Raw genomic sequence first — 72,089 nt, 5'->3', positions numbered from 1 at the left:
AGAAAGAGGTACGGATTATACCACCTCTACATATTTAAATGATTTAAGAAGAACCATGGATAAATCATTACCCGATGTCAAGCATTATTGTAACTTTAAGAAAATCTCTTTCTTTAACAATATCATTCTACGCAAATTCTTGATTGCTCGTCCCCAGGCCCGGTTGGAATCCATATACATCTGGATAAGAATTTTACAATTAGGATATAAAAGTTTAGCCAAATTAAGATCCACACTCACTATGAAATCACTACAACAAAAGCGCCATTTAGCGGCGGTTCCAGGAGCCGTTTAGCGGCGGTTTTGAACCGCCGCAAAACATTTCGCGGCAGTTTCATGAAACGCCGGAAGATAGGGCGTGGCAAAACGGATAGCGGCGGTTTTAGTCAACCGTTGGAATAACCGTCGCAAAATGTGAATGAATTTTGCGGCGGTTATAATACGGTTATAATAACCGCCGCTAAATAGTAAATAAACGAAAGTAGCACTTGTTTTGCGGCGGTTTAGAACTGCCGCCAAATTTCAGTATTTTCATTTATAGTTATTAGAATCGGACTGGACCGTCCGGTGGTCCAATTAAAACCGCGCTTCCATCAATGGACCCACAACGTGTGGATCAACTATGTAAAGCCTTGCACAAATGAAGAAGGCAGGGCTCGAACCTTGAACCTGGAAGAAGAAAAAGCTTTAACAATGTCATGCTGCCACCAAGCCAAATGACTCTTCGATATATAGCGCTAATAATTATGTATATCATACGAACACATTTGATTGCAACACAATTTTTTGTTGTATACTTTATATCTGATCATAGTTATTATAGACACCTTATATATTGAGTAAAATGCACAATTAAACCAAATGGACGACCAAATTACACAATTCTACCAAATTGAAAAACATTACCAGAATATCCCAAAAGCACATTCTTATGTAATTCGAATCAGTCCCATTCGAATGAGACAAACCAATACTAATTTGAATTAGTCCTATTCGAATTAGTAGTGATGCTTGTAATTCAAATTTGTCAAATTCGAATTATGCTTGCATGTAATTTTAGGGAAATTCAAATTAGGGTGATTCAAATTATGCATGCTAGGACGTCCCTAGTAATTCAAATCGGTCTATTTCGAATTAATTTTGGACCATAGTAGATCGAATTAATTTACATCTATTTTTTTGTGACTATTTACATCTATTTATATATGATCCAAGCGTATATAAAGAGTACATTTAATTATATCCATAATAAATTCAATAAAGAGTACATTTCAATAACAAATAAAAAAAATAATAATTATAAATATTTTTTATAAATTATTAAAAATCTAACATTTTCTAAAAATATTTATTAAGATTTAGAATTTAGTCTTTAATATTTGAAATTAGTGAAATATTTGCCAAAAACATTATATTTGTTAGTCAGTTAGCATTATTGAATTTATTAACCATGATAATATGCAGATCATTAATTGGTTTTTATATAAAAATATTTTTATTCTATTTAGTATTTAATTTTGGTAAAATATTAATTAATTTTGAATTTTGTTATTATGAATTCTTATATCTAAGAATACAGGTTAAGATTGTTATTAATAAAAATTTTAAATTTTTTATTTTAATAAATGCTCAACAAATCATTAAAATAAAAAATTTAAAATTTAAAATGATAATTTTGGTAAAATTATAAAATTTTGAATTTTTAATGATTTGTAGAAAATATTTTTAATTATTATTTTTAGTAATTTATAGAAAATATTTATAATTATTATTTTTAGAAAATGTTTGATTTTTAATAATTTATAAAAAATATTTATAATTATTATTATTATTTTTATTTATTATTGAATGTACTATTTATTATATTTATTATGAGTATTATTAAATGTACTTTTCATTGTACTCTTTATATACTTTTGGACCATATATAAATTAATGTAACAATGATTTAAACATATGTAGCTTAAGATAGTAGTGTTTACTTAACTAGATTATACCCAGATGGTTATTACTAAAGAAAACGTTGCAATATGTGGTAATACACATTTTGCGCAAAATGTAAAATAATAACTCACCAGGGGTACATATAGCGGCGGTTTTTGAAAAGACGCCGCGAAATGCAAACCTGATTGAAATATAGCGGCGGTTCAAGAAAAACCGCCGCTAAATGTCGGCTGATTGCAGTCCCAACCCCTAACCGCTGCTATATGCGCCGCAAGTTGTCGTTTTGCGGCGGTTTCACACAACCGCCGCAAAATAACTGTCGCTATCTTAAGGAATTGTTGTAGTGAATTTTTATTCATGTTTATTCAAAATATATATTGTCTAAATATTTTAGTAATCCAATTTCATGAATCATCGATGCATGTGCACACTGCATATCTAGAATTAGAATACGGTTAAAAACATTCGCATGTTCATGAATCATCGATGTTACGTTATCTATTTTTGGTGGGTATAAAGCATCAAATTTACATGTTGCATTATTAACTTTTTACAATTATATTTTTTTTATTATTATATCTTTTTTTTCTAAACTTTGTAAAAAAAATTGATAATAAATTGAATGTTTCATAATTAATTATTATATCTTATATTTAATTTATTAACAAATAAATATAAAATTTTCATTTTATTTTTATCATTTATCTTATATAAAATAATTTTGAATTTCACTTAGCTTGACCAGCATCAAAATTTAATTAATGACAATAACTTTAGACTTCATAATTTTTATCACAGAACAAAAGTCATTTCAATTTAAAATGCCTATACATTAAATATGTTGGTTTTCTATTATATGTCAACCGTTAGTAATAACAACACTAGATTTTAAATCATCGAAAACAATTAAATTGTTAATTAATTACTCTTATGAAAAGCTAAATACTAATAGGCAGATTATCTTATAAGAAGTAATTCATATATATATATATATATATATATATATATATAGTTTGTTTATTTATCAATTTAGCTATATAAGAAATAATATATGAAATTTTTTTTTATTTTAAAGAGTGAAGTTAAATAAAAAATGAAAATTAACTTATAAGATGTTTTTCCTCGTTATAATTAATAATTGCCACTATTTTAGTTTCTAAGTACACCAATTTGGATATTTGGTAGATATTTGCTGTTGGGATGATTATGATCCATTTTCTTATTATGAACTTTTTTGAATATCTATATGATAATTATAAGATAGTAGAACTCTATCAATTATAAAAATAAAATTATATTGTGTTGCTAATTTCAGCGAATTATTCTATAGAAGTGGCAACCACTTTCTAATAAATAATCTAAACTTGTTTATGTTATTTATAGTCTTAAATTAATTTGTTAAGTAGTTCAAGTCTCCTACTATGAACGACATTTATTAGATCGGTAGTGCTAAAAAGAAAAACAAAAACGATAAAAATTTATTTTATTTAACATTTATTATAATTAATAAATATTAAATAAGACAATTTTTAATAATATTTTATTAATTTTTTTGTTATTAAATATTTCCGTTATTAAATATTAGCTCAAGTCAAATAAAGCACCCAATAATAATTAGATGTAATTTTCATTTTAGGTTTTAAAATCCCTACTTAAAAATAATGCGACCCATATTAATATTTAAGTGAATTTTAGGTGAACTTTTATTCACGATTTTTATATAATAATAGTTAAATAACATCATGACATTATAATGGCTAATTGACATAGTCAATATAATTTTTGAAATTGAATCTTATGATTTAATTAGTGTCAACTGAAAAATAATTAATGAGCGCTCTCTTTATATATTATTTACGGATAAATATTGATGATCTTTGCATTATTACTAAAGACATAAATATTAAATATGACCTTGGCCTAAGTCACATGTCATCATATTCTTTGTTATGTTGTCTATTTTTGGTGGATATAAAGTATCAAATCTAAATGTTGATGACAGATCAAATGTAGAGACCCAATTCAATAGTTGCACTTGCATACATTATTATTATCATCACTATCACGCACTACAATATTTTTGAGCTATTGCAACATATGCGATAAATAACTCTTAAAAAGTGTTATCTAAAGTGGTTAAAAACATCACTTAAAATTTATTGCAAAACAATAAAACTAATACAACACCTTGTTAATAAGTGTTATTTTTTATCAATTTAAAAAACATATAAAAAACGTTGCTTTAATAAATTAAACAAACAACATTTATAATATTTATATATTACACTTATTAAATGTTGCTATATTAAATATACAAAAACAACTATTATAATAATAATATATTACTTTTTTTAAAAGTTGCCTTTAGATTTATTTTAGTCTTCACGTTTCAAGTGTTGCTTAAAATTTTTTAATATTTTTTAAAAAACAAAAATAAACTATATTGTGCAGAGAAAGAGAAAAAAGGGAGAAGAAAACTACAATCCATTCCATCCAAAATGTTTCGTTCTTAAAACTACAACCCTAACAAAATTCCTAAAATATTTCAATTAATAAAATCACAAAATCCTCAATCCATTCCAAATGTTTCGTTCGTCTGTTGTTCTTCAATCCATTCGATGATGATGCGCGTTTCTTTATTGAGCTTCGATCTCAATCTCTGCTCGCTAATGAGCTTCGATTTTTTCTTCTCGTGAACGTGCTTCGATCTTCTCTGCTCGTCAATGTGCTTCGATCCTCTGCTCCTCTCCTCGTTGAGCTTCGATTCTCTACTCGTTGAGATTCGATCATCTGCTTGTTGAGCTTCGATCCTCTACTTCTCTTTTCATCGAGCTTCGATCCTCTCTGCTCGCGTTCATCACCGCCAGTCACTGTTCGATTATCACTGCTCGTGTTTTTGGTGAGATTCTCGTTTTTGGCATTCTTCTGCAGGTATTGATGATTCTATCGTTCTTTTTTCTGCTCTATTTTAGCACCTGTTTACATATCCTTCCCATTGACAAGTTTAGGTCACGCAAATAGCATTCCTGTTGTTACTTTGAATTTGAATTGTTTGAGAATTATTTCACTTTATATTTGTTCCTTATGCCTTATGTTTGTTATATTTATCACTAAGCTTGTTATTCAACTTTGCGCTCTTTCTGTTTGTTATATTGTCTCAGTCATTAGTTACTCTTTCTTCTATCTTTTGTTTTTCTCCAAGTACAAATAAGTAGTTTCTTATATTAAACAGGGGAAGTATTGTATGGTGGTTGTGATGACGTTGGTGTTGGAGCAGCAGCACTATAGGGAAGGTGAGAAAGTGGTGATGGTGTTTTTGGAGGGTTTGGGTGATGGTTGTTGTGGGTAGCAGGCGAAGGAGCTTGAGAAATTGGTGATGGAACATATGGAGGATTAGGTGATGGTTGTTATGAGCAGGGGAAGGAGCCTGTGGTGGAGTTGGAGTATGATAAGGTGGTTGAGAAATTGGTGTTGGTACATATGGAGAAGGTGATGATCTTGGTGTTCCTGGTGGACTATTGGAGTATATGGAGGGTTATGGCCAGGGGAGGGAGCTTGTGAAGGAGGGGGATGATGATTAACTTAAATAACATTTACTACTTTTCTGCCAGTATTGAATTGCCTATGTGCTTCACAAAATAATTTCTTTAGAATCTCTATTTAACTGTGTAATGTGTCTTATTCAAATTTGCAGGCTGCTTTTCTGTCAGCTTTGGTTGGATCAGAGGTTGCATATTCTGCTGCACAAGCTACAGTGACAACTCTCTCGGAGGCTTACGAAACAACTAAAAATCATCGATCATTCCCGAGAAACACATCACTACAAGGTGAGAATGGCGAATATCTTTGGCTTAAGATTACGAGCTTCTGAATCAATTAAGATAATGGTCATAATGGAGGTTATCTTGAAATGGATGGATCAATCTTCATCATGTACTTATTGGACTAGTTTTTGAAACGTGTTTTTCTAAATTATGTGAATCTATACACTGTGCTGCAATTTTTTCCGTTTGTTTTTCTTCCTCCCCTCTTCTTCTGGAGCTGATATAGTATGTTCATGTGATTCTCAACAGAAAGTAAAGAATTTAACTTATTAACTCATTTTTCTCAGTATAATGCTGGCTTTGTTTCTGATGCAGAAGCTGGTATTAAACCTTAGCATGTTAATAAACATTTCTGCAACTGACCTTTTCTTGAAAATAGCAAGACCCGCCGCTTTGACGCTTGTGAAGATCCAGAATATGGAATTTTAAATTTTAATGATGTCACTTAATTTGAATTTGTGAGTTTTAATCAACTATCTTATCATATTGATTAAAAAAGTTCTCTTTATTTTGTTTAATTAAAACAGTGGTGTTGGTGTATCTTTACTCTGTTACTTTGAGATTTTTTCATTATAAATTTGGAGATTGAAGACTGTGTCTCTAACTAATAGCTTAAACTTTTAGGATAAGTGTTCATATAATAAGGTATTGGAGTTTCTATGATTTAAAGGTCTATGAAAAACTCATAGCCTGTTAGAAACAATTGGGATTGCATGTTGGATTATTAGGTCTTGTGTTATGCTAGAGTTTCAACCATAATCTAACTTCTTTCATTCAGAAACAGGATAAGAAATTATGAAAAGAACAGTGACTATTTGTGTTGTGTTTATGATGACTGTGACTATTTTGATACAATCACTTGCAACATTAAAGACAACATTAGCTAGAAATATTGTGTGGAGATATGTTTTGATTGCTTAGAATTTTTGTTTGCCTTGTTGCTTCCCAGTTCCGAGAAAATGCAGGAAGCCACGATCTTCCTTTGTCTGTTGAAACCTTAATAGCTCTGTCCAAATTGACAAGAGAAGGTTTGGACAAAATTTAGTTTTTTATTTATTTTTATTTTTTCTTCAAGTATTTTATTCATAATTCATTGTCATTTGAAGTTTTCAGGTATGAAGATAAAGCCACCTCGATATGACAAAGTAAGGGCTTAGCTTAGACATATTTTCATTATTTTGATACATTTTCGCTTCATTGTTGCTGATGCTTATTTCTCTGCCTCTGCAGTCTGCATTCAACGGAAGAGGCGACCGTGCTGATCCTTCAACTTGGCCAGAGGTAGAAGGACCCCTTACGGTAACATATTATCTATTGTAATTCTTAATCCCTTTTCTTTTTCTTTTTTCGTGACAGATTAATGTCACGTTGTAACCGATGAAGTAAAGGCAAACAGACCAAATCTTACTGATGTCGATTAACATGAATTCTTTATAAGGCTCTAAGGTTGGTGATATCCAGCTTTGGAAAAAAAGAAAAATGGTTTTCTGGCTGAACTAAACTTAAGAGTATAATGAAATTTTTGGGGTTAGCCCTGCCATGAAACAAATACAGATGTCGAGTTTTTAATACTTCAATTATTGTGCATGAATGACTGTCTAGGTTGTGTTATTTGAGGGTTGGATGCTCGGCTTCAAGCCTCTTCCTACGAAAGTTGTGAAGGCTGTTGATCTTCAGGTCAGAACTAGAAATTCATATTTAGTTTTCCATAGGGAGGGAAGCTCACAAGTGAATCTATAAAGTTCTTTTCACCCATTGTCATTTGGACAAAGTTCAATTCAAGCCCAGAAAATTATGAAATTCTATATTCTGCATTCAAGGATTATTACAAGGTAATCCCAGCAACATGGTACATTAATAAATCATGCTTTGCTAAGGGTAATCTCAGTAGGCTTTCTAATTCTTGACCTTTGAATATTATTCTTGCAGGTATGGTTGGAGTTGGTAAGCAAATCCGTTAAAGAGACTGATGAATCTCAGATTTTCCGGAATCTCGAAGCTCAACATAGATATCTGGTGTGGAGAGAAGAAAAGGTAGTTTGCCTATTTTGTTTCTAACTTTTTAAATGACTGGTGATTTTCCATAAGAATATAAATGGATGTCATAGTTATGATGGTTTATGATTTCAATAATTCAGAGAGAAGTCACTTTCCAGTTTCCCACCTATGAAATAGAATTACACAATTTTGATAAACATTATGGTCTTGCTTGTATATGATGGGAACATCCACTGTCTTTCAAACAATAAAATGGAAGTTTTGAACTGTTACACATTGAGCAACCAACCTAACAAGAACTTGCGTTTTAGTATTGTCCATGTCTAATTCTTATTAACTAGAAAATTTGGTGAGTAGGATCCTGGACAGAGTGTTTTGAAGAAACTGATTGGGGAAACACTTGCAAAGGTAGACCAAATTTGAGGTTAGTCTTATTCTGTTACATCCTAGTGCTACGGATCCTTAATTCCTGTTTTATCCCATAGGATTTGCTAAGAGGCTTTCTCTTTAATGGAGTTGACGTACTAGGCAGCAAAACGTTCAACGATTATTTTCCGCACTACTGCTCGAATGATGGTGATCTGAATAATAAAGGCAGCATAATTGGGAAGTCTTTTGAAAATCGCCCATGGGACGAGAGAGGAGAATTCCTTGGTAATATCTTTTGAACCAAGTTTCGTCCTATTGCTGCTTTCTTTTATTTTCTTATTAGAGTCTTGTTATTTTTGCTCCATTGGCATCATTGGAGTATTTTAGGTGAAGGAATTATACCATAGGGAAGCCTTTCATAATCGTGCTTGTTTTTTCAGCTAGAAACTGTGAATAAAAACCTTGAAGGTTATTATGATGCATGGGACAAATTCATAAAATCATGGATAGTCATCAAGATTAAGGATCCAAGTTGTGTCTACCAATGGCGTTTGCAGGTAGCTCTGCTTTTTGACACCCCTTTACTAAATTGTACAATGTTTATATTCGGAACCTAGTCATAACACATACTAAATTGGAGGATCTTGTGAAGCTTCTCTTGCAACAGAGTTCTCTTGGCACAAATATTGATGAAGCATTGTTTTTATTACGAGCTAAGGAACCAACACATGATATAAATGGTAAGCAATGTCCGAATGGCAACGATCGTCCTTCCTCATCAACTCGTGATCCAAAATGATGACCAGGTATAACAAAAAAATTTGCAGTAATTTTTGTGATTTATCATTTATTGGGAATGGACTATCAACATTTTTGGATCAAATGGATCTTGTACATAGAAGCATTGGTGGAACATGCGAAATACAAGTAATCTTCCAGAACAAATAGGTCATGTTAGTCAAGCAGAAAAAACATAGTGACAATTGAAATTGATTGTTTCTCCTAGATTGTGATGCCTCGGAATCAGATGTAATAAAACTAGGTATGCATGGTTTTCTGTGCAGTAGTTACATTTTCCATGCTTCGGGTAGAATAAATGTTTGTATCCTCCATTGTTGTTAGTTAATTATACTACTCTCTATTATCTTTTACCTCTTCTATGCCAAAACCTGCATTTACTGGATTGTGATTTGATTCAAGGTTTTAAATTGTGGACTGCATCATGCAGGTGCCACATTGAACAATAACCACAACTGCAATTTGAAGCATTGGTGTGGTGAGTTTCAGCTTGTTCCTTTGTCTGCTTTGATCCTTCCTGATGTTACTATTCTGTATTAACAGAAGCCACCTGCAGATACCTCTGTTACCATTCTTCCACTAATGTCTCTTATATTAATGGAAATCACCTTGCCATTGAAGTTTAGCGATCAACCCGAAATCGCAAAATATTAATTAGTTTCAGCTTGTATTTGGTCAATCTATGACATCTTTTTTATAAATATTAATTACTATTTTTTATGACAATTATTGTTAGACAAGAATTTTATTATTTTGTTGAGAATTATTGATGAACATGTATTTAAAATACTAATTGAACTTTTTAATATCTATTTTAATTAGAATTTTCTTATTAGTTATTTTGTCTCTTTTATAATTTTTTTCTATTATGCACAAATTTATTTATTAATTAAAATAATTACACATGTATAAACAAACAATTTTATTGTAAATTTTAATTTTTTGTATTTTTATTACAAAAATAATTTTTATTTTTATCAAAAAGGCAACCCTTTTATTAGTTGCATATTTTGAATATTAGACAACACTTGTATGGTTGCATATCCAAAAGAAAAAGCAACACTTGTATAGGTTGCATATCCTAAAGAAAAGACAATACTTTAAAGGGTTGCATATTCAAAACTAATAGGCAACACTTTAAAGTATTGCAAATTCAAACTTATAAGCAACACATAAAAGGGTTGAATTTTATTGCAAATAGGCAATATTTTTTAGTAGTGGTCAAAATATGAGAAAAGACAACATTGCAAAAGTGTTGTCTCAAAGACACCTTTGAAGTGTTGTTGTTTTTTAACCAAAGGCAACACTTACCAAATGTTGCTTTTGTTGCTCTCAAAAGCAACGCTTTTGAAACCAAAAAGTGTTGCCTTGATCTAAGGCAACGGCTGTATATGCAACGCCGCCCAAAAACATTGCCTTAGGTCTAAAAGTGTTGCCATAGATCAAAAGCAATCTTTTGTCAGCCTTTAGGCAACACTTTTTAAATGTTGCCTCAACGTGAAAATGTTGGAGTGTCGTATGTATTATCAATTCGTTGTTTATTTTATTGTGCTTAAGCGGTCAATTTTTTACCAAATATATGATGTCTTAGGTTTACATATAGAATAATTATGGTGGCAAATTTGGAAAAAATTATACAGTGGGAGATATATATAGGGTTACTTTACTTTATCTAAGGGCCATGTAAATATGATACATATAAATAATATTTTTTGGTATTATATATATATATATATATATATATATATATAAAGAATATGAAAAGAAAAAAAAACGAATGCATTAAGTCTACAATAAAAATTTTAACTAGATTTTTTAAAAAAGTATAAATTATACATGATGAATTTATATTTTTATTTTTTATATTATAAAAAATACTTTTTATTTTTAAAAAATACTTTTATCATAATCAATAAAACTTATATTTTTTAACATATTATAATTAATCAGTTCACATGAAAGAAGAAGGAGACAAACATTAAAATGAAGACAACCGATATTACTACCTATATCTAAGTAAATGATGTTTTTATACCAATATGATAGGGTAAAAAAAAATTTGGAGGAAATAATTGTGGTACTAGGATAAGGTTAAAAAAAAAAAAAAAAGAGTAAAAATCAATATCGTACACTATTTCACTGTTACGGTGTATAAAGTATAAACAGATCCTGTTTCTGACTACATATTACACAGAGAAAGAAAAAGTCATTGTTAAAGTACATGTGTAGCAGTTTCCTCCCAAAGCAAATGGCATTACCTTTCATTGAATGTGTTATGAATATTCAACCCTTTCAACCTACTTTAATGGTCTCTAATAAATGCACTTCGTCACTTATTTAGTACAGTGTTTAATGGGTTAATTATGCTTTTTTGTACTATTCATAAGTGAAAAAGGCTGATTATTTTACTCTCAACTCTCCACATAAAATATAGTAAAAGATTAATTAAAACGGCAAACACTTTATCTTTTAAATAAAAGTGCTTTTGTTTATAAGCACAGATATTCACTTTTATTTATAAACACGGATATTCAGATAAGGACAGAAGAGACATAATTTTATTTAAGTAAGTGATATATAAGCCAATATATTATATTTTGAAATACTTGATTAAACATTACTAAAAGACATAACTATTTTTTTTATTTTTTTTCATTGTTTTAATTAATTTTTTACAATTATATTTTTTTTATCATAATATCTTTTTCTTCTAAACATTGTATGAAGAAAAATGATAATAAATTGAATGTTTCATAAATTATTCTATTTTATATTTAATTTATTATCAAATAAATATAAAATTTTCATTTTATTTTTATCATTTATCGTATATAAAATAATTTTGAATTTTACTTTACTAGTATCAATTTAATTAATGACAATAACTTTAGATTTTAGAATTTTTATCATAGAATAAAAGTCATTTCAATTTAAAATACCTATACATTAAATATGCTGGTTTTCTATTATATGTCAACAGTTAGCAATAACAACACTAGATTTTAAATCATCGAAAATAATTAAATTATTGATTAATTACTCTTATGGAAAACTAAATAAATACTAAAAGTAGTTAGGTAGAATAAATAGATTATCTTACAAGAATTAATTCATATATATATATAGAGAGAGAGTTCTTTTATTTATCAATTTAGCTATATAAGAAATAATATAGGAAATTTTTTATTTTGAAGAGTCAAGTTAAATAAAAAATAAGATTAATCTATAAGATGTTTTTCTCGTTATAATTAATAATTGTCACTATTTCAGTTTCTAAGTACACCAATTTGGATATTTGGTAGATATTTACTGTTGCGATGATTATGATCTATCTTTTTATTATGAACTTTTTTGAATATCTATATGATAGTTATAGGATAGTAGAGCTCTATCAATTATAGAAATAAAATTATATCGTGTTGTTAATTTCCAGCGAATTATTTTATAAAAGTGGCGATCACTTTCTAATAAATAATCTAAATTTATTTATACTATTTATAGTCTTAAATTAATTTGTTAAGTAGCTCAACTCTCCTACTATGAACGACATTTATTAAATCGGTAATACTAATAAGAAAAACAAAACCGATAAGAATTTATCTTATTTAACATTTATTACAATCAATATTTTTAAAAAATATTTTTATCATAATCAATAGGACTTATATTTTTTAACATATTATAATAGGTGTGAAAAAAGAAAGAGACAAACATGCATTGAAATGAAGGCAACCTATATTACTACGTATATCTAATTAAAGGATATTTTTATACCAGTCTATGAGATTTGGAGGGAATAATTGTAGTAGAATAGGATAAACAAAGGACGTAAAAGAACTACCTTCATTTCACGCTTTCTGACTGCAAATAGATAGAAGAAAAAAAAAATCGACACTAATCATATTACTTAATCAAATTGAAATTAGTGGATACTAATTAAATCACAAAATTCAATAAAAATAAACTCCAAAATCTAAGGAAAAAGAAATAACTAAAATCATTTAAAAAAATCAAAACCTAATAAATCGAGACATTTAAAATTATTTAAATAAGAACATCCAACACTAAAAAAAATATTTAACATTATTAAAAAATATATTCAAAACCTAAAAAAAAATATCCAAAATATATAAGAATAAGGAGAAGATAATTATAACAGTAGCAGTGCCAGGAAAAATGAAAGAAAAAATAAACGTGTGTGTAAACTAAAGATAAAATGCATGTGAATATGAATGTGTAATTTGAAAAAAAAAAATTAAAAAGATAATTTAAGAGAGAGACTTAAATTTCATTTCTTATAATTCATTATAATTCTCTTTTAACTATTATTTAAATTATTTTTAATTATAGTTAATTTCTCTACTAATTATGGACTAAATTATACATGTTTTATACATAAACTTTAATAATAAAACTCAAACTTGTAAAAATTTATTCATAGAATCATAAATTACATCGATTTTAAACCTAAACTTATAAATTCGAGAGTTTTTTATAACTTTTGTATAAGATTATGTTTATTGAAAATTTTTATGAACACGAATATAGGTAAGAAATTTTGTACAATAAAAAATAGTTATTTGTATAATCTCCAAAGTTATTTTTACTAATTTATGTTTCAAAAATTAAAATCTTTTATATTTATATTATCAACTATTTTAATAAGTACAAATAAATTGTATTTTTTATTGAATAGGATTAAAATATAAATATTAAAATAAAATAAAATAACATTGAATAACTACCTTAACTGGAATCAATTTAAAAGTAAACGTTCCAAAGACTAAACATAAGTTATAATTTTATCTAATATTATTATAATTATTTGTGTATTTTATAGTACTATAAAAGTAAATACAAAAAAGTATTGAATTATTAAGCATAAAGTTGATTGATGTAACTTGATGTAACTTGATGTAAAACAAATTATATAAAAGTAACTTGGTACTATGACCGTGACTATGGGACTTGCTAAGGTGGAGAAATCTACATTGTTATTCTTAGGATTTATTCTTATTGAAAGCGGTTCACGTATATCATTGTACTTTAATAGAATATTATTGTTTTCATCATTTCAACCAATAAAAATTTGTCATAAAATATAACGATGAATGAGATGAAAGGGAGAATTTTGTAGGTGAAATTATTTGTTTGAAGAGCACAATAGAAAAATAGTTTGTACTTTCCTTTACCAACATAATAAGAGATAAAGTTGCTATCTTCTCCTTTAATACTTTAATCAATTTGTGTTGAAAAGAGTTAAACATTGTGATGAATTAATATAAGTCGGTCTCTTTTTCACTAACATTTTTGTTACAAAATAATTATTATTTTATTTAGATATTTAATATAATTAAAATAGTATTTAATAAAATATTTTTATTTAATAAAATGTTACACACACATATTATTTAAGCTTTTTTAATATATATACAATTTTTTTACAGTAAATAAATATTTAATTTAGATATTTATTATATCTTTATATTTTAAAATATTATCTTTATAAATTTATTTTATAACATTCATTTTAATATGAATTTTTATATTTATCATAATCTAATAATCTCAATAAATAATATTCACCGAAAGACCAATATTCAAATTTTATTTTTATCGAAATATTTTATATGCAACCATAAAAATATATGTTTTTTTTTGTGTTTGAAAAAGATAATGAATTATGACAAAATATTTTCATAAAAATAATATTTATATCACTTTTTATATACATGTATAAGGAAATAATTTTTTTGTGATAAAATTTCTGTGTTAGCTGCAAAAGAAACTTTACAAAATTTTAATATTATTAAAAGATTTAATACTTTTATGTTTGTAGGAGTGGATTATTTAATTTAATTTTTTAAAAAAATATTAATTATATATATATATTAAAAATTAATTACTATGTATTTGTATAAAAATACATAATATTTTTTTATATATTTTTAATCCATATTTTATATTTTAATATGTATTTTATATGAGTGATTTAATTCTCTTGTGTTTTAAAAATATATTTAATAGTATAATAATTAAAATATATGTTAATAAGATTAAAATTATAATTATCATTAAAAAATTTGAATAGAAAATTAATATTGTGTAAATATTATAAATGACACAAATATATATGAATGAAAATAGATAAAAATAACTGCGTAATAATTTCATACGTACTTGAATTTAGTTTGTGATGTATATCTATTAGATTACTTTTTTGAAAAAAATATTTAGAATATTCTAAAATAATGTTATTGTGCTCTGAAAAATAAATAAATAGTGCAACGCTCTTTAAATGCTATAAACTATAAATCTTAATTTTTGAATTTTAAATCCTAAACTTTCAATCCTAAGTTTTAAACCCTAAATCTTAGCAAAGTTTAAACTCTAAATTTAAAACATTAATATAAAATATAATAATAAAAAACTAAAATTTATTTAATTGACAAAAAATATAACATTCCTTACTTAATAAAAAAATATTTAAGAATTATCTTTAAAATTATAATGTTAGTCTAATTTGATGAAAATTCAATAACAATGTATTTTACATTAAAAGTAATATACTTATATATATGAATTTGAGAGAGATATTATCAATTTTTTTTTTTAAAGAGAGACATTATCAATTTAAAATTATCAAAATTAACTAACTATTTATTATTTATGTACTATTTGTACAAAAATGAAAAAATTATAATATAGTAACTAAAATCTGATCATCACCGTATATAAATCTTGAATTGTAGGTAAAACTACTTTTATATAAATTGAAATTGTGAAAATATATAAAATGATAAAAATATCTTGTTTGAATTATTTTTATTAAGTAGGTTATATTAAAAATTAATTACTAAAGTGTATTTTTTGTGTGTCTTGATTGGACTCTTATTTATAAAATTTAACGAATAATTATATAATAAAATAAATTATAAAATTTAACATTATTCACACAAGAGCATAATATATAAATTCAGTAAATGTATCCCATTACAATTTTAAACTAATAACACTTGAATAATATCTTAAATAATATTTATGTATCATCGTATGAATTAATATTTGTAAACAAATATTTTCACCATATAGCAACAATATATACCTCCTAATAAAGTATTATTTCTAGGTAATGTATCAAAACTATATTAATAACAATCAAGAATAAAATATATACTTATACTAAAAGTATTAAAAATTATTTACTAAATTAACTATTTATATAAACTATATATTAACTATTGATTATTATATGATTGGGTGCATTTATATATTAGTAGTACTGCAAAGGGCAAGAGTCAATGAAAAAAGAAATATTAAAAATGGGTGCATGTGTGTGTCTGCAATAATTGTAGTGTCCACTGTCCAATAATGACGTGAAGTATTATATAAAATACTAAAATTTTCAAGTTGCCTCTGAAAATGGATACTCTTATTTAAAAATTTTCATGGGATTATTATGTATGTGATAAATTTTATAATTAATTAGTTATTTTTGTAAGTTTTATATTTGATCTCACTTTTTTAAGCTTTAGTAAACATGAATACTACTCTATTCATTTGTTCTTATTATCTTCAAATTAGTTTACATTTTTAGAAAAAATTTAATATTGCTCAATAATAATTATGTTTATTTACTAGATAGATACGTTTAGAAAAAATTAAATATATCTTGAATAATTAAAGGGCATTAATTTGCTGTGTGTTGCATTATTAATCAGATAAATAAAATAATTTTTTTTTCAGTATGTGTATGGCCATATGGGTAATTAAGAAACTTTGTGAATAAGTGAGCCAAATAATTGGTTGTATATATCTCTTTATTATTATTATTATTGAAAAAGAATCAACCCAGACAAGCGGACTTGGTGGTAGGGCGGTGCCATTGAAATCCAAATTAAAATGCTATGGCCTATGGTTGCCATATTTGAGTCAAAACACCTGGTCCTCAATAAATTCTTTATAGGGGACTATATCATGTCTCAATATATATGGTCCCCATTATCAGCAATAATAATAATAATAATAATAATAATAATAATAATAATAATAATAATAATAATAAAAGGTACGTTGAGATAAGAAGGAAATTGAAAATGAAAGACATGCTCTTTTTATTATTCATTCCTTCACATGATTGATATTCTCACCATATGATCTTGGTTTAGTAGGATTTTTGTTGGATTGATTAATTATTACGTGTGTGTATATATATATAATAAAAATAAATAAATAAATAAAAAGATAGACTAATAAAAAATATACTAAATATTTATGGTCACGGTTGCATGCATTGTTTTCTTAAATTAATTAATAAGGTAATATTATTTAATTATTTTTTTAAATCTTGATATATATAATTCTCTTAAAAAATAATACATATTAGTTGTTAAGAAAATGTTTAAGTCAAAATAGCATTTATTATATAAAAAAAAGTTATGCACGTAGTAATTAAGATTGATGAAAATCTAATTTCTAAAAAAATATGATATCTATACACACAAAACTAAATATAAAAGAATTCCATTGTCTAGATAGTTAAACATAAATTAATTATTATAATGATATTATTAATTTACAGGCCAGCATCAGGGAGATCAATGAATCCAATAAAAACATTAGGTCCAGCAATTACAGCAAACAATTACAAAGCAATTTGAATTTATTTGACAGCTCCAATTCTTAATGCATTTGGTGGTGTCGATGCTTATTCTGCTGTTAAGCTTCCTAATGAAGATGAAAACCTGGTCTAGGCTCCTTCAAATCTTGGAAGCTTCATAAGGTGATTTTACAATAATTGATTATTAGAATATATATATATATAAACTTATATGTATCATATATATAATAAATAATATATATAAAAAAAAGTATATATAATGAGTGATAATATTTGAATCTTATTTAAAAATAATAGTCAAGTTTAGTACTCAATATAATTTGGTCTTCGATATAATTGCTTTGAATGAACAAAACAATTACTACTTACAAATTACAATCCCAAAAAAGAAGAATAACATGACTTATTGCACTTAGACAAAAAAAAAAGGAACAATAATAAAGATAAAGAGAAGAACACAAAAAAATAATTAGTTAGTTGAGTTATGAGTGAAGTGATGAGTATTATTATATCTACCCTCAAGCGCACGACAGAAAGAGACTCTTCGAAATGAATTAGAAAGCACCATAAAATCAACTTTTTTGTCAAAGGCCTTTAGGCAGAGACGACCTTTCTGAAATCAATGTGACTGCTTAATTTATCCCACTTTTCTTTTCTTTACTTTTTTATTAATACCACTAGTATAAAATTATAGCGCTGGTCAAATATTGATCTATTATAAAAATTTATTGTTATATATCTATTAATATTAATAATTATTATTTTTAACATAAAAAATTATTTGTGTATAAAAATTTATTATACAGTATGTAAAAATATTTTATTTTTTGCTTTCTAGAGACTAAATAAAAATAATTTATATTATAATCATATAAAGAATATTTATCAATTAAACAATATTTAGTTATATTATTAAATTTCTAATATATGACCCGCATTACATACAAATTTTGTACCTAATTTATTTTATTGTATTTATTTTATTGTATTTATGTACAGTTCCTTAACAGAAACATTAATATATATTTATTAAAAGACGTAATTTGTTTAGTATACAAAGAAATTATGTAATTAATCTCTTTTATTATATTAATGTTTAAGTTAGTTACTACAGCCTATTGTATGGCCCACGCTTTCAACGTGTCACGTTGATTCTGTAATATGTTTAAATGGTAATTTGTTATCTTTTTAATTTGTACGGCAGCTTAATTAGTTGAAATAGAATAAGCTTTTTAATCCTTTATTCACTAATTTCAAATATTGAATGTTGTATACAAAATTATCATTATACATAAATTTATTTATCACCATTGATTGTACTTTAATTGCAAAATTCTTAATATTCTTAAAATTCGCAATATACTTCTTTTTTTTACACGGGCTATTTGATACTTTGATTTTATTCTATTATTTCATACACTATTTTCATTATATACAAACAAACATTGTCGTTATTTGACATTCATATTTGTATTTTTGCAATTTTTTCGACTAACTTTCACTTTAATATGGCATAGTTTAATTATTATTTTGTCTTTGCATTGATGGATAGCTGAAAAATAGAAAATATAATTCTGTGTATAATTGCTAATCTGAATCATTTTTATTTGAATTAAATGCGCTGCTAATGTTCTTAATTGATTTTTATTGTCCTGTTTTTTTCTAAGAAGGTGAAATGGAAATTTAAAATAAAAAAAAATCAATTCCAACTTGATTTGTACTTAAAAGTTGAAATAAATAATTTCCGTTTCAAAAATCAGATTGCTATTATAGAACTAATTTTTTTTATAACTTATACTATTGAAGGAGTTTTTATAACTATTTTAAATAAAAAACATATTATTAATGTTTTAATAAAGAAGAGTGATCAATGTAAATGGTAGTTATTTTTACTAATATATTAGATACACGTATAAAATAATTTTACACTAATAATGTATCAAAATTAAATTCTAAAAAAAATGGATTATAAATTTATCCATATTGAAGAAATTCATATAAACTATTTTAAATTTGTGTTCATATCTTTATTACTCTTATTTATAACTTTTATCCAATAAAAAAATAAATATACATGAGAGAATTTTTAACAACTTATACATAATGTTTCACAAATATGATCATGCATGATACCACTCTTAAGTCTCAATCAATTTGTATATTTTTAAAATATACAATTTTTATGAGTCAACTATCTTATAGAATTTGAATTGTATTGGAGTTGTTATTATTGAATATTTTTAACATAACTAAGTGGTAATTTTTTATTTACAATGATATAGAAGTGAACTTAAAAAAAAAAAAATATACTTTACTCAAATTCTTCACTTTTTCTTATTCCTTGTTCGTTTCTTTATTTTTCTTTTCTCTTTTATTTTCTTTTTTATTTGATATTTCAATGTTCTTTAATTTTCTTCTTTTTTTTTTTTGCATATGCATATACCAAAAGATCAAAGGTCTTTTATGTTGAGCTTTGAGCCTTTGACCTCTTCATAAATTCTTCCTAAATTCATAGAATTACATGCTTGAAAAAATAGTATAGTAAAATTTTCTAAACCAACTATTGGTCGATTATCTTTGCGATCAATATAAAGTAATGGCTATTGCTTTTGTTTTTTAACAGAATTATGATTTTGCTCCCAAAGAGGAATAACATCATATTTAAAGCCTGGATACCCATTAAAAGAAAATATATAAACAAAGTAAAATCAAAGCCAAAATTCACTGTTACATAATTCGATAGATATCATAGTTGTAAAATATGATAAACTGTACCCAGTAGGTTCAACAAAAATATGTCAAAAATAAAAGCAAAGGTACTTAATTTGATCCTCAATAAACAAATTTCATCTAACTTAATTAGGATTGAAGTTTAGTTTAATAATATACTACAGAATTATCAAAACTAATTTGATCCTGAATAAATTGACTTTCTCTTCTCGACACACATAATTCTTAAACACTAATCTTTAATTAAAAAAGACTTGAGAGTCAGCTTACAATGTACTCATTATAAAAGATTGATAACTTATAATCGATAAATTTTTGGTTGATAATTTTGAAACACCTCTTGTGAATCTCCTTTTGCTTTTTTCACTTTAATAATTGCCCAGCTCAGAATATCAACATCAATAATATCTTTAACATGAGAGTGGATCTCTAATTTTTCAGAAGTTGAAACATGGTAAACCTTATCAGCTGCCACAAAAAGGCTGTAGAAGAGAAAGGAGGAGATGATTATCCCTAAGATTTTGATGGACATGAATAAACAAAATAATAACAAAGCAACAGTACCACATGAACACACTCAACCCCTCATCTAGCAAGTGGTTATATACTTTCAGTTGGCAAATTAAAAAAAAAAAGCAACTGCAAAATCAATATATTTATTCACCAAGATATTCAAGGAATGAAAAAAAAAATCCAAGTAACTTTTACAAATATCTCAGAAAAAAAATTAATTGAAAAAAATAGTAAATTGGGTATCACATTTTTTTTCTAATTAATTTCAATAAGCATTAATCTCTCTGTTCAGATTAAGTATCCATTTTTGTTAATAAATTTCTTACTTTCATCCTTACTAAGTGTAACTTAAAGGAAAACAATAAGAACATATATGATATACCGCATGACATACATATATGTAGTACAAACTATTATAGTGGTATTAGAAGTAGGACCAGCAGCGACTTATTTTATTTTTTTTCTCACAAAATTCTATTTGTCGGTTTCTTTCCATTCTATTTCGTCCATTCCATTCATGCTTATAGAATGCTGCTCCTTATTTTGTTTTAAAACTAATGAAGGCCCTCCCCTACTTTGATTGATCATACAGTCTATAATATAACATTTAGGAATTTAAACTGAGAAAGTTTTTGAAAGGACAGAAGAAGAATTTCTTCTAGTGTGTCAGGTATATCGCAAGTAATGAAAAATCCTACAATATTTTCTGGAGGATACACTAAATGTCAACAGGACAAAAGTTTGTTCACTTTCATACAACTTAGGCACCTTTAATTGGTATTACTACTAAATAGAGACATAGTGTTGACATTGAAATTTATGCAAGCCTCCAAAAGATGCCAAGGTTTGTGGATAATAGAGTTCTAAGCAACATCAGATACTGGTAATAATTAAAAAAGAAGCATTCCTCAACTTACCTAAGCAAATCCTAGTCCATAATGATGACTTTTGTAAATCTGTTTCGTAGATCTGTCATAAAGGGATTTTCACATGAAAATTCCAAAGCTGCAACATTTCCATACTGATCACAAAGTAACTGGACTTATGCATGTCAATTCAATTTGATAAAAAAAATATCATTAGAATATGATCAATCAGATTAAAGTTAAGCAGCTTGTAGGCAACTTTCATTATAAATATACTTCACCTTGGACTTGCCTGAAGAATGTCCTTACCTCTTCATCAATTGGCATTTTGATAAAAAAAAAAAAATCCAAAACCCCGGAAAAATCTCAATTGACATACCTGCATTATACTCAAAACCTCAACTTGATCACCAACTTTTGTGATTTCTTACCATTTTTCTGTATTTCTCCGTGCTTCAATTCTGTCATATTTTCCTTTTTTTTTTCAGATAATACCATAAATCAGTTGCTAAGAAATTTTTATTCCTGTAGTCTTCAATAAATTTTAATCACCAAATTAGTGTCTAATATCAGAATTTTAAAAATTTTTAGGGTATGTTGTGTTTTTATTAAATAACATAGAGACTGATTTGTTTAACATTTTAGGATTGCTTTGTCTAACAAAACAAAAAGGCTACGGACTGGTTTAATGATTAAAATTTGTCGATGATTAAGGTGTTCGACTCAAAATTACTAATTTGGGGTGTAACTCTTATTTTTTTTGCACACTTATCATATAGGGATCCGTCTGAGGAAAAAATTGTTGAGAATTTCCTCGAAGAAGAGGGAATTCAGGAGACTATCAAGTCTAAGATTTTGTAGATCATCAAAGGAATGGGTTAGTTAATCAACATTCACCTTCCTTTTGGCTCAATTTAATATATTTGATTTAAGGGTAATATCAGAAAAATCCTCTGCCATGGGAACCAACTTTTTTGTTCACGAGATCCTGTGTTGTTGGTTGACCCTACTGATGTTGAAGCACTACTTCCAAAGAAACATAGACAAAGAGAGCTTTTAGTTTTGGGTTTTGGGTATTCCAGGTTTGTTATGATTTTGGTTTTGGCCATGGAAGATAATTAGCAAGCATGAAAGTGCATTCCACCTGAATGAGCATAATTGTTGGGTGTCACTCAGGAGACGTGTATCAAATTTCAAAGTCGTTACTTAAATATAAGTATTTGTTTTTCTTGCTTGTTTCGTATGCATGGAATTAGAGGGAAGACTAGGACCTTGTCATTATCCTCCATTCATTCCATAACCTTTTTTTTTTTTCAAACCCTATTATGTTTCCATTCTTGCTCTAACCCCACATGAGCATTTGCTTATTTATACTCGATACATGGCCTATACTTAAATACTATGGTATGCATATATTAAATTTAGTTATTAAGAAAATCAGTCATTAGTATAAATAAAAATTAAAATATAAAAATATATTAAAAATAAATTAAATAACACATATATTTATATATAAATATATTATTGACTAATTTTAGTGATTGATTTTAATATATAAATAGTATTTTTAATACTTAAATATAAATAATTCATAATAAAGTATCGTTTTTGTCCTCAACGTTTGGAGTAAGTCCCAGAGTTATGCCTAACGTTTCAATCGTCCTATTTAAGTCCCTAATGTTTCAAAATTGGCTCAATGTTATCCTACCGTTAGGAATTCATTAACAGAATTGACGGCAGAACAAAATTGATGACGATTTTGAAACGGTAGGGACTTAAATAGAACGAAAACGTTGGGGACAAAAACGATACATAGAAATAAATTTTAATTTTATCCTTTAATAATATCAATTTTTTACTGTATATAATATTCAATTATTTTTTAATCACATATATATATAAGTAAATTATCTTTGAATGTATCGTACACAATGCCACAAATAGAACGAACATCAGCAAATGTCTGGCACCCTTTTTGATAATTCAATAACAAACGAAGGTAGTACTCCTCTCCATGCGAGTGAGGAATATGTGTGAGACGACCACTCACATTCCCTTGCTTCCGTGGCCTCCACATATGCCCTTGCTTGTCCCAAACAAAAAATGACGGCATCTCCGTGTAAGTTAGTGTACGGGCCAGATCAAAATCCTTGTTAGCCTTAAACCAGCCAATAAACATACTATCCTTTGAGACCGCAGTCTCGATAACATTCTCAATAAGTTGATGATCTTCGTACAAAATATTCTGTTCATTTGGCAGGTGGAATGGACGTTTGCCTCTTTGAATTGAATCTCAAACCCGAATAGCCGCCAGGATGCCTCACAAGCAGATATATATCGGCAATCATAGTAGTTTTGGATTTCATCCACAGTGACAACAGAATCAGCTGAATCATGCGATCGGAAAAATGAAGCTGTGACACGATCATTACCTTTGTGGACGTACTTGAACAAATACTTAATAGCAGATGTCTGGCAAGTATACTCAACATTTATGTGGCACCCATACTTAAGAAGCAATTTTGCATTGTACGGGACAATAAACCGATTGTCGAGGTCAACATTCCTCTTGCTTGTTGAACGACCATTATCTGACCGTTTATACTTGGGAAAACCTGCACTGTCTATGGCTGTTTTCTCATGGAATGGCATTGGATAAAACTTGGAACACTTCCCATTAACCATACACGGGCTACTCGTGTTCAAAACTTCACAGGGTCTGAACCATGAATTTCTGGACTAACCTGTATAGCTTAGGTTGAGTGTGTTCGTCAGGTATCTCGGCCGATATATGATGGTCAATATCATCGGATGATCTAGGCTTCTCGGCTGGCTAAAGAAATAATAAAATGTGACAGTGGGGAAGACCACGCTTCTGGAATTTAACTGTGTACACAACTAAAACAAAGAAAATGGGAAAAAGAAAAGAATATGTGAGGGGACAAATAACCATTGATGGAAAAAGGACAAATGTGTTGGCGTGAACTTGAAGACACTGAATGAAAAACCTTACCTCCTTTGGGCTTTCCGAATATGGACCATCCTTTAAGTCTTTTAGCAAGGCATCTAACTTGATCTTGAAAACCCTTGATATGATATCAGGCCTGTCACTTGGCTTTAATGAATAGTCCGCAACGCAATCTTTAATCTTGTTCCAATCTGGGTTACATGTGATAGTAATGAAATAGCTAGGGTAACCGGCATACCTGCAAATAGAAAATGCATCTTTGCAATTGTTGTACATGTACCAGGGACCGCCGACAAATAAAGACGGCAAGATAACTCGTTTGCCAGTTCCTGCAGCCTGTGTCTCACCATGAATTAGGCACTCATGTAGGCCTTGCAGTTGATAGGAGCGAAACTTGTTCTGGTGGAACCTGTGATATTGTAGTCTTTCAGCTTCTACCATAGTGTAACTATCAACCAAAAATTGTTGGAACAAACGTCTTGATTTGAGAAGAACTTGCGACTCATGCATTCTCATTTGGATTCGAAAAGACAGAAACTCGCTCATGCTAATTGTTTCTCGCTTATGTAACTGTTGCTTAGATCTTTTATCGGATATCAAGATATCACTCTGATAAACCACTATTTTATGATTTATCTTGTCCTCATTTGAGTGGTTTTTATCAATTTCTTGCTCACTTATTCATATAATTTGCATGATTTTACAATCCCTTCCTTATTTTATGATATAATTGAAAACATGTTCCTAGGCCTTTAAACTGTTAGTTTTAATTATCCTTTATTACCATTCGATACCGTGATCCGTATGTTGAGTGCTTTCAGACTTTATAGGGCAGGAATGGCTTAGAGGATGGAAAGGAAACATGCAAAAGTGGAAGAAACGAGAAAAATGAAGTATTTGAGAAACGGGCAGCGATGCGTGCGCATGGACGATGCGAACGCGTGCCTAGCGCAAAACACGAGCGATGTTGCAGAAAGTTGCAGAAAACGCTGGGGGCAATTTCTGGGCTCCTTTTCGGCCCAAATCCAAGCCTGGGAACACAAAATAGAGGCTGCAGAATGGGGGAATCAAATCATTCAATCATACAATTTCATAATACACAATTTTAGGGTTTTAAATGTAGTTTCTAGAGAGAGAGAGGCTCTCTCCTCTCTCTAGGTTTTAGGATTTAGGATTTCTCTTAGTTTTAGGTTTATTTCTTCTCAATTCCAGGTTCAATGTTCCTTTAATTTAGTTTCTCTTATACTTTTATTTATTCTAGCATTCCAGTTTATTTATTTCCTTTGTTGATTACTTTATGTTACTATTTGGTTTATGAATTCTCATGTTTAATTTAATTTTCTATTTAATACAATTTGAGATATTTCAGATTTATGATTGCTTTCTTCAATTTATATTATTGATGCTTTCAATTTAATTTAGATTTCTCCCCTTTTGGATTTGGTTGAGTAATTGGTGACACTTGAGTTATCAAACTCCTTTGTTGATTGATAATTAGGATTTGCTGGTTGATTTGGATTCCTCTAAAGCTAGTCTTTTCTTAGGAGTTGACTAGGACTTGAGGAATCCCATTGATTAGTCCACTTGACTTTCCTTTATTTAGTAAAGGTTAACTAAGTGGAAGCAATAAATAATTCTCATCACAATTGATAAGGATAACTAGGATGGGATTTCCAATCCTTATACCTTGCAAGGGTTTTCATGATTATTAATTTACTTTCTTGCCAATTTATTTCCTTGTTCCATATTTCAAAAAACCCAAAAAGATACTTTTTCATAACCAATAATAAATCATACTTCTCTGCAATTCCTTGAGAGACGACCCGAGGTTTGAATACTTCGGTTATCAATTTTATTAGGGGTTTGTTACTTGTGACAACCAAACTTTTGTATGAAAGGATTCTTTGCCGGTTTAGAAACTATACTTACAACGTGATTACTTTTGTGAATTCTTTACTAGAAGAGATCAGTTCATCACACTCCGAAAACCATCTTCACCGTATGGAAAAAGCAAGGGGTACTGTAGTGCAAGGTATTGGGGATGATTAACATCAATGCGTTTCAACTGATTTGAATGTGTCTGAAGTACAACATCCCTCTCAAGGTTATCTGTATCAAAATCACCTACAATAAGAGCAGCAACTTCAGACGCTGATGGTAAAATATATCTTCTACCATCAGTATTCCTCTTCTTGATAAGACGAAGCTGTAGCGGAGTGGTTGAATCTTCAACGAACTTTTGCCTAGCATATCAAAAAGACTTAGCAAGAGAATTGTGGGAATCAAGCATGTTGCTGAGGTCGGCCACAATGGTCTGATCTATATATTTGTTTTGATTAGACAGGCTACATCAACCCAAAACCAAAATACATCAAGATAAATGAAGGTCACACCGAAATCATATAATACACATATTAAAATATCAGCAGACAATCAGTACAACCAACTCACCCAATTGCGTCAATCTTGTTCTAAACTTCGTTTTCCGTATCATAGAAATAGAGCTGAGCAAACTTGGGCTTGCTAGACTGCTGTGGCATCAAACTTCCAATTGAATGGTAATTTTGGCCACTAATAACAAACATGGGGGGAGCGGAACCCTTGTTTAATGTGTACTGAATCTTTCCAGCCATAGATGTGAATGAAAAAATACCATTAAAGGCCCTGATATATTTCTGATAATGCAAAGATCATTCATCATCTCCATCCAACAACACCTTCAACAATGGTGGCGGGACCGGCAACAAAGGGAGAGTGACCTTTCCACTTATACAACAAATAGCAAATAATATAGTGTTATTGGCTCCACCTTTCGCAAGTCGCTCGTGCATCCACATGTTTGCCCCACAAAAAACACATCTTTGCGTGGATTGCCCAATAGACCAAACATCTAGTGAACATATGAAATAAAGCAAAATCAAGGTTTGCAGGAGTGCAATAATAGGTCAAAATATGGATAAACTCATAATCATAGTCATTGAGAATAACACCTGGTTCAGTAGAAGATGCAACAAAAGCTTCAACTTGGACGTCGCTAGCCTCAGGCAGATAAAAATTTGCAGATCGGGACAAAGGGGAATAGCCAACCCGACTGCATATTTGATGAAAACCAGTTATCAAATCTCAGAGCTAAATTTGAAACATTAAAACGATTGTGAGTTAGTGGGCGGAACAATCCAGTCAAAGACCCATGTTCAACCGTGGCTGCGGGTGAGGCTCGGCAAAAGGTCCCATACTAATGATAAAAAAAATTGTACCAGCTTATACGGTAGAATTGTTTAATTGTTTAATTACAGCATAATTCCCGGCTTCAGAACATATCCTAGAGAAATGGGAAATTCAAGCATTACTTACGTGGTACGTGTTACAGAACACTTTTGTCTGTCACCAAACCTAGGTACATTGCACGATGAAGAACCTGCAATGGAAAAAAGGGGTGTTATCCGCGGATGGACAAGCCAACACCGTGGTACGGGGCAGTATTTAAAAAAGGAACAGAATGTCAAAAATGAAACGGAGTAGCACAGGTGATCACGATAACTAAGCAATACCAGCGGTGAGTATCGCACGTGTGGGGAATATTGCTACATTCCGCGGAGAGCCATTTAGCCAAAGAATAAGTTAGAAAAGATATCCACCTTAGATTGACAAAGTAAAGCTAACCTTGGACTGTGACAACAGAGGCGGGTGATTTTTGGAGCACACCAATAGCGGTTTGGAAGGACTCAGACATGTGTCTGTTAGGATCAACTGCAACAACAGAAAATCGTAGATGAAAGTTTATAAATCATGCATAAACACACCAGTAGAGCAGCAAGATAAGGGTCACGCAAAATTTCCAGCAAAAAATGACATGTTCCCTCACAGAGGAAAGAATGGATCACGCCAAAAAATGAAAAAGTCTAATGGAAAAATGACGACAAGCATGAAGCGAACTATGTAGTGGACAATGACTAACAAACCATTCTCGGGGCCGGATGGACTCAGCAACACGTTGACCCGGCGCCTCTTATGACCCAGAAAATTCATCCGCCGTTGCCCTGCGAGCTTAGCTTGGTGTTCCATGGAATCCAGGCAACCGAACCGGTTGCCAAAGGGGTAGGTGTGTGGAATAATTTTGTTACAGGTACTCAAACTGATTTCAGACAATTGCAAAATTGGACACCGCTCAGCTAGACAGGAAAGGCAACACGCAATGATAAAGGTCAACAAATACTAGGAAGAAAGGAAAAGACCGAAAGATCTACATCAGGAATGATGTCAAAGTTGGACTATGAAAAACACATGTGCTCAGGCGCTTGCTTAGTCTTTGACCATTAAGGAAAAGAGACCAGTTCACAGAGGAAACGGATCAATTTGGCATCCCACAACTAATTCAAATTCAAAAAACAATGAACTCAAGACATAGTCAACCGATCACCTTAACATGACCAAAAGAAAGAGAGAAGGAAGTTAGCTGATAGGGGAAATTGTAATTGCAGAATCATAGTTACACTTATTATTTGTAACATAAAAAAAAGAGTAGTGGAACATGGAAACAGGAGTTCGGGTAAACACCAGTTCGGTTTGACTACTCAGCACATAACTGTTATATTTAAAGAGAGAAAATAACAACAAAAGAAATGTTAAGTGAGTTCTGGTATACAAACAAAGGTGCCGTAGGAAAGAATTAGAGAGGTTTTTTTAAGAGAATAGAAATAATGCAATGTGTTTTAACTTAATCTCCAAAACGGGCTTTGCATCTTACTATGCAAGGTCAAAAGGAATAGTGTGAAATATGCATTGTTCATATAAAAGATGTGATAAGAAAATTTTAGCCATATCTCAACATAAGGGAAAATCTCTTTGGTTAAAATAATCAAATTTTAACAGTTTAAGAATCAAATTTTAACAATTTAAGAATGATTGTTCGATATAAGACATTTTATTTGTATCCAAACTAATTTTCTCTACCTCGTATAATATGACAATCAACTGTTGGGAAATAATTTGGAGTGCTGATGCATGCAAAGATCTTCCATGCGTGTAGGTAAATGAAATTTTTCTCTGATCTTTTGTGCTTAATTACAATTTATTAGCACGACCATAAATTGGTAACAATCTGACTTGAAATCGAAACCATAAAAGAAGGCAGGGCATAAATAAACAACAGCAGAATAAAACCCACTATTGATAAGGTATAAGATAGCCTTGCTTATAAATAAGAGTTGTTTATCTTTGAATGAGTGGAATTTAAAACCGCTTGGTCTATTTGACCCACGGAAGTATGTAAAAAATCTTGACAATGCTCTAACATGGAAGCATACAATCTACACACACAATATAGAAAAAAATGGGCTTTCTATTCAAAGAAAAATCTACTGCCACTTTCGGAAAAATGTAAGTACTTATAAATATGGTGTGTCTTCACAAATTAAGGAGGACCGCGCAAATCATATTGCGACGCCTGTGTTTGAATGACAAGAAGCTAATCTAAATAGAATAATTCAATTATTCAATTAATGTGAAATTATTGGCAGATGGAAGTCTATTCAAGGAGATATATTTTTTTATACAACATCAATGAAAGGCAAAAGTACTTGTCGGGCGCAACTTTATCACCTTTTATGCTGGTTCGTTATTGATTGGGTATGAATAATGTTAATGATGTTTTGAAGGATGGAAGAAGAAACCTATGCATCCAACCAATTTGCATTAAGCCCCGGGGAACGCATTGCAAAGAACCGATTAGTGATAAATATATCATATGCACAGAACAGATACATCTAGGTGGGAAAGTGTGGGGCGCAACTAAAATGGCTTGTCATTCATGCTGTGTTGACGAAACTCCAGAAAACCAATCACTATCAACAGTTATTAGAAAATAATTAACAAAGAGGGTATGGGAATGAGCACACTGTTTCATACACAGGTCCCATGCCTAACACAGAGCGCCACTAATCAGGTAACTCAATGCGGTTATTGCAGAACTATTCTCAAAATAAAAGAGCTTCACTTCCAATAGCACCCTAGTTTAAACCCCCCGCCCCATGGCATAAGAAAGCAAAGTGAATAAGCAAATCCAACCCGTGAAATTCCATGTTTAACGACATACAACATTCAGGTTGCAATGATAGGAGTACACATAAACAGAGAAAAAGCAAAAAAAAAAAAAGGAAACTCCTACATGTTAACGAAATCAGTAAGATGTAGTTAACCAAGTGAAGTAGTGACATAACATCTGACGGGGATTACAAAACCACATGGAAGGATAAACAGAACAGCGTATAAACTAACGGTAGCATCAATACGGGGCATCTCAATCCAGACCATACGAGAAGCCCAACCGAGAGCCGCCATGAGATCTAACACTATGATCGAGCAAACTAAATAACAACGATGACAATGAGACCATGCAGCAGCATGTTAACGTGGCATGACACATTGCTAATGTGAACATGTAAAAATAAATGCCAACTGTGAATGTAACATTAGGAATCTTAAGTAAGTCGAAATCAAGTTGATAAAACGAAAGAGTCAGAGCAGTTTATTTAACGCCAAGCAGTTCGGTTGGCTTTACTTTTATTTGAAGCTCTGAGACGGAGGGATGACCGGCTCACATATCCTCTGCAACAGGATCGGTGGCATTCCCTGGGATGCACTTCTCAAACGCAAGCAGAAGACTCTTGGAGGCAGAGAGTGAGGCACGAGAGGAGAGGTCATCATCGGATCTAATGCACAGCCGTTTGACAGGAGTCTGTGTAACCACGTGGTCAGCGCCATGCTCAGAAACAGATGCGGCTTTGGTGCTCAGAGGGGTGGTGGAACCAGCAACTCCGACTATGCTCCCATTTCGAATCAATTCACCGCTATGAACACCCGTTGCAGTGGTCAACTTCTGCAATGCATCCTGGAACATATAACGGTGAGATTGTAAAGTGTCAAGGAACACAAAAAGCAGCAGCAGTTGAATACATAATGCTAATTGAGAGGCCTTTGTGGAGTAATCAAAGACTCGTACCAATTTAATGTTCTTTTCTAAAGCAAGTGAAGCTATAATTTCTGGATTAGAACATATCCTAGAAATGGTGATCATGAACGCCTGAAATTTATTTAGGCTATCATGCCTAACAGTAAGCTTGAAAAGGATCGGAGTGTCTTCCTAACCAGTGCATTCAGCTCCTCTGGGAAATGGTCTCTTCTATAACCCTGTTTGTGGAAGACAAGAAGTGAGTAAGTCGGCAGCGAAAGACTTCACAAAATGTCAGACCAAAAGGAAACAAACAACTAATAATGAACCTTAGCAAGCATGCTGGTGCGGATGTCAGTGGCAGTTAGTCCTAAGAACTTTGAGGCAGAATTCTCAAAGAGAACAAAGGTTGCTATATCTGAGTCATCAACAACACGAACCTAAATGCTAAACCTTCATGCACAAATAAAAAACACATTAGAAACAAAAAAAGAGGGGGGCATGTTGATGATGCAACAAATGCTCTGATCAGATTTAACAATAAACACACAGGTGCAACATGGCTGTTTGCTGTAACCGATTCCAAATCTAGGGAAAGCATCAAATCAAAAAAATAAAAACCAACTAAAGTTATTGAATATAAGGAGACTACACAGGATCAAACCAACCACACAGGAACGAAAACCAACCTCGCAACAAAAATTGTTGAGTAAACATCGCATTTTGCACAATAAAACTGGTCAATAAGTGCCTCCAGTCCCTGAGTGCATTGTCTGCAAGCCTTGTACCACCATGCATGATCTCTGTCAATGTCGATCACCATTCCACAGGTCACGTAGGTTGATTTCTGGAAGAAAAAAATTAACCACAATGAAATAAACAAAATGCACGAAGGCGAATAATTTTAACGAATTCCTGCAAAGAGTAGTGTATCACATAGGAAAAAAATAACCAGAATGACATAAACAAAATGCATGATGGAGAATAATTTTAAAGAATTTCTGCAAAGAGTAGTGTATCGCATGAAAACATGGAACTCACGTATTAAAGTGTTTCAAGATGGTTTCCACAAAGACTATATTTAAATTGGTGTTAGGAAACGACCATAAATTTCAAAGCACCCAATGAACACACCTCAACAGTTTGCTTTATCTGATGTATGGGTGCATAGGGTGTAAGGTTGAGAAAATCTTCAGAAGGAAAATGCCTCACTACCCGGCCTATAACATCAACGCTGGGCTTATGCTTAGTACCAAGTCCAATAAGCCTTGCATCAAAAAGTTAACAATATCACCATATCACAACCAATATATGAATGCGTTAAGTTGCTTGTTAAAGATTGGTGAACAAAAACTAAAGCCTTTGTTAAAGAACCGGACTTTTGGCGGAATTTCTTAACCACTTCAAGGTCAGCATTAACCATGAGCCTTGTGGTGTAGTTTGTGTTGGTGATAGTCATCACACCTGAAACAAAATTTAATTTGATTAGACAAATACTTGATTACATATAAGCAGGTTTGTTGCTAATTAGGCAATTTTAAATATACCATTGTAGAACTTCATCTTGGCAAATTGGAGCACGATTATAAATTCGGTGGCCTTGTTGGCAACAAGACGAGTGACCAATTCAGATGCATAATTTTCCCACAACGTGCATGAAAGCTTCTCACTGCCACTTTTGGGTCCACACGTATTTTTGATCGCGGTTTACATAGACCAGTTATAATCATTAAACAACACAATCAGAGGTAAGTATGGATTGCGGCATGAATGAGGTATCCAGATTTCTATATTTCTATACACAATAAAAAGGGAAGACTTACCTCAGATCATCAAGCTCGATTTTCATGTAGTGTGACTTCTGGGTTTTTTTTTTCCGAAAGGAATCAAGTCACTCTTTGCGGACAAAAGACCAACAAAATCTGCTCCAGATAACCTCAAGATAAGCGGGCATTAACAAACAGTTGGCAGATGCAAAAAATGATATTCTAGGGAAATGACCTAGATGTGGGTGGCACAATGAGGACATCAAAGAGCATACCAATAAGAAATAAGTCATCCCTAACCGAAGATAATATTTCCTTAGTTACCACGAAATCAAATGACTCAATTGGAATATTGATGTCATCAACACTCGAGACCAATGTGTCCCTCTTAAATATGATCCGCATACTATGCTTGGTGGGCCTGTATTTCTGCGTGTTTGAGTCCATCGTGAAGTTGGCCAGAACAAACACCTTCCCCTCCTCAAGGATCGTTTCAAAAAGACGGTAATGAATGGACCGGATGAAACAATAGATTCGCGATCCCTGACAACGATGGAACAAAAAATAAAGAGATTTTTGATATCACAGAGGTGACAAACATCCAAAAGGAATAACATACATGATGTAACAAAAGGCGGAAACGTACCTCTTTGTCAAGTACAACCAACTCCATTGAAGGTTGAGAGTAACTCTTTTCATATGACAAAAACTTCCACATCCTCAAAATCCTTACTTTAATGCACCAGTTCTTTTCAGAAATAAGAGAAAGTTCCTTAACAGAATCAAAAGTCTGATCCATCTAGGGGAGTGGATTTGGGTCTCGAACAAACTTTATATGAAAATATGAGCTGGGTACCTAATTAACTGCAGAGAATTCTAGAGATCAATTAAAAAAAATCTACATGAGGAGACATAATTACACACCAAAAACCACAATCCACATCCAGGGAGGATCAAAGAAAGCAAAAATAAATATAACACCAATTATGCATATTATAAGAAAGACGCCATGCATGAACTTCCTTTTTTGGTAACAACAACTATGAAGTAATGGCTAATTATTTGCCTCACAAAGATCTTATCTATTAAAATATTGGGAGAGAAACGAATACAAAACGATGATCGTGGTAATAAGAGCAAGAGAGACAAAGAAATAGGTCGAAATCGGAAGAATTAATGTTAAAATTATTTCATGCCTGGTTAGGATTAAATCTAAGGAAGTCAAGGCAAAGCTTTAACACATGTGCCTATAGCAATAGCAATAGCAATCATAATAAACATCAGTGACGTGAGTAAACGACGGCTTAAAACGGACCAGTATAAAAGATGCAGAGAAAGTAAGTGTGGAAGCATGTAGAAAGGAAGAGAAGAATTTATAGGGCACCAGGTCCCAGCATTAACGAAAGGCCATTCACCATACCGGAAATTGGACTGCGGTCTGGACCGTCTGACGGTGCTGAGACAACATTTAAATAAACCCATGAATGTAAAACCTGAAACCCTGACTTGAGACACAATTTGAATGTTAGCCATTTAATTTGACTGAGCAATTATAGTGTATTTTATTATTTATTATTTAGCATATGTTATATATTGTAATATATTGTATATTTATATTGATATAAATTATATATTATATATTATATATTAGATATTTGTATATTACAAATATTATTTAGTATATATGAAACATTATATTATTATATTAGATTTTATATGGTTGTTATTATAATATGGGTGTTATTAATACACATATACGCATATATCCTAATAGACTCTCCATCTCGATATCCATATTTGAAGCGGCTTGAAGGCCAAAACAAATATACTCACATGCATGTGCACAACTATAACTAATAACTAATTAAATAACTAATAACTTAATAATTAAATAAATAAATATATAAATAAATTAAATATTAAATAAATAATAAATAAGTTTGGGTCTGAAGACCTCGTGGAAAAGGGTAACGCCAAGGAATAACCAAAACTCGTGTTTGATTTTTTTCTTGCACTGAGCAAGGAGTCGAAAAGTTGGTGAAGCAGTTGAGGTTAGGGCAAACCTTGCAGAATTGGGAGATGACGGTCAAAACCCACCGATGTATACATTGAATGTAGGAATTAGCGACACACCTACTGACTCAGAGCGATGAACGCACACTGAGCAGAAAGACTTGACATTGAGTTGGGATGGTCGGGAATGGCGATTTGTGTGAATGTCCTCAAACGGTAGGCTAATGTTTTTCGCATAAGGTGTATTGTTTAACAAAATCCAACAAAAGGCTCTAAGATATTCTCGATTATAAGGCTGAGGTCATAACCGAAAGATGAAATAAATTAATCTAGAGAGAGCAAAGGTCACAATGAAAAAGCACTTCACTGTTCTGGGTGAAAGGGAGCATGGGATGAAAACTTAGTGAGTTAGTCGAAAATGCCTGACACATGTGGCAACACAGGAATTAAATACTAATGACAATAACAATCTGTGAATGGAATTATAAGAAAGAAATATTTGATAAATGCAGATTTAGCCAAGTTGTGTTGAATTTTTTTTTCAACCATTATACAACTCATTCGATGATATCGAAAAACGTTATTATAACACTGAAATAAAAGGATCTGTCCCCTGTTAATGTATAGAAGAATTAATGTATAGACGCTGTTATGGAAAAAAATAATGGTGAAGGTTTTTTGATCTCATGTAAAAATAATACATACAAACCACAAAAATAACCATATAAAAGACAGAATTTTTCAAGTTATAAGTTAATAATTTATAAATTATTGAAGAGTTTTTAAGATGAAAATATAATAACTATTGAATGCTGTAAAAAATGCAATCTAATGAGTTAAAAAATAATTAGTTAAATGGTTTTTTGAAGGCAGTCTTTAATATAAAAGGAATAAAAATTTGGTTAATGGGTTATTTGATGAAAATAATTTTACTTTAATGCAAGATGGATAAATATGACTTAAAGGAATCAAAAGTTGTGATGAGTGTTATAGATCTAATTTTTCTGAAACCATAATGGGGAGGCGTCTCCGATAAAAGAAAAAGTGTAATAGTACGACCCTAGAGGCTATATACAGATATAACATGATGCCTATTTTATAAATGAGTAACAAAAAATCATTTTTTTCCCACGATTAACGCAGTAGATTCACATCCGATTCTATAGATAGCATTGTCGAAGAGTATGTTAAAGAACGAAAGTACTTTTGACTGGATATGAATAAAATTTATCTAAGCTGTATCCGGTCACTAAATTTAAAGTGCTCTAAATTAATGAGTTAACCAGCAGCACATATGAAAATTAATATGACACATTGCTTAAACACCAAGTTCGATATTTGATGGTGGGAGCACACTTTTCGACTTCAGGGAACAAAGCATCAAATACATAGGACATGATAATGCACACGCCAGTTCTTGAGGGAATAAACCATTAGCCTAATGGCGCTTCCCGTTCGAAGCATGTGCTACTGACTAAAAGGCCTCCAGCCCCTACCAAAATAGCACTCTCGGAGCCGACTGGGCTTGGAGCGAACATCGACCTTGTAACACAGACCAACATCATCAACAACGTCGACTTGATCAGGTTTAGTCCCAAAAGCCCTTTGAACAAAATTGATCGGGAGGGTCTACAAAACAAATGAGAGAAAATGGTTTAAGAGTAAGACGTGGTGACTACGTAGATGTAGACATGGAGGACGAAAACCGACATAAACCAAACACGGAAACATGGAACGACTGAATAAATCCTTACCAGAATATACTCGTCAGCTTGGTATTTTGTAATCTTTTTGTCGACAACAACAGTCTCACATTTTGGCAGCAAGCTGTGAAGTGCTCCGGGGTAGGCAAGTGAATAATGACCAAGCATTGAAGTAAAGGCGCGATAGTCAAGAGGTTTGGCAACAAAAGTAGTAACAAAAGTCAAATACATTTCGAGAAGCAACGACAACATGGGTAAAATTTGTATGGTTGATGCGAACTGGATGGTGTATGTATCACCCTTGGGATATATTGCTGAAGGCAAATTAGAATGGATTGAATCTGGTAACAACAAATCCTCATCATCAGGCAAAGTGGGCACAAAATAAGCGGCAAAATTGATATAAATATTCCCTAATAGTTCAGCTACAAGCCTACAGCTAAAGGGTGGTCCCAGGATACTCCGCCATCTGGGAAACGCGCATTCGCATCTAGCACATGGAATATAACGAACTCGGCATTACCGACATAGGCCATAAAGAACCAGCATCTTCCCTTGATGGTAAAGGCATTAATTAATTGAGGAAACCCTCCCACTATTAAGCAAAGAGAAGGAGTCTTGTGGAGCAGCATGGTGAATCGACGGCCTGAGAAATCGACAAATCTAACCTCATCTGGCAGTTCAGACCGAAATTCACCATAAAAATTTGGGGGAAGAGCAACCGTGGCCTGAAAGTAAAATTCGTGGTTACTACAATAATTTGTCCATCAATCACATATCATAATCTCTGCATCATACACTTATGTGACGAAAGAAAGAGATGCACCAAGCAGGAGTCCACACAACAAAAATGCATCTGCGTGCAACTATTGAGAGGAAAAAGCTAGACATGTTCCCCGAAATATAAACGAGCATGAAACATAAACGGGCAGCAGCGGAAATAGCAGTGACTCCATTAGCCAGCAAAATAGTGGTAATCACAAACACAAAAAAAATGAACGAATGAATTGTGCCAAAGCAAAGATAGAGGTTACCAACATACCCAGTATCAAGCAGGTAAGCACGAGTAACCCAGCAAGATTGAAACGATGTTTGTGGGAGGCTGGGTAAGAAACTATACTGAAAGGACCACCAATCTCGTGGGAAAAGGGATGGAAAGGACCGGGGACAAAACAAAATAAGCTTGCTTGGCCGGAGATAACCACGAAAAGAGCTTTAACATGCAACAGAAATGGTTAGCCAACTCACCTTTTGTTAAAACAATGATGCATGCGAGCAAATGAGCTAGAATGGCTAACAGATGAAGAAGCAATTTTGAACGGGGAAGAAATTTTACAGTTCTCTTTTTTGGGTTAAAAGGAATGGGAGAGAAGAATGGAAAAGTCAAAGTAGTAAATACAATAATTAAATGGAAGCATCTGGTAAGGTGTGTAGGTAATAAAATTAATTTAAGTGTTGAACAGGAGATAAGCCTCAAAATGGTCCCTGAAGTTACCCTCGAGTCTCATAGTGATCCCTGAAGTTAAAAATTACTCATATTCATCCCTGAAGTTACACTCCGGAACTCAGACTCGTCCTTCCGGTCAATTTCGTCCAGCTGGTGCAACCGGAAAGCTGACATGGACTTGTTGGTGACATGCTGTCAGCACAATGGCTAGCTGACGTGGCAACGTAAACTGTTTTGACTCAATTTGGTCCCTAAATTGAGGTTAAAAACCCGAACTCCTAATTGACTCTCTTCTCCATCACACACTCTCTTCTCCTCTCTTCTCCATCGCACCAGAGGTGACTCTCCTCTATTGCTTCTCCTACAGTGTCTTCTACATCTTCAAAAACCACACATTATGGCTAGCGCGAACAACGCAGCTGGGAGCTCTAACAACCCACGATCATTTGGAAGCATCATGAGGAGAATGAATAGAAACAGAGATGCACGTCTACCAGAATGGTGTGAGTGCGGGTTGAGACCAGTGTTGTGATGGTCAGCGACGGATTCTAATCCAGGGAGACCGTTCGTGGGTTTTCCAAACTACAATGTAAGTGTTTGATGCTATTGTTTGCTATAATTTTGGATGTAAACTTGGTTGATTCACTTTCCAGGGTGCAGACTGCAGGTAAGAGGTGGTGTGGGTTGTTTCTGTGGGTGGATAAAATTCTGGAAGAAGATGCGGTAACATGTGATGGTAGAACAAGCTCTTAAAATGACAACGAAGAATGTGATTATAAGTAAAACAAGCTCTGTTTCATATTAGATATGCAGAGAATCATATGTATGTGATTGCATATGCAATTGTCCCTGTTGAAAATATTAAAAACTGGAGGTGGTTCTTGGAATTACTTCATGAAGACTTGGGAGATTATAAGCAAAACAAGCTCTGTTTCATATCAGATAAGTAGAAGGTACATTTTAGAAATTTATTTGTTGTTGTATAATTAGTATTGGCTGTTGTGATAATAGAATAAGTGAGAAGATATTCATTATAGGGTAGTTGGATCACTGCTTATATAATGAACTGCTGTGTATATAATGAACTACTGCTTTACTTAGTAGATGGACTAATGCTTGATGAACTGCTGTGTATATAATGAACTGATTTGTATGTAAAGAATAGGGACCATTTTGATGTCACTTATAACACTGAAGGGACCATTCTGATGTCACTTATGTAACTCTAGAGCTGCTAATGAGGATGCTGCTGTTGCTACAGAGGCTGCTACTGCCCAACCCCTTGCTGCTAATGGTGGTGAAGCCACCCTTGTCCCACAACCCCCACCAAAATTCAGCTTGAACTCAGTCAACTACCCTTGTCACAAACTGATGACTCTCAATAGGTTCAAAAAATTAGATGACATTCATTTTATTATGTGCATGTTCTTATGCACTTTTACTAACTATTTTACATGTCTTCACTAATAGGTTTTGCCTTCTCCTGTGCGACCACCAAAACTCCCTCCCAAAAAGAAGTCCTCCAAACAAGAAAAGGCAACTCCAGGAAGCAACAATCAAGCAGCAACCACCCAACCAGCAACCAGTTAACCCGCAACAAATCATCCATCTCATCCTATGCAAGGTGCATCACAGGGGACCGTTACAAGGCTTGCTAACTTCATGAAGTTTGTTTCCAACCTTGGATTCAGACTACCCAAAAACAAAAGATGAAGACTAGGATTATTACGTTTAGGAGAAGATTATTTTATTTATCTATTTTGATGAAGTAGCGTGCTTTCTGAATTTCGAACACAGTGTTGGGGATTTTAGTGTTCAAAACTTGTGTTCTCAATATGTTCAGAACTTTGATATACTTGTTGAATATTGCCCTGACTCTGTAATGCCTATTTTAAATATGTTTTCTGCATTATGAATATATGAATATGGATTATGACTCCCTTGAATTGAGCTGTGACAGATTTTTTTTCTTGGTCTCTGATATGCAATTAAGATTAATTCCATTAGATGAATCCATTAGTAGTGCAAGAACAATTATTTACATATAACCTCTTGTTTATTCAAATTCTAAATTATTCTTACACAGTCATGTCAAACAGTTTAATCTGCATTTCTTTCAACCAAAAGGACAGGTACAAGTACATGAACAGAACAACATATGCATATCCCATGTCACATTTTTTTTGCTAAATACAATTGACTCTGTTGCCTATCCAACCTTAAGACAAGAACAACAACTATAATCAGTAGCAGCAGCATACATGTAAACAGCGAAATCCCCCCTATTTTGAGAACTAACTTCAGAATCTAATCTTCATCCTCCATTCTTTGTTGTCATTTGAAGAGCTTGTTCTACCATCACATATTACCGTATCTTCTTCCAGAATTTTATCCACCCATAGAAATAACTCACACCACCTCTTACCTGCAGTTTGCACCCAGGAAAGTGAATCAACCAAGTTTACATCCAAAATTACAGCAAACAACAGCATCAAACACCTACATTGTAGTTTGGGCAACCCACGAACGGTCTCCTTGGATTAGAATCCGTCGCTGACCATCACAACACTGGTCTCGACCCGCACCCACACCATTCTGGCAGACGCGCATATCTGTTTCTATTCATTCTCCTCATGATGCTTCCAAATGATCGTGGGTTGTTGGAGCTCCCAGCTGCGTTGCTCGCGCTAGCCATAACGTGTGAATTTTGAAGATGGAGAAGACACTGTAGAGGAGAGTCACCTCTGGTGCGATGGAGAAGAGAGGAGAAGAGAGTGTGCGATGGAGAAAAGAGGAGAAGAGAGTCAATTGGGGGTTAGGGTTTTTAACCTCAATTTAGGGACCAAATTGAGTCAAAACAGTTTATGTTGCCATGTCAGCTAGCTGTTGTGCTGACAGCGTGTCACCAACGAGTCCAAGTCAGCTTTTCGATTGCGCCAGCTGGACGAAGTTAGCCGGAAGGACGAGTCTGAGTTCCGGAGTGCAACTTCAGGGATGAATATGAGTAATTTCTAACTTCAGGGATCACTATGAGGCTCGACGGTAACTTTAGGGACCACTTTGAGACTTATCTCAATAGTTGGGCCATACCAACTAATAAATATTAGCTATTCAGCTTCTGGTAATAACAATCACCATCGATATATTCAATCTTCTTGGTCTAAGAAATTTTCAAGTCGGTTAAAATATTCACCAGAAAAGATGCTGCTTATTGTTTGCCTTGCTACTTGTTTGGTAAACATTATGGTGCTCGCAATGATGGAAAAATACATTTTCAGAGTTAGGATTTAGTAATTGGAAGAAAGTAAACAATGGACTGAATTACGCATTTGTATGTCACGAGGGTTCTAGTCCTAATAATTCTCCCTATAATTTATGTGTGAAATCTTGTGATGATTTAATGGCTTAATCTAAGCATATAGACAAAGTTCTTGATAGGCATAGTGATGAAACTATTTCAAATAATCGCTTAAGATTGAAGATATCTATTGATGCTATTCGATGGATTACATTTCAAGCATGTGCATTTAGAGGCGGCAATGAAAGTCCTGGATCTTTGAATAGGAAAAATTTTATTGAGTTGATTAAACTTTTAGCTTCGTGTAATCAAAATGTTAATAATGTTATCCTTGAAAATTTTCCTAGAAATGCTCAATATATATCTCCCAGTGTTCAAAAAGATATATTGCATATCTTTGCTAGAAAACTGCGTGGAACAATTCGAGAAGAAATTGGTAATTCTAAATTTTGTTTAATTATTGATGAAGCAAGAGATTAGTCAAAGCGAGAACAAATGTCTGTGGTTTTAAGATTTGTAGACAAGCATGATTGTGTTAAAGAAAGATTTTTTGATCTTATACATGTTTCTGATACGTGTTCTTTGACATTGAAAACAGAAATTTCATCAGTTCTTTTTCATCATAATCTTGATGTTCAAAATCTTTGGGGACAAGGTATGATAGAGCTAGTAATATGCGTGGTGAATGAAATGGATTCCAAGCTCTATTTTTGAAAGATTGCCCATTTTCTTATTACATTCATTGTCTTGCTCATCGATTAGAATTAGAACTTATTTCTGCAGCCAAAGAAGTTTGCTATGTTCATCAATTCTTTTCAAAACTTACACTAATTATGAATATTGTGACTATTTCTCCTAAACGTCATGATCAGTTAAGGGTTGCTCAAGCAAATAATGTTGCAAACTTAATTGCCAATGATCAAATTGTGACAGGTAGTGGACTTAATCAAAGAGTTGAAAATACTAGATGGGAGTCTCATTTGAATTCTGTACGTAGCTTGCTATGCATGTTTGATTCTACTTGTGAAGTTCTTCAAAAAACACTGAAGAAGGCAATTTTTTCACTCATGGTAATGTTAGTGCTGCTTATGATGCTATCACATCCTTTAAATTTGTCTTTGTTTTGCATTTGATGAGAAATATTTTGGAAGTTGTTAGTCATGATCTTTATCAAGCTTTGCAATGAAAAAATCAAGACATATTGAATGTTTTAACTCTGGTTTTCTACTACCAAGACTTTAATCCGAAGAATGAGAGAATCATGTTGAGAGGCTTTCATAAAAGAAGTTATATTATTTTGTGAGAAACATGAAGTTGAAGTTCCTGATATGAATGCATTGCATATTCCTAGAAGAGGCCAAACTCGCAAAATTGTTAACCAAATTTCAGTGGAGCATCATTACCATGTTAATTTATTTATGGCTGTAATTGATACACAATTGCAAGAGCTTAATGGAAGATTCAATGATAATATGGTAGAATTACTTACTTTAAGTTCAACTTTAGATCCTAGAGATAATTATAAGTTCTTCAGTATCAACAAAGTAGTATGTGAATTAGTAGAACGTTAATGGTTTTATCTGTGACTTCAGTGACCAAGAGAAATTTTGTAACAACCGCCCTTCTAGAAACAAAATTTAAATTTCAAAGTTTGAAAATCGGTTAGGAGATAAGATTAGAATTTTGAAATTTTAGATAGGAACCTAGTAACCGCCCTCAGTTTGAAATTTAAAATATCCCAACCACCCCATCCCCAGACGTATATAAATAGGGGAGCACCCATAGGTAGAAAATCACTCCTCTCAATATCAATCCTCTCCCTTCTCTCTCTACAAAGAAATAATATTCTGTGTGCACACACAAGAGGCAGGCTCGAAGAAGCGTTAGGAAAAAGAGTAGGGAATTATGTCTTTCTTACTTATCTTGGCATGTAGTATGCTTTATTTTGTTTTCTTCCATCCATGCATGGCTATCACCTTTCATGTATTTTATGGCATGAATTATTCTTTGTTTATCTCTCATCTACATTAAGCATGATTATCTATTTTGTCAATTATACCCTCTGGAAATCCATTAATATGTATCCCATATCTTTTCTATGTGTATTTACATAACCCTTTAATTATTATTCATTTTATGTTGAGATTACATGCCCCTTTATAACATTTTATTTAATTATTTAACATTCCCCAATTTTACTATGTGCCCTTACGTGACCTTTGATACCATTACCTTATTATTATTCCTTTTATGTTGAGAGTACATGCCCCTTTATAACATTTTATTAAATTATTTAACATTCCCTAATTTTACTATGTGCCCTTATATGACCTTTGATACCGTTACCTTATTATTATTCCTTTTATGTTGAGAGTACATGCCCCTTTATAACATTTTATTAAATTATTTAACATTCCCTAATTTTACTATGTGCCCTTACATGACCTTTGCTAACCGTTACATTATTATTATTCCTTTAATATCGAGAGTACATGCTCCTTTTTATATCTTGTTCAAGGAACCCTATTTTATTATATGCAACTAAATAACCCCTTATATCATTATTGTTCCTTTATTTTAAAGATCAAGGGTACATACTTTTTATAATATCTAATCCAAATATTTCAAACATTCACCTTCTTACTATATGCACTTAGATTATACTTTTTACATTATATCATTAATATCCTCTTAGGGTCAAAAGTATATGTTTTCTTATAATTGTTTTATTCAGCTAATTAATATCCTATTTTTTATAATGTACATCTATTTTATACCCCTCTAGGGATGAGAGTACCTACTTTCGTATAAAATCTTATTCAAACATGCTTATTTTATCATGATATATGCCTCTCCTCTCGCATGGTTCATTCTTGTATATGCCTAAATAACCGTACTTGTTAAAGAACCGAGGGAATGATCCTTCGGTAAGGGAAGGTGACCCCCAAAGACAAGATAATCGAGATGATCCTTCGGTAAGGGAAGGTGATCGAAAAACGTTTGGGATAAGAACCTTCGGTAAGAGAAGGGGACTATCCCATCAATTTTATATAATAAGATATCTTTTTATATGACTCCATTCTTGTGTATGTCTAAATAACCTTGATTGTAAATTAAACTGAGGGAATGATCCTTCGGTAAGGGAAGGTGACCCCCAAAGACAAGATATCGATATGATCCTTCGATAAGGGAAGGTGATCGATCGAGATGATCCTTCGGTAAGGGAAGGTGATCGCCAAAACGTTTGGGATAAGAACCTTTGGTAAGGGAAGGGGACTCCCACTTATACCGGTTTGAGCTCAATACCCTCCATATAAGTTATAAATTAAGAAAGAAAGAAGGCACGAATGAAAGCTTGAGTTCTATGTTTTCCTTAGATTTAATTATGATTATGTTGATGTTATCCTTCTATTTTCCTATATGTTTCCCCTTTCTTTTACACACATGTTTTACAAAAAAAAGAAGATGCATATTACATGCCGTGTTATACGTTTGTTTTTAAAATCCCGCACGTGGGCTGGAGATGGATATGGAGGTGTTGCATAGCACTCCTACTGAGACACTAGGTTCTCACTCCCTTTCTTTTCCCATACTGTCTCCAGAGGAACATGGCACAGCGGATAGAGACGACGCAGTGCCCCCCGAGGGTAGCTTCTAAGTATGACCCCTCAAAGCACGCGTGGGTAGTTGCGACCACTACTACCGCGCTTCAGACTATCTACTTAGGTCGAGATCCCGTGGAAGAAGAACCCCAGCTGCCCGTCATAACTTTCCTAGACAGGAATGCTTCAACATCTCGAAAGCAGTCACCTAAGGTGGTACACCTCGAGTCCGACTCCGAAGCCAAGGAAGAGGGACCCGATGACCCTGGCCGGAAGGAAGACACCATGTAGGAGGATCCAGAGGAGGAGTTGAACCCTTACAGAAGTCCAAAGGTGGAATACGTACCCTATTCCCCCACTTCGGCACTCCGTCGAGTTTTGGTCCATCCCACGCAATGGAACCGGGTCTTCACTGCGCGAAAGGGTGTTGGAGGGAGACCCCTGGTACCTCGATTCGTGAATAAAGACTCCTGATCAAGGATAGGATAGGATGCAAGTAGGGAGGCCTCTTCAACGAGATTAGTTTAGGATGTAGTTAGCTTCTTTTCCTGTTTTAGTTCCCTATAAGTATTTTGAAACGTACTCACGGTTAGGATGTTTATTTCCCTTTAATTCAAATTCCAACGTTTTAGCGCTACTCGTTCTTCGCTCTACACGTATTTACTCCTGCCACGCGTAACGATTAAATCATTCTTTTTTCTTGGCTCAAGTGTGGCACCTTATTCTAAAAACCCCCACGATAGTATAAGAACTTAGGGTGTTACATTAATGGTATCAGAGCAAAGTCGATCCTAGGAGATATGACTAATAAAACCTCTTCCTATGGTTATCCATAAACAGGGGACCCATGGCAAGTCGTGGACGCCCACGTGGCTCGAGCTCGAACTCATCAAACCTAGCAAAGCACATGAAGGAGATGGCCAAGGCAATGAAGGAGCAGGCCCAAGCCACCACTTTGATGGCCCAACAACTGTCCACTGGGGACAAGGATCCCAATATTCCCAGGCTGGAGGTGGGACAGACCCGTACAACTTTTGCTGACTTCAAGAAGATTGTCCGCCTGAGTTCCGTGGAGCCCTCGACCCTGATAAGGCAGAAGAATGGCTGACGGAAATGGAAAAGGTATTCACAATTTTTCCATGCACTGAGGAGCAGCAAGTGAACTACGCCACCTTCATGCTCAAGGCTGATGCCGAGTTTTGGTGGGATGGAGCAAGACGATTGTTGGAGGATGCTGGAATAGATATCAGTTGGGTCACCTTCAAAGAAGATTTCTACAAGAAGTACTTTCCCCTTTCTGTTCGAGAGTCCAAGGAGATGGAGTTTCTTCAGCTGAGGCAAGATAGGATGAGTATTGCAGAGTACACAGAGAAGTTTGAGAGACTCTGCAAATTTTCCGCCATGTATAAGGCTAATCCAGATGAAAAGTGGAAGTGTATGAAGTATCAAGGAGGACTCAGGGCAGAAGTCCTAACCGCTATAGCCCCACTGGAAATTCGGGAGTTCTCCTCCCTCGTTAGCAAGTGCCAGGTGATCGAAGAATGCACCAAAAAACTAGCGTCGGAAAGAAGCGAGGCTTTCAAGAAAAGGCAACTAAATCAAGAATCATCTCAGCAGCCACCGCAGAAGAAGGCCTTTCTTGGGAAACCTACAGGAAGGCAACCTCAACAGGGCACGGATCGCCAGGAACCTCCCACTGATGCCTCACCAAAGACCACCGAACTCAAGGAGTGTGCTACATGTGGGAAGCAACATAGGGGTAGGTGCCTTGCCGGACAAAATGTCTGCTTCCGGTGTTTTCAGCCGGGGCATATCGCCAGGGAATGCCCAGCAGTCCTCCCACCCCCTGCCAATCCACCACAGCGTCAAGGGCGAGTCTTTGCCCTCAGCAGCCAAGAAGTCCACAAGTCAGAAGATCGAATCGAGGGTAAATGCACAATTAATAGAATCCTTTAACCATCCTAGATGATACTGGTGCTTCTCTTTTGTTCATATCTCTCTCCGCTACTAGTAAGATTAGCTAACCCATGTCTAAATCGCTATGCATCCTACGAATGACCTTTATCGACCAAATTAGAATGTAGAATTTGGGGGCAAATTCTTTTTTTATGGGGGTGATAATGTAACAACCGCCCTTCTAAAAACAAAATTTAAATTTCAAAGTTTGAAAATCGGTTAGGAGATAAGATTAGAATTTTGAAATTTTAGATAGGAACCTAGTAACCGCCCTCAGTTTGAAATTTAAAATATCCCAACCACCCCATCCCCAGACGTATATAAATAGGGGAGCACCCATAGGTAGAAAATCACTCCTCTCAATATCAATCCTCTCCCTTCTCTCTCTACAAAGAAATAATATTCTGTGTGCACACACAAGAGGCAGGCTCGAAGAAGCGTTAGGAAAAAGAGTAGGGAATTATGTCTTTCTTACTTATGTTGGCATGTAGTATGCTTTATTTTGTTTTCTTCCATCCATGCATGGCTATCACCTTTCATGTATTTTATGGCATGAATTATTCTTTGTTTATCTCTCATCTACATTAAGCATGATTATCTATTTTGTCAATTATACCCTCTGGAAATCCATTAATATGTATCCCATATCTTTTCTATGTGTATTTACATAACCCTTTAATTATTATTCATTTTATGTTGAGATTACATGCCCCTTTATAACATTTTATTTAATTATTTAACATTCCCCAATTTTACTATGTGCCCTTACGTGACCTTTGATACCATTACCTTATTATTATTCCTTTTATGTTGAGAGTACATGCCCCTTTATAACATTTTATTAAATTATTTAACATTCCCTAATTTTACTATGTGCCCTTATATGACCTTTGATACCGTTACCTTATTATTATTCCTTTTATGTTGAGAGTACATGCCCCTTTATAACATTTTATTAAATTATTTAACATTCCCTAATTTTACTATGTGCCCTTACATGACCTTTGCTAACCGTTACATTATTATTATTCCTTTAATATCGAGAGTACATGCTCCTTTTTATATCTTGTTCAAGGAACCCTATTTTATTATATGCAACTAAATAACCCCTTATATCATTATTGTTCCTTTATTTTAAAGATCAAGGGTACATACTTTTTATAATATCTAATCCAAATATTTCAAACATTCACCTTCTTACTATATGCACTTAGATTATACTTTTTACATTATATCATTAATATCCTCTTAGGGTCAAAAGTATATGTTTTCTTATAATTGTTTTATTCAGCTAATTAATATCCTATTTTTTATAATGTACATCTATTTTATACCCCTCTAGGGATGAGAGTACCTACTTTCGTATAAAATCTTATTCAAACATGCTTATTTTATCATGATATATGCCTCTCCTCTCGCATGGTTCATTCTTGTATATGCCTAAATAACCGTACTTGTTAAAGAACCGAGGGAATGATCCTTCGGTAAGGGAAGGTGACCCCCAAAGACAAGATAATCGAGATGATCCTTCGGTAAGGGAAGGTGATCGAAAAACGTTTGGGATAAGAACCTTCGGTAAGGGAAGGGGACTATCCCATCAATTTTATATAATAAGATATCTTTTTATATGACTCCATTCTTGTGTATGTCTAAATAACCTTGATTGTAAATTAAACTGAGGGAATGATCCTTCGGTAAGGGAAGGTGACCCCCAAAGACAAGATATCGATATGATCCTTCGGTAAGGGAAGGTGATCGATCGAGATGATCCTTCGGTAAGGGAAGGTGATCGCCAAAACGTTTGGGATAAGAACCTTCGGTAAGGGAAGGGGACTCCCACTTATACCGGTTTGAGCTCAATACCCTCCATATAAGTTATAAATTAAGAAAGAAAGAAGGCACGAATGAAAGCTTGAGTTCTATGTTTTCCTTAGATTTAATTATGATTATGTTGATGTTATCCTTCTATTTTCCTATATGTTTCCCCTTTCTTTTACACACATGTTTTACAAAAAAAAGAAGATGCATATTACATGCCGTGTTATACGTTTGTTTTTAAAATCCCGCACGTGGGCTGGAGATGGATATGGAGGTGTTGCATAGCACTCCTACTGAGACACTAGGTTCTCACTCCCTTTCTTTTCCCATACTGTCTCCAGAGGAACATGGCACAGCGGATAGAGACGACGCAGTGCCCCCCGAGGGTAGCTTCTAAGTATGACCCCTCAAAGCACGCGTGGGTAGTTGCGACCACTACTACCGCGCTTCAGACTATCTACTTAGGTCGAGATCCCGTGGAAGAAGAACCCCAGCTGCCCGTCATAACTTTCCTAGACAGGAATGCTTCAACATCTCGAAAGCAGTCACCTAAGGTGGTACACCTCGAGTCCGACTCCGAAGCCAAGGAAGAGGGACCCGATGACCCTGGCCGGAAGGAAGACACCATGTAGGAGGATCCAGAGGAGGAGTTGAATCCTTACGGAAGTCCAAAGGTGGAATACGTACCCTATTCCCCCACTTCGGCACTCCGTCGAGTTTTGGTCCATCCCACGCAATGGAACCGGGTCTTCACTGCGCGAAAGGGTGTTGGAGGGAGACCCCTGGTACCTCGATTCCTGAATAAAGACTCCTGATCAAGGATAGGATAGGATGCAAGTAGGGAGGCCTCTTCAACGAGATTAGTTTAGGATGTAGTTAGCTTCTTTTCCTGTTTTAGTTCCCTATAAGTATTTTGAAACGTACTCACGGTTAGGATGTTTATTTCCCTTTAATTCAAATTCCAACGTTTTAGCGCTACTCGTTCTCCGCTCTACACGTATTTACTCCTGCCACGCGTAACGATTAAATCATTCTTTTTTCTTGGCTCAAGTGTGGCACCTTATTCTAAAAACCCCCACGATAGTATAAGAACTTAGGGTGTTACATTAATGGTATCAGAGCAAAGTCGATCCTAGGAGATATGACTAATAAAACCTCTTCCTATGGTTATCCATAAACAGGGGACCCATGGCAAGTCGTGGACGCCCACGTGGCTCGAGCTCGAACTCATCAAACCTAGCATAGCACATGAAGGAGATGGCCAAGGCAATGAAGGAGCAGGCCCAAGCCACCACTTTGATGGCCCAACAACTGTCCACTGGGGACAAGGATCCCAATATTCCCAGGCTGGAGGTGGGACAGACCCGTACAACTTTTGCTGACTTCAAGAAGATTGGTCCGCCTGAGTTCCGTGGAGCCCTCGACCCTGATAAGGCAGAAAAATGGCTGACGGAAATGGAAAAGGTATTCACAATTTTTCCATGCACTGAGGAGCAGCAAGTGAACTACGCCACCTTCATGCTCAAGGCTGATGCCGAGTTTTGGTGGGATGGAGCAAGACGATTGTTGGAGGATGCTGGAATAGATATCAGTTGGGTCACCTTCAAAGAAGATTTCTACAAGAAGTACTTTCCCCTTTCTGTTCGAGAGTCCAAGGAGATGGAGTTTCTTCAGCTGAGGCAAGATAGGATGAGTATTGCAGAGTACACAGAGAAGTTTGAGAGACTCTGCAAATTTTCCGCCATGTATAAGGCTAATCCAGATGAAAAGTGGAAGTGTATGAAGTATCAAGGAGGACTCAGGGCAGAAGTCCTAACCGCTATAGCCCCACTGGAAATTCGGGAGTTCTCCTCCCTCGTTAGCAAGTGCCAGGTGATCGAAGAATGCACCAAAAAACTAGCATCGGAAAGAAGCGAGGCTTTCAAGAAAAGGCAACTAAATCAAGAATCATCTCAGCAGCCACCGCAGAAGAAGGCCTTTCTTGGGAAACCTACAGGAAGGCAACCTCAACAGGGCACGGATCGCCAGGAACCTCCCACTGATGCCTCACCAAAGACCACCGAACTCAAGGAGTGTGCTACATGTGGGAAGCAACATAGGGGTAGGTGCCTTGCCGGACAAAATGTCTGCTTCCGGTGTTTTCAGCCGGGGCATATCGCCAGGGAATGCCCAGCAGTCCTCCCACCCCCTGCCAATCCACCACAGCGTCAAGGGCGAGTCTTTGCCCTCAGCAGCCAAGAAGTCCACAAGTCAGAAGATCGAATCGAGGGTAAATGCACAATTAATAGAATCCTTTAACCATCCTAGATGATACTGGTGCTTCTCTTTTGTTCATATCTCTCTCCGCTACTAGTAAGATTAGCTAACCCATGTCTAAATCGCTATGCATCCTACGAATGACCTTTATCGACCAAATTAGAATGTAGAATTTGGGGGCAAATTCTTTTTTTATGGGGGTGATAATGTAACAACCGCCCTTCTAAAAACAAAATTTAAATTTCAAAGTTTGAAAATCGGTTAGGAGATAAAATTAGAATTTTGAAATTTTAGATAGGAACCTAGTAACCGCCCTCAGTTTGAAATTTAAAATATCCCAACCACCCCATCCCCAGACGTATATAAATAGGGGAGCACCCATAGGTAGAAAATCACTCCTCTCAATATCAATCCTCTCCCTTCTCTCTCTACAAAGAAATAATATTCTGTGTGCACACACAAGAGGCAGGCTCGAAGAAGCGTTAGGAAAAAGAGTAGGGAATTATGTCTTTCTTACTTATGTTGGCATGTAGTATGCTTTATTTTGTTTTCTTCCATCCATGCATGGCTATCACCTTTCATGTATTTTATGGCATGAATTATTCTTTGTTTATCTCTCATCTACATTAAGCATGATTATCTATTTTGTCAATTATACCCTCTGGAAATCCATTAATATGTATCCCATATCTTTTCTATGTGTATTTACATAACCCTTTAATTATTATTCATTTTATGTTGAGATTACATGCCCCTTTATAACATTTTATTTAATTATTTAACATTCTCCAATTTTACTATGTGCCCTTACGTGACCTTTGATACCATTACCTTATTATTATTCCTTTTATGTTGAGAGTACATGCCCCTTTATAATATTTTATTAAATTATTTAACATTCCCTAATTTTACTATGTGCCCTTATATGACCTTTGATACCGTTACCTTATTATTATTCCTTTTATGTTGAGAGTACATGCCCCTTTATAACATTTTATTAAATTATTTAACATTCCCTAATTTTACTATGTGCCCTTACATGACCTTTGCTAACCGTTACATTATTATTATTCCTTTAATATCGAGAGTACATGCTCCTTTTTATATCTTGTTCAAGGAACCCTATTTTATTATATGCAACTAAATAACCCCTTATATCATTATTGTTCCTTTATTTTAAAGATCAAGGGTACATACTTTTTATAATATCTAATCCAAATATTTCAAACATTCACCTTCTTACTATATGCACTTAGATTATACTTTTTACATTATATCATTAATATCCTCTTAGGGTCAAAAGTATATGTTTTCTTATAATTGTTTTATTCAGCTAATTAATATCCTATTTTTTATAATGTACATCTATTTTATACCCCTCTAGGGACGAGAGTACCTACTTTCGTATAAAATCTTATTCAAACATGCTTATTTTATCATGATATATGCCTCTCCTCTCGCATGGTTCATTCTTGTATATGCCTAAATAACCGTACTTGTTAAAGAACTGAGGGAATGATCCTTCGGTAAGGGAAGGTGACCCCCAAAGACAAGATAATCGAGATGATCCTTCGGTAAGGGAAGGTGATCGAAAAACGTTTGGGATAAGAACCTTCGGTAAGGGAAAGGGACTATCCCATCAATTTTATATAATAAGATATCTTTTTATATGACTCCATTCTTGTGTATGTCTAAATAACCTTGATTGTAAATTAAACTGAGGGAATGATCCTTCGGTAAGGGAAGGTGACCCCCAAAGACAAGATATCGATATGATCCTTCGGTAAGGGAAGGTGATCGATCGAGATGATCCTTCGGTAAGGGAAGGTGATCGCCAAAACGTTTGGGATAAGAACCTTCGGTAAGGGAAGGGGACTCCCACTTATACCGGTTTGAGCTCAATACCCTCCATATAAGTTATAAATTAAGAAAGAAAGAAGGCACGAATGAAAGCTTGAGTTCTATGTTTTCCTTAGATTTAATTATGATTATGTTGATGTTATCCTTCTATTTTCCTATATGTTTCCCCTTTCTTTTACACACATGTTTTACAAAAAAAAGAAGATGCATATTACATGCCGTGTTATACGTTTGTTTTTAAAATCCCGCACGTGGGCTGGAGATGGATATGGAGGTGTTGCATAGCACTCCTACTGAGACACTAGGTTCTCACTCCCTTTCTTTTCCCATACTGTCTCCAGAGGAACATGGCACAGCGGATAGAGACGACGCAGTGCCCCCCGAGGGTAGCTTCTAAGTATGACCCCTCAAAGCACGCGTGGGTAGTTGCGACCACTACTACCGCGCTTTAGACTATCTACTTAGGTCGAGATCCCGTGGAAGAAGAACCCCAGCTGCCCGTCATAACTTTCCTAGACAGGAATGCTTCAACATCTCGAAAGCAGTCACCTAAGGTGGTACACCTCGAGTCCGACTCCGAAGCCAAGGAAGAGGGACCCGATGACCCTGGCCGGAAGGAAGACACCATGTAGGAGGATCCAGAGGAGGAGTTGAACCCTTACGGAAGTCCAAAGGTGGAATACGTACCCTATTCCCCCACTTCGGCACTCCGTCGAGTTTTGGTCCATCCCACGCAATGGAACCGGGTCTTCACTGCGCGAAAGGGTGTTGGAGGGAGACCCCTGGTACCTCGATTCGTGAATAAAGACTCCTGATCAAGGATAGGATAGGATGCAAGTAGGGAGGCCTCTTCAACGAGATTAGTTTAGGATGTAGTTAGCTTCTTTTCCTGTTTTAGTTCCCTATAAGTATTTTGAAACGTACTCACGGTTAGGATGTTTATTTCCCTTTAATTCAAATTCCAACGTTTTAGCGCTACTCGTTCTCCGCTCTACACGTATTTACTCCTGCCACGCGTAACGATTAAATCATTCTTTTTTCTTGGCTCAAGTGTGGCACCTTATTCTAAAAACCCCCACGATAGTATAAGAACTTAGGGTGTTACAAATTTCACATTAGAATGCAACCTCAACATTATGAACTTGATGTTCCTAATCATGTTGAGTTAACTAACTTGTGCACAATTTCGGAGTTAAGTCAAGGACGATTAACGAAGATAGGAAAGTCTTTAACATATCATTTGACTGATTGTTTGATTAGCTTGGTATTAACTCTCCCTGTTTCAACTGCTATAACTAAGAGATCTTTTTCAGCTATGAATATTGTGAAGAATAGACTCAGAAACAAAATAGAAGATGAATTTCTTACTAATTGTCTTTTGATTTACATTGAGAAGAAGATTGCTAAAAGATTTGACACAGATTCTATGATCGATGAATTTTATGATATGAAGAATCGACGTGTATCACTTTGTTAGTAAAAAGTACACATATTTTTCTATACTTTAAATATATATTTTCTATTGGTATATTTTTATAATACATCTTACATTATAATTTATTTGTATATTTTTTTAAATATTATATATATTATGGACCCACATGATAACATTTTTGGATCCGTTCCTGATTGTAAAAAGGTTTTGGAGAGAGTATGAATACATGGTGTATTTAGGAATAAAAATAGGTAACAGTTATTTAAATTTTTTTAAAAAATTAAGTATATTTACTAAAGTTTTATTTTAAATGTTGTCTAAAATATAATTTTAGCTACATTGCTAATATTTTAATAGCTACATTGCCAATATTTTAATACATATTAAAAGATAAATGTTACTAAATATCTAAAATATAATAGTGGGTGAATTTGGTAAGCATACTGCTGGCATATAGTTGTTGGCATAAATTTAATTAATTGGAAAGTTACTAAGAATGGTATGGTTTTGGTTTATACAGATAATGATAAATCCTCCGAAACGTCATTTTAGTTAAGGATTCCAAGATTTCAAATTTCACGACAAGGACTTGGTGTTGTACTATATAAACTCGTTTTGTCCTAAGTTATTGTCACACCCATTTTCACTGGAGTTTCATATCCCTTCTTCCAAGTTTCTAAGCTTCTTTGTCCTGTGCTTCGCTTCTTGCTTATTTGAAATAGAGAAAATGGCCATCCAGGCTGAGCACCATGCCCATGGTTTGATTATGTTTTTCTTCTTCTTTTAAAAAAAAAGTATTGGAGCGTTATTTTTTCTTTCTGGGTAGAAAATCCCATATATCTCAATTTGTTTTTTTTTCTAGGTTCCCAAGCTGAGGAAAAGAAGAATGTGCACACCGAAGAAACCAGTGAGCTTGTGTCGGCAAAGGACAGAATGTTTAAGGCCCCAAAAAGCAATGCATTTGGCCAATCTTTCAGGTTTCAGTTCCCCTTTATTTCAATATTCTCTTTTATTTGATTTTTATTTCTTTGATTTAAAATTTATGATTTTAAGCAGCTAACGCCATATATTTGACATAAATTCACTCATCTAAAAAAATTTAAATTAATATAATAAGACATATAAATAATTATATCTCTAATATAAATTTTGACATATATAAAAGTCTTATTTAAACTTAAAATGTGATTGTGCATAGATATTTTTTTTTAAGATTTTTTATCTTAATTTTTTTAATAATAAAAATTAAACTCTAACTTTCTTTAGTAATAGAAAAGACATATAAATTGCTACATTTCTTTATCTAATATTTTTAACAATTTAATTTTGTTTTAAATGTTAAATATGCAACTAATTACATATGTCAATATAATTTAAAAATAAAAAACCTAACTTAAACTTAGTTTGCTCTAATTTTACTACATAAAGGGCGAGAAAAATTTTGTATCTTTGTGACCCACGTTCTCTCAATAAAACTGAGATTTCTTTTTTATATTTTTGAAAGAATTTAATTTTGATCACAAAGTAAAAGACTTTTCATATATATACCAAATCATATATCAATAAATATAACAACTTTTTATATCTAATTACTATTTAAATAATAATTTAAAATATTGTGTAAAATAATTTACAAATTCATAACCCTTCATAAAAAGCTTACATATACCATACAATAATACACATACAAATTTGTAAAAATGGCTTCAGATATCGATCAAAGTGAAATCAGTCTTCTAATGAGATTATTTGGCAGGGATTATGATATTGAAAGTGAAAGACAAAAAGGTGTGGAAGAATTCTATAGATTACAACACATTAATCAGACATATGACTTTGTAAGTCAAATTCTTATTTTCCTCAAACATGTTTATATATACTAATACACAATAACATGAAAGCTCAATGCTAATTCATGAAAATTTCATTTGCTAATAATATAGGTAAAGAAAATGAGGGAGCACTATAAGAAATTGGACAAAGCAGAAATGAGCATATGGAAATGTTGTGAGCTGCTTAATGAAGTAGTGGATGATAGTGATCCTGATTTGGATGAACCTCAAATTCAACATTTATTGCAAACTGCAGAAGCCATTAGAAAAGATTATCCTAACGAAGATTGGTTACATTTGACTGCTCTCATCCATGGTAATTAAATTTGAAATCTTAGATTTTTTTTTCATTTTCTATTATAAAGGTTAATTAGTTTAATTTTAGTTATTTTTTGTCCTTTTATTTTAAGAAAGTTTTTTCATTATTGATAGATAGTTAATATGAATTGACAAATGAATATTTGTTTATTTCAGATCTCGGAAAGATTCTTCACCTTCCTCAATTCGGTGAACTTCCTCAATGGGCTGTTGTTGGTAAGAACTTTCTTATTCTTTATGATATTTTTTTTTTAAATGAAATAATCTTTTGAATATTATGTTTTAGAAATAAAATTTAATTACAATATTTAAAATTAATTATCATTTTAAAACCATAATACAAAACCAAATTTTTATTAAGTCATTATGGCTACATTAAGGTTGAGAGAGTGTAAATAATTAATTATAAAAATATTTGTGTTGTAATTATTTTGATTCAATTTACAATATTTTAAATAAGACACATCCCTATATTTCATGTATAATTATTTTATCAATCTTTAAATTCCCAATTAGCTAGTTTTGGCATGTTACTTTAAATTAAACATTTAACCAAATGATTAAATACATATTTGCAGGAGATACCTTTCCTGTTGGTTGTGCCTTTGATGAAAAAAATGTTCACCACAAGGTAGCCTTCCTCTTCTAACAAAACTGTAAAAATGACCCCTTTTTTTGCATGTCTCTAAAACAATCATGTTAAATTTATATTAAAATTAACAATCAGTATAAAATACATATTAAAATATAAAATACATATTAAAAATAAATTAAATTATACATATATTTATAAATAATATATAATGGTTAATTTTAGTGTATAAATAATATATTTTTATTCTAAAATTATTATCAACCAATAATATAAACTTTTTCTATGCTTCAGTATTTCAAAGAAAACCCAGATAGCAAAAATCCTGCTTATAACACTAAAGATGGAGTCTATAGTAAAGGGTGTGGATTAGACAATGTACTCATGTCATGGGGACATGATGACTATATGTATATGGTGAGTAATTAAATATATAGTTATAATTTATATATAATTTATTTATTATTTTGTTCAAGATATATAATAAATTTATACTTCACTTGAATTTATAGGTAGCAAAGGAAAATGGAACCACTTTACCTTCACCTGGCTTATTCATTATTAGATATCACTCATTTTATCGTAAGTATTTTTATTTACTATGTGCTTTTCCTTTTATGTCATAAGAAGGCATTTTTTGTTGGGCAACAAAAGTTCGTTTTATTTTGTAAACCAAAAAAAAATCATAATTATTTTTTAGAATTTTCTTTCAATAACGATGTATTAAGCTTAAAACTCTTTTGCAGCTTTGCATAAGGAGGGAGCATATACTCATTTCATGAGTGAAGAAGATTTTGAGAACTTGAAGTGGCTTCACATTTTCAAGTTAGTCTTTTTTTAATATATATATATATCAAATAATTTGCACACAGCATTTGGTATTATTACTAATCAATAACATCACCTGTAATTTTATGTATTATGTAGTAAATATGATCTCTATAGCAAAAGCAAAGTTTTGGTGGACGTTGAAAAAGTAAAGCCATACTATCAATCACTTATTGACAAGGTGGGGGCACAAATTTCAAATAGATTATTGCTCATTTTGTTTTATTTGAATTCCTTTTCTTGTTTCTTAATGTGACGTTCTTACTTTTTTTTTTTTTTGAATGCTTTTATAGTATTTTCCAGCAAAGCTGAAGTGGTGAAGAATCAATATAAGTTAATTAATGGATCTACCTCAAGGGCCTGGAGGGAATTGATTAATTTTCCTTGAGAGCAAGTTAAAAAATAGAGACCGATTGGCGATTGCATATATGTGTTGTAATGTATTAATTTCTATAATTACATATATGTGTTGTAAATCACAAATAGATTACTTTATATGAGACTTTTCAGTGATATATATACTCAATAATATGATGTAAACTATTAAAATGAATGAATGATGGATGAACCTGTATATATATGAATTCTTATTCATACATATCAAAATAACAATCAATTAATATAATCAATCAATTAATACAGTAACTACTAGAAAAAATGATTTTTAGTGACTATTTATTTTGTTTTTAGTGATAATTAAAATAGTCATTAATATAATTACTAGCAATTAGAGATTAACCGTCTTATGTTTTGTCACTAAAAGATTTTAGTGATAATTATATAATTGCCAATAAAGATCTTTTTAATGGCCGCTAAAAATTATCACTTTTTGTAGCAATTATACAATTGTCAATAAAAAAAAATTTTAATGGCCCCTAAAGTTATAATTTTTTGTGACCATTTTCTCAAAATTTTATATGGCTACTAAAAGTAATTCTAAGATTATAATATTATTCACTTTTAGTTGCTATTATTATTTTCGCTAAAACTTTAACACATTTTTTAATTATATTATACTCATTTTATTAAGACTAACAATATATCTTTTTTTCTAAAATCTCAAATTATTTTTCAGATAATTATTATTATTTGTAAATAATATAAATATACTAAAATTAATTACTACAAAATAAAATATTTTATTAAACACAATATCAATAACAAGTTTACATATCTAATCTAGGAAGTAGGTTCTAAAATGTAAAAAATTAAAATAGTAACATCCAATAAAATATGTCTTGTGATTAAAAAACTACAATTAAATGTAATTAGGAAAGGATACAAAAATTCGGTAGAAGTGGGACCAAAAATTAAAATATTGTATAATCAAATATAATATTATATATTTAGTAATATATAATCATGATTAATATTTTTTAATTAAAAATACTAATAAGTGCTTGTTATATAAAAAAATTATCTTAATTCTTATAAATTTTATTTTTTATTTTGGATTCGATAAAATATAAAAATGGTCTATTTTTTAATTAGTTTATTTTATTGAGTATTATTGTGACAATAAATTATATTTTTATGTTTCATATCATAAAAAAATACTATAAAATAATATAAATAAGTTGTTCTAATAATTTTGTTATATGTAATTAAAATATATTCGTGTATAAAATATAAAAAATATAATCATTTAAATGAATTTACTTAATATGTTAAAATTTTTATATCATGATAAAAATACATAAATTTTAAAATAATTTATTTTTATGTATGTACAATAATATATAAAGATTGTTTTAGTTATTATAAATACTAAAGTATTTTTATATGATAATAGGTGTAAAAATTAAGAGAAAAATATTAAAAAACAAAAAGTTTAAATTTTAAAATATTTAAAAATTTATTTAATCCAAAATTAATTGACAATAATATTTTTTTCAATTTAAGGATTATTATTTATTTTTGAGTTTAATAATTTTATTATTTATATAAGACAATTATTTACTCTTCTATTTTTAAATAAAAAATAAAATTATATAGTATATAATAACTTTATATACTTAAAATTATTTATTTTTGTTCAAAAAAAAGACGGGGGCAAAGCCTATGCTTGCCCCTCCTTGGATCTGTCCCTGAATGTAATTGCATATAATATTTGAGTTCTAAGTATTAGCATTTACATTGAACATAATTATACATATACTTATTTTACTATTTTATAATGATAATAAAACCTATTACAAAATTTCAGATAAGAATAACCATAGAAAAGCATGTTTTTTTCACTCTTCAAGCTTTCTGTAATACCCTACCACACACAGCTTTACAATTAAATCATAAATTAAAGGTTGCGAGGCATTATGATACCTAAAAGAAAGATACATATATAATATTTGAAGAATAATAATATCATTAGGAGCCTGTGAAAATTTTTTTAAACAATTGACAGCCGTTAATCACACTCAAATCATGTTAATGCAAGTGAACATCGTATACAAAAGCAAAACAGGTTTACATATATAGGTACGTAAGTTCTGAAATAAGATATTTAATAATTATTAGTTTCGACCCGTGAAGAAAAAGCCGGCTAGAATATTACACCAGAATATTCCTGTTTTTCCAAATAAAAACTTCTAATAGGAATATACAAAAAAGATTTCAAAAGTAGAGAAAACTCTAAATAAATAAAAGTGAACTTCAAAAGAATATCCTTCATTTCGCCAAACAGAATCTCACACACTCAACGAGGTGCGTCACACCCTATATTTGAAAAATAGAAAAACCACGATGGGTGAGAATTCGAAGGTTCCCAGTAGAGTAATAGTTCCAAATAAAGACTATATAAAGAGATATGAACCCACTAGACAATCCTAATTCTCCAACTTCACAGAAGTTCAAGTCCAGGATTTTAGCTAATCCCAACTGGGTCAATTTGCTAAAGTCTCAGCGTTATCAATTACCTCTAACCTCAATCATTTCCAATATAATCTCATCTTTACTCCTAATATCCAATTACTCGGTTCAGTATTCAGTTCGGTAATTTCAATCACAAAAAAAAAAAATCAATACGGAGTTAATTGCTAATTTTAACATACTTTGAACTACCAACGATCTCATTCATTCACATAGTCATAATCACCATTAATTTCAAGTCTCAAGTCTCAATTGTGAAACCATACACAAAAAATAAGAAGTACAAAACAAATACAACTAAAGAGCAATCACAACAAATAGTACATTTAACAGTTAACAGAAATTCAATTGGACAAACCAAAATAGTTATGCACACTCAAACAATAGCAAACAAATGCACATAATATATGCTTGTCCTATTGGCTGTGAGCTCACTTGTCGGTTAAACTGCTTGACTCGACACATCCGGTAGTGAACTCGGACATGATCTCTCGGTTGTGCATCTTCAGAAGAAATATAAACGAATGAGAGTATCTTTTCCCCTTCTCTTGGAGGAATTATGAAGGAGTGTGTCTTTCCACATACGAAAGAATGTGCGTTTTCACCTTGCAACCAGAGAGAAATGTGCTATCAGGGATATAGTGCCCGCCACACTTTTGGGATATAGTGCCCGCCACATTCTTGAGATATGGTGTCCTACACACTCTTGGGATATAATTTCCGCCACACTTTTCAATCATAATCACAATCAAAATTGAAACCACCATCCTAACCACAGTTGGAAATTGAACCGAAGAGAATCCTCAACCTTCTATCCAATCCCCGATGCAACAAGGGAGGGAATTCTCAACCTTAAACTTTTTCTTCGCAATAAGAGAGGGAATCCTTCATCCTCAACTTACCACTTTAATTATCACTTTACTTTTTGAATGTCTATCTTGTGAAACTTGCCCTCTATTGTGTTTTTCCAATTTTGGTAAAGTCTTGAAAACCATATAACCTTTTGCATCGAGCATTCTGGTATCTTCTGCCTTACACCATGCTCTATCCTTATATCTAAATCTTATAGCTATTCAGTATTTTACATATATATATATATGCTAAACTTTCTTACTTATTTAAAAGCATTTAGAAAGCAGAGTACTGATTCTTTGTATTACCTTATGTATTCTTTTATTTTTCGAGGACGAAAAGTTTTATAAGGTGGGTGGAATGTAAGACCCAGAACTTTTAAAAAGTTACTATGAACTAATTTTAAATTATATATATTTGTTTATAGTTTTAAGTTCAAAAATTATTTTATTGAAGATAATTAAAGGTAGTTTTGATTAATTGGATTTGAAATAAATTAAGGTTTTTATCCAAACACTATAATTTTGAATTATCTTCCTATTTACCAATGTTTTGAAAACCGGACCGGACCGGCCGGTTCAACCGGGTTAACCGAAAACCGGTCACCTAGCCGGTCCGGTCCACCTACAAAACCGTGCTGCCAAAAACCGGTCAGAAAACTGGTCGAACCGGTGGTTAACCGGCAAACCGGACGAACCGGTCCAGTTTCTTTAAGTACCGGTTTTCCCCCGTCAATGAAAATGGCGTCGTTTGGTTTTTTTTTTAAAAAAAAATAAAGAAAAAACGCCGAAGAGTGAAGAATGCGTTGCAGCTAAATCCCTAATCACTAATCAATTAAACTCTTCCAAGAAGGCAAGACCACTCCCACTCCCAAAGTCCCAACCCTAAGCTCTTCTAGGCTGGAGCTTCTGTATGCGAAGGAGAACCGACACCGTGAATCGAGGGTCACTGTCGCGGGTAGTCCGTCACCGTCGCTCACCATCGCGGGTCGTCGCCCACCGCCGCGGGTCGTCACTCACCGCCGCGGGTCGTCGCTCACGGTTCTGTTCTCTATTTCGAGGCTCGAGCTTCTAGCCTTCTGTTCTCTACTTCATCTTGCAGTAAGTTCTGGTTTCTGGCTCTTTCTTCTGTTCTTGGCTTCTTGGTGTTTTCATTTTTTGTTCTGGGCTTTTGATCTTCTATTCATATTCCTGTAATTTTTTTATTTTGTTTTTGGCTTCTATTCTTCTGTTCATTTTTTGTTCTGGGCTTCTGTTCTTGACTTCTTGTGTTCATATTCTATTTTTATTCCTGGCTTCTGTTCTTCTTCAATATATCAATTATTATATGATTAATGAAATGTTAAATAAATTTGTTGCATGTTGAATTTGAGAATTAATTTGATGTATGTTGAATTTGAGAATTTTGCTCTGCTCTATTCTTCTATTTCGATCTGTTTTCAATTCTGCTCTGTTCAATTTAGATGGAACAGTCATAAAATGATCAGCAACAATAACATAATACTGTACAAGAAATTTGGATTTTTTATTTGCGTTTTACAGAAATTTTCAATTTGTTTAGTGTGCAATAGCATTGCTATACTTTGTACTAGGGTAGATAATTTTCTATGTCAATTGATAAAGTGTGTGTTCAGGCCCATTGTTGGTCCAAACCCTATAACAGAACTTTGTTATGAATGAATGATCTTGTTTTCAATGGATGCTGATTGTTGCTTGTGTGGTTTGTTTGTTACAGAAAGTACAAAAGGCTCTTTTGCAATCCGATGTTCACTCAAAATTTGCTTGAGTTTTTTATTTATTTTGAATGCTATATAGAATATTTTGGATTCTGGATTCTGGATTCTGTGATTCTGGATTTTTTTTAATGCTATATTCAAGGTTGTGATTTGTATATTGAATTTTTTTTATAATTTCACTGTATATTTAATTAAACCGGTTTGACCACGGTTCGACCCCGATCAGACCAATGAACCACTGAACCAATTACTTGACCGGTTCAATGACCGGTCCGGTTCTCAGAACCTTTCTATTTACAATTTAAAGTCTTGGAAATTCAAAAAAAATAATTATATTTGGCTATTTAAATTAGAATTTTATTTAATTTTACAATTATTGAACTATTTTCTATATTTAAATTACAAAATTAGTAGTTGTAAAATAATAAGATTTTTATATGATATTCTTTGTATAAATAAATACTTTAGGTTTTTGTTAATAAAGAAAATTAATTATATTGTATTATGTTTTCAATTAGAGCATTTGATTGAGATTAATTAGTACTTTGATACAACAAATAATATTTTTAACTAGTTTTAAGGATTAAATTAGATTTCAAATTAATTCTCTATAACCCCCTAATTTTTATTAAAATTACCAAGAACACCCTTATACCTAATTTTACCCAAAACAAACCCTACTCTAACCAAATTGAACCCTAACTCCCCTAATTCAAGCAGCAGCCGCAGCCCCCACTATCCTAGACACACACATGCAGAAACAAAATGAAAAGAAAAGAAACAAAGAAAGAAACAAAAAAAAAGGCAGAGGGAAACGGGGAAGGGAGATCCGAGGGAGGAGAGCGCCAATGGAGGAGGGAGGAGCTCGTGCCATCATCGCGGACCACCGCTGCCACTACGTCCTACTTCTTGCGCCGCCACCGTCGTCCAGGAGGCTGCCGCTACTATTCACCGTCAACGTTCGTCCTCACGGTGTTGCCATTGTCCTTGAAGTTCACGAAAAGAGAGACTGACGAAAGAGGGTGGCGCACACGGGAGAGGAAGAAGCTGCCTCTGCGCCGCCATCGTTGACGAGCTCAGCCACCTCGCTTTTGATGCCACCAAGGGTTAGCTGCTGGTGAGAAGGCACCATCGCGTTGGGGGTTGCCGTCGAGAGGGAAGCCGTCGGGTCGCGCGCGCACGCACACACACACACACACACACACACACACACACACACACACACACAGAGCAGGGAGCAGAGGAGAGAGAGGGGAGACCCGTGCCCAGCCACCGCCACTTTTGCCGCTCGAGACCCGCTGCCGTTGCCGGAAAAACACTACCAGTAAGGTTTTAAGTATTGGGTTTCATTTCTTTTGAGTTTCCGAAAGCGTTACAATCATTGCATGTTAGTTTCAGTTGCTGTCGCCGGCGTCCAGTCGCCACTGCCACTTGCGGTGGTTGCCGGGGTTGCCGCCAAACCAGTTCAGAGACTGCCGCTGCTTCATTTTGTCATTACAGTAAGTATTTTTGTTTTGGAGACCCCGCGTTAGCATTCTATTACGTGTATTAAAGTATTTGCGATGTTAATGGTCTTAGGAATTAGAAACCGAGTTTGCATCTAACGTTTGAGGCTGTTATGCTATTGAGAAAGCAAGCAGAGTTGAGGTTTTGGTTGTCGTCGATTTGGGTCGAGACGAAAGTATTTCTGTGAGGTATTTGGGTTATGGTTTTGACTTATCGAGGTAGGGGCCTTTTTAAAAAACTACACTTTATGAATTGGAATTATTATATATGGATATTGATGTGAGAAAATGTATCTTTGAGTGATTGTATAAGTCTTATGTATTATTGGTTGTCTTAGATGAATATGAATGCTTGTTTGGCTGAATTATTGTTCAGTTTTGTGAAATGGAATGTTCTGGAAATGCTTCTTTAAAGTTATTTTGTAAAAGCTTTGAAATCGAGTTTATCCTGTTGAAAATTGATTTGAGTTTGAATTGGTGTTCTTGAAATCTGAAAATGATGCACTTTTGGAAACAACTTGATTTTGAACTGATTTGGTTTTGAACCCGTTGAAGAGGGTTGCGGAATGGTTTGGTTGGGACCCAGAAAGGGTGGCAGAGTCCAAGTTTTAGGGGAGGTCTGCCAAAATTCCTATAAAATCTGAGACTTTATTGAAATATTATTTGGAAAATTATGAGTTAAAGACTTCTACTATTTTACTTGGATTATTTAAGAAAGGGATGACTTATGCTTTTGAAATGAATTATTAAAAAAGGAAACTATGATTTAGTCTTGTTTTTTAAGAAAAGTATTATATCTCCTTTGGGAGCAAGTTATTTAGAAGAAACTTATGTTTTAAGGTTGTTTTAAATGTAAAAAGGGTTTGTCTATGAATTTGACTTGAGGGTTTCAATTGGAGGAGTTTCAATGACTTTGAAAGAATGTGAAAGTTTATTGACAAGTCTAATTTTACAATGTTTTAGGAAAAGTTTAAAGCACTCTTTGAATTCTAAGTTTTTCAAGACTAAAACAATCTTTGAGCAGTTTGAAACGATTTATATTTAATCATGGGATTGGAGTTGGTTTTGTTTAAGTAAAATAAATAGTTTTGAAAATGTGTTCGGAGTAATTGATTACACAACTCGGTTTGACTTAGATTCTATTTTATTACTCAAATCAGGAATCCAAGGTTTTAAAGATTTTAAACGAATTTGATGAAATAAATTATGTTATTCTCCCCTAAAAACTTGAGACTCTGCTGAGGAACTTTTGTCACTAAATCCTATTTTAGGATGAATGATTTTGAATCTCTCAGAAAAAACTTTTAATTTGGTGTGGTTTTTGAAAAGTTATGGAAAGATGTTGAGAAAGGTGACTTTGTTTTAAAAAAAGAAATTTACGTTTGAGGAAAAGTGGCTTGTGAGCCTATAATGATTTGAGAAATGGGGAGTTTAAAGTTAAGTCTGGAAGGAATTGATTTTTGATTTCTGGTGCACAAAATTGTGATAATCAACAATGGCGCCAAAGGACTTGGAGCTCTTAAACGTGAATCACACTTTGTCACAATTCCGCACAACTAACCAGCAAGTGCACTGGGTCGTCCAAGTAATAAACCTTACGCGAGTAAGGGTCGATCCCACGGAGATTGTCGGCTTGAAGCAAGCTATGGTCATCTTGTAAATCTCAGTCAGGCGGATTCAAATGGTTATGGAGGATTGATAATTAAAAGATAAATAAAACATAAAATAAAGATAGAGATACTTGTGTAATTCATTGGTGAGAATATTCCTGATGCTCTGTCAATGGCTACCTCCCATCCTCTCAGTGAAAATATTCCTGATGCTCTGTCACAACATTGGCTAATCAGCTATTGGTTCTCGATCATGTCGGAATAGGATCCATTGATCCTTTTGCGTCTGTCACACGCCCCACACTCGCGAGTTTGAAGCTCGTCACAGTCATCCCATCCCAGATCCTACTCGGAATACCACAGACAAGGTTTAGACTTTTCGGATCTCAAGAATGCTGCCAATTGATTCTCGCCTATACCACGAAGACTCTGATTTCATGGAATGGAAAGCTCGGTTGTCAGGCGAGGCAACCATGCGTCATGAACCAGAAGGCTAAGAGATATGCACTCAATCGAAGGTAGAACGGAGGTGGTTGTCAGGCACGCGTTCATAGGTGAGAATGATGATGAGTGTCACGGATCATCACATTCATCAAGTTGAAGAACAAGTGATATCTTAGAGAAGAAGTAGGCGTGAATTGAATAGAAAAACAATAGTACTTGTATTAATTCATGAAGAACAGCAGAGCTCCACACCTTAATCTATGGTGTGTAGAAACTCCACCGTTGAAAATATAAAAGTGATAATGGTGTTCATTGGCTTCGGCCCCAGAGGGGGAACCAGAAGAACCAAGATGAAAATACAATAGCAAAAGGTCCTATTTATAGAAAACTAGTAGCCTAGGGTTACAGAAATAAGTAATTAATGTAGAAATCTTCTTTCGGGCCCACTTGGTGTGTGCTTGGGCTGAGCATTGAAGCTTCTATGTGTAGAGACTTTTCTTGGAGTTAAACGCCAGCTTTTGTGCCAGTTTGGGCGTTTAACTCCAGCTTTTGTGCCAGTTCCGGTGTTAAACGCCAGAATTCTTGAGCTGACTTAGAATGCCTATTTGGGCCATCAAATCTCAGGCAAAGTATAAACTATTATATATTACTGGAAAGCCCAGGATGTCTACTTTCCAACGCAATTGAGAGTGCGCCAATTGGGCTTCTGTAGCTCCAAAAAATCTACTTCGAGTGCAGGGAGGTCAGAATCCAACAGCATCTGCAGTCCTTTTTCAGCCTTTGAATCAGATTTTTGCTCAGGTCCCTCAATTTCTGCCAGAAAATACCTAAAATCACAGAAAAATACACAAACTCATAGTAAAGTCCAGAATTGTGATTTTTAATTAAAAACTAATAAAAACATAATAAAAATTAACTAAAACATACTAAAAACATACTAAAAACAATGCCAAAAAGCGTATAAATTATCCGCTCATCAATTTCAAAGTAAAGAGATTTGAGAAAAAGCGATTTATGACTTGAGTGATGACTTTATGAGTTTGATGATGTTGGATGGTAGAAGTGCTATTATGTTATGAGCCGGATGGCAGTACATGATAATGAATTATGGCTGGTTGTGGATTATGCTGAGCCGGATGGCTGTATTAATATCAAATTATGAGTGAATATGAATATGGATGATTATTGATTTGATAAAGTGATTGTTACACTTCCAATTATTTGAGATACGAGTTTTTTTGGGTGAAAGCAGTGGCTAGCCACCACGTGCTCCGGGTTAAGACCCAATACTCTGCTGACCCTATGTCGTAAGTGTGGCCGGACACTGTGAAAGTTCCGGATGAGCTTGCCCCCGTGGATAAAAACCAGTGTGGGTGTTGTGTGATTATGATTATGATTGTGAATAACTCGAGTTGGGGATGCACGACAGAGGGACAGTCCAATGGTTAGCTACCAGGACTTGTCAGGTTGGCTTTATAACCGACAGATGGGACTCATCAGCCACTAGGATAGGCATTCATCATATGTATCTATGTGACATTGTTTGGGTGTGTATATTGTACTTGGTTTGCCTATGTGATTAATTGTATTTAACTGTTAATTGTTCTACTTGATCTAACTGCTTGATTGTGTTTGAATCTTCTTACTTGTGTTTGTGACTGAAAAATTGGTTGGATTGCAGTGGATTAGCTGTTGTTTGGATTGTTTGGGCCTAGGGCCATGGTTGATTATGAGATGGGCCGAAGGCCGTGTTTGGTTTGTATTTTTTTGGTTTAGGAAAGTATGAAAAACTAAACTGGTTCAGCATAGACTTAATGAACCTATGCTTGGGACAGCTTGGTCCTTCATGATGTCTAGGAGAAACTTTTAAAAAGGTTTTGGGATTTTTGAAGAGTTGACAATTTTCTCTTTTAAAAAGGATTTCAGATATTTGAATGTATGTTTTTAGTTTTGAAAGGATACATAAGGCGGATATTAATCACTGTACTTTAAAAAGAGTTTTATTTTCACGTATCCTATTATAGTAATTCTCTAACCCTATAGTGAGAACTAGCAAGGACGACGTTCTCACTCCCCCTATAGGTCTCTCTTTTCCAGGTTATGGACGACGAGGTTCGGAAGAACTTATATATTCCTCTTCTGTTTAAAAGATGTTTCGTATTTTATTAGTTACTTTTCCCCTTGCCTTTATCTTTACAAGTTTGTTTAAGAGGGATAGGATCTTGATTATGTAATTCTTGTAAAACTAATAATATGTATATAACGAACTCGGCATTACCGACATAGGCCATAAAGAACCAGCATCTTCCCTTGATGGTAAAGGCATTAATTAATTGAGGAAACCCTCCCACTATTAAGCAAAGAGAAGGAGTCTTGTGGAGCAGCATGGTGAATCGACGGCCTGAGAAATCGACAAATCTAACCTCATCTGGCAGTTCAGACCGAAATTCACCATAAAAATTTGGGGGAAGAGCAACCGTGGCCTGAAAGTAAAATTCGTGGTTACTACAATAATTTGTCCATCAATCACATATCATAATCTCTGCATCATACACTTATGTGACGAAAGAAAGAGATGCACCAAGCAGGAGTCCACACAACAAAAATGCATCTGCGTGCAACTATTGAGAGGAAAAAGCTAGACATGTTCCCCGAAATATAAACGAGCATGAAACATAAACGGGCAGCAGCGGAAATAGCAGTGACTCCATTAGCCAGCAAAATAGTGGCAATCACAAACACAAAAAAAATGAACGAATGAATTGTGCCAAAGCAAAGATAGAGGTTACCAACATACCCAGTATCAAGCAGGTAAGCACGAGTAACCCAGCAAGATTGAAACGATGTTTGTGGGAGGCTGGGTAAGAAACTATACTGAAAGGACCACCAATCTCATGGGAAAAGGGATGGAAAGGACCGGGGACAAAACAAAATAAGCTTGCTTGGCCGGAGATAACCACGAAAAGAGCTTTAACATGCAACAGAAATGGTTAGCCAACTCACCTTTTGTTAAAACAATGATGCATGCGAGCAAATGAGCTAGAATGGCTAACAGATGAAGAAACAATTTTGAACGGGGAAGAAATTTTACAGTTCTCTTTTTTGGGTTAAAAGGAATGGGAGAGAAGAATGGAAAAGTCAAAGTAGTAAATACAATAATTAAATGGAAGCATCTGGTAAGGTGTGTAGGTAATAAAATTAATTTAAGTGTTGAACAGGAGATAAGCCTCAAAATGGTCCCTGAAGTTACCCTCGAGTCTCATAGTGATCCCTGAAGTTAAAAATTACTCATATTCATCCCTGAAGTTACACTCCGGAACTCAGACTCGTCCTTCCGGTCAATTTCGTCCAGCTGGTGCAACCGGAAAGCTGACATGGACTTGTTGGTGACATGCTGTCAGCACAATGGCTAGCTGACGTGGCGACGTAAACTGTTTTGACTCAATTTGGTCCCTAAATTGAGGTTAAAAACCCGAACTCCTAATTGACTCTCTTCTCCATCACACACTCTCTTCTCCTCTCTTCTCCATCGCACCAGAGGTGACTCTCCTCTATTGCTTCTCCTACAGTGTCTTCTACATCTTCAAAAACCACACATTATGGCTAGCGCGAACAACGCAGCTGGGAGCTCTAACAACCCACGATCATTTGGAAGCATCATGAGGAGAATGAATAGAAACAGAGATGCACGTCTGCCAGAATGGTGTGAGTGCGGGTTGAGACCAGTGTTGTGATGGTCAGCGACGGATTCTAATCCAGGGAGACCGTTCGTGGGTTTTCCAAACTACAATGTAAGTGTTTGATGCTATTGTTTGCTATAATTTTGGATGTAAACTTGGTTGATTCACTTTCCAGGGTGCAGACTGCAGGTAAGAGGTGGTGTGGGTTGTTTCTGTGGGTGGATAAAATTCTGGAAGAAGATGCGGTAACATGTGATGGTAGAACAAGCTCTTAAAATGACAACGAAGAATGTGATTATAAGTAAAACAAGCTCTGTTTCATATTAGATATGCAGAGAATCATATGTATGTGATTGCATATGCAATTGTCCCTGTTGAAAATACTAAAAACTGGAGGTGGTTCTTAGAATTACTTCATGAAGACTTGGGAGATTATAAGCAAAACAAGCTCTATTTCATATCAGATAAGTAGAAGGTACATTTTAGAAATTTATTTGTTGTTGTATAATTAGTATTGGCTGTTGTGATAATAGAATAAGTGAGAAGATATTCATTATAGGGTAGTTGGATCACTGCTTATATAATGAACTGCTGTGTATATAATGAACTACTGCTTTACTTAGTAGATGGACTAATGCTTGATGAACTGCTGTGTATATAATGAACTGATTTGTATGTAAAGAATAGGGACCATTTTGATGTCACTTATAACACTGAAGGGACCATTCTGATGTCACTTATGTAACTCTAGAGCTGCTAATGAGGATGCTGCTGTTGCTACAGAGGCTGCTACTGCCCAACCCCTTGCTGCTAATGGTGGTGAAGCCACCCTTGTCCCACAACCCCCACCAAAATTCAGCTTGAACTCAGTCAACTACCCTTGTCACAAACTGATGACTCTCAATAGGTTCAAAAAATTAGATGACATTCATTTTATTATGTGCATGTTCTTATGCACTTTTACTAACTATTTTACATGTCTTCACTAATAGGTTTTGCCTTCTCCTGTGCGACCACCAAAACTCCCTCCCAAAAAGAAGTCCTCCAAACAAGAAAAGGCAACTCCAGGAAGCAACAATCAAGCAGCAACCA

The 72,089-nt window shown here is 33.3% G+C and overlaps 6 protein-coding genes and 1 pseudogene across 6 annotated transcripts; 4 read left to right on the top strand and 3 right to left on the bottom strand.

Annotated features, from left to right (window-relative positions):
* Positions 1-6,721: 6,721 nt before the first annotated feature.
* LOC107629613 (D-glycerate 3-kinase, chloroplastic-like) lies at positions 6,722-7,508 on the top strand. Its single transcript, XM_088506752.1, has 4 exons — positions 6,722-6,796; positions 6,882-6,913; positions 6,999-7,067; positions 7,371-7,508. Exons 2-4 carry the CDS (start codon positions 6,884-6,886, stop codon positions 7,506-7,508), a joined length of 237 nt encoding a protein of 78 aa, XP_088362878.1. The 5' UTR covers positions 6,722-6,796; positions 6,882-6,883.
* A 16,036-nt stretch (positions 7,509-23,544) lies between these two features.
* LOC107632510 (uncharacterized) lies at positions 23,545-25,071 on the bottom strand. Its single transcript, XM_021117147.1, has 5 exons — positions 24,911-25,071; positions 24,676-24,868; positions 24,407-24,495; positions 23,940-24,354; positions 23,545-23,820 (listed from the first exon to the last, which is right to left on the bottom strand). Exons 1-5 carry the CDS (start codon positions 25,069-25,071, stop codon positions 23,545-23,547), a joined length of 1,134 nt encoding a protein of 377 aa, XP_020972806.1.
* An 8,496-nt stretch (positions 25,072-33,567) lies between these two features.
* LOC148569812 (uncharacterized) lies at positions 33,568-34,144 on the bottom strand. The gene is made up of 2 exons (XM_088506653.1): positions 33,992-34,144; positions 33,568-33,888 (listed from the first exon to the last, which is right to left on the bottom strand). The coding sequence occupies exons 1-2, from the start codon at positions 34,142-34,144 to the stop codon at positions 33,568-33,570; spliced, it is 474 nt and encodes a 157-aa protein (XP_088362779.1).
* Positions 34,145-36,825: 2,681 nt separating this feature from the next.
* Positions 36,826-37,693, bottom strand: LOC148569811 (uncharacterized; annotated as a pseudogene).
* Positions 37,694-46,521: 8,828 nt separating this feature from the next.
* Positions 46,522-47,364, top strand: LOC148569810 (uncharacterized). Its single transcript, XM_088506651.1, has one exon. It carries the CDS (start codon positions 46,522-46,524, stop codon positions 47,362-47,364), a length of 843 nt encoding a protein of 280 aa, XP_088362777.1.
* A 3,075-nt stretch (positions 47,365-50,439) lies between these two features.
* Positions 50,440-51,480, top strand: LOC148569809 (uncharacterized). The gene has a single exon (XM_088506650.1). The coding sequence runs from the start codon at positions 50,440-50,442 to the stop codon at positions 51,478-51,480; it is 1,041 nt and encodes a 346-aa protein (XP_088362776.1).
* A 3,980-nt stretch (positions 51,481-55,460) lies between these two features.
* On the top strand, positions 55,461-58,623 carry LOC148569808 (inositol oxygenase 4-like). Its single transcript, XM_088509297.1, has 11 exons — positions 55,461-55,491; positions 55,596-55,710; positions 56,490-56,571; positions 56,677-56,881; positions 57,040-57,099; positions 57,462-57,514; positions 57,770-57,892; positions 57,988-58,057; positions 58,222-58,300; positions 58,403-58,484; positions 58,597-58,623. Exons 1-11 carry the CDS (start codon positions 55,461-55,463, stop codon positions 58,621-58,623), a joined length of 927 nt encoding a protein of 308 aa, XP_088365423.1.
* The last annotated feature ends 13,466 nt before the right edge of the window (positions 58,624-72,089 follow it).

The sequence above is a fragment of the Arachis ipaensis genome, chromosome B3 (genome assembly GCF_059453495.1).
Source record: "Arachis ipaensis isolate K30076 ecotype BB chromosome B3, ASM5945349v1, whole genome shotgun sequence".
In the NCBI taxonomy this organism is placed as follows: Eukaryota; Viridiplantae; Streptophyta; class Magnoliopsida; order Fabales; family Fabaceae; genus Arachis; species Arachis ipaensis.
This window is presented reverse-complemented; position numbering and strand designations above follow the sequence as displayed.

Excerpts from the sequence above, each read along its gene's own strand:
- LOC148569812 (XM_088506653.1), bottom strand. The coding sequence starts at position 34,144 with ATGGATCAGACTTTTGATTCTGTTAAGGAACTTTCTCTTATTTCTGAA. Across the intron at positions 33,889-33,991 it reads TGGTTGTACTTGACAAAGAG|GGATCGCGAATCTATTGTTT; the intron begins GTACGTTTCCGC and ends CATCGTTGTCAG.
- LOC107629613 (XM_088506752.1), top strand. The coding sequence starts at position 6,884 with ATGAAGATAAAGCCACCTCGATATGACAAA. Across the intron at positions 6,914-6,998 it reads AGCCACCTCGATATGACAAA|TCTGCATTCAACGGAAGAGG; the intron begins GTAAGGGCTTAG and ends CTGCCTCTGCAG. Across the intron at positions 7,068-7,370 it reads AGGTAGAAGGACCCCTTACG|GTTGTGTTATTTGAGGGTTG; the intron begins GTAACATATTAT and ends ATGACTGTCTAG.
- LOC148569808 (XM_088509297.1), top strand. The coding sequence starts at position 55,461 with ATGGCCATCCAGGCTGAGCACCATGCCCATG. Across the intron at positions 55,711-56,489 it reads GCATTTGGCCAATCTTTCAG|GGATTATGATATTGAAAGTG; the intron begins GTTTCAGTTCCC and ends ATTATTTGGCAG. Across the intron at positions 58,058-58,221 it reads TAGATATCACTCATTTTATC|CTTTGCATAAGGAGGGAGCA; the intron begins GTAAGTATTTTT and ends ACTCTTTTGCAG.
- LOC148569809 (XM_088506650.1), top strand. The coding sequence starts at position 50,440 with ATGGCCAAGGCAATGAAGGAGCAGGCCCAAGCCACCACTTTGATGGCC.
- LOC148569810 (XM_088506651.1), top strand. The coding sequence starts at position 46,522 with ATGGAAAAGGTATTCACAATTTTTCCATGCACTGAGGAGCAGCAAGTG.
- LOC107632510 (XM_021117147.1), bottom strand. The coding sequence starts at position 25,071 with ATGGTAGAAGCTGAAAGACTACAATATCACAGGTTCCACCAGAACAAG. Across the intron at positions 24,355-24,406 it reads ACTCAACCTAAGCTATACAG|CCCGTGTATGGTTAATGGGA; the intron begins GTTAGTCCAGAA and ends GAACACGAGTAG. Across the intron at positions 23,821-23,939 it reads TTGAGATTCAATTCAAAGAG|GCTAACAAGGATTTTGATCT; the intron begins GCAAACGTCCAT and ends GGCTGGTTTAAG.